Source organism: Malus sylvestris, chromosome 15, assembly GCF_916048215.2.
Source record: "Malus sylvestris chromosome 15, drMalSylv7.2, whole genome shotgun sequence".
In the NCBI taxonomy this organism is placed as follows: Eukaryota; Viridiplantae; Streptophyta; class Magnoliopsida; order Rosales; family Rosaceae; genus Malus; species Malus sylvestris.
The window spans coordinates 20,444,401-20,516,276 of NC_062274.1; the positions used below are offsets into that span (position 1 = coordinate 20,444,401).

At 37.6% G+C, this 71,876-nt stretch overlaps 4 protein-coding genes, 1 long non-coding RNA gene and 1 pseudogene across 6 annotated transcripts; 4 read left to right on the forward strand and 2 right to left on the reverse strand.

Moving 5' to 3' along the window:
- The first annotated feature begins 13,268 nt into the window (after positions 1-13,268).
- On the forward strand, positions 13,269-14,435 carry LOC126601402 (glyoxylase I 4-like). Its single transcript, XM_050268110.1, has 3 exons — positions 13,269-13,507; positions 13,703-13,805; positions 13,890-14,435. The coding sequence occupies exons 1-3, from the start codon at positions 13,344-13,346 to the stop codon at positions 14,175-14,177; spliced, it is 555 nt and encodes a 184-aa protein (XP_050124067.1). The 5' UTR covers positions 13,269-13,343; the 3' UTR covers positions 14,178-14,435.
- Positions 14,436-21,020: 6,585 nt separating this feature from the next.
- Positions 21,021-23,287, forward strand: LOC126605932 (B-box zinc finger protein 19-like). Its single transcript, XM_050273385.1, has 5 exons — positions 21,021-21,340; positions 21,683-21,779; positions 21,899-22,014; positions 22,115-22,360; positions 22,972-23,287. The coding sequence occupies exons 1-5, from the start codon at positions 21,248-21,250 to the stop codon at positions 22,975-22,977; spliced, it is 558 nt and encodes a 185-aa protein (XP_050129342.1). The 5' UTR covers positions 21,021-21,247; the 3' UTR covers positions 22,978-23,287.
- A 2,979-nt stretch (positions 23,288-26,266) lies between these two features.
- LOC126605934 (uncharacterized) lies at positions 26,267-27,110 on the reverse strand. The gene is made up of 2 exons (XR_007617063.1): positions 26,843-27,110; positions 26,267-26,610 (listed from the first exon to the last, which is right to left on the reverse strand). It is a non-coding gene; the product is annotated as an uncharacterized LOC126605934 (long non-coding RNA).
- A 1,329-nt stretch (positions 27,111-28,439) lies between these two features.
- On the forward strand, positions 28,440-42,228 carry LOC126602782 (probable serine protease EDA2). Its single transcript, XM_050269651.1, has 11 exons — positions 28,440-28,823; positions 28,926-29,081; positions 29,189-29,371; positions 29,459-29,575; positions 29,714-29,767; positions 29,851-29,922; positions 30,360-30,565; positions 30,694-30,788; positions 41,113-41,187; positions 41,514-41,597; positions 41,804-42,228. Exons 1-11 carry the CDS (start codon positions 28,440-28,442, stop codon positions 41,917-41,919), a joined length of 1,542 nt encoding a protein of 513 aa, XP_050125608.1. The 3' UTR covers positions 41,920-42,228.
- A 23,743-nt stretch (positions 42,229-65,971) lies between these two features.
- On the forward strand, positions 65,972-69,322 carry LOC126605928 (probable serine protease EDA2). Of its 2 annotated transcripts, XM_050273383.1 has the most exons (12): positions 65,972-66,418; positions 66,517-66,672; positions 66,762-66,944; positions 67,067-67,183; positions 67,290-67,343; positions 67,427-67,498; positions 67,798-68,003; positions 68,135-68,229; positions 68,500-68,574; positions 68,694-68,777; positions 69,002-69,100; positions 69,185-69,322. In XM_050273383.1, exons 1-12 carry the CDS (start codon positions 66,083-66,085, stop codon positions 69,190-69,192), a joined length of 1,485 nt encoding a protein of 494 aa, XP_050129340.1. In that variant the 5' UTR covers positions 65,972-66,082; the 3' UTR covers positions 69,193-69,322. The 2 variants fall into 2 exon arrangements, with proteins under 2 accessions (XP_050129340.1, XP_050129339.1); XM_050273382.1 differs by having other exon boundaries at positions 69,002-69,322.
- A 1,375-nt stretch (positions 69,323-70,697) lies between these two features.
- LOC126605931 (uncharacterized) overlaps positions 70,698-71,876 on the reverse strand; it is a 3,044-nt pseudogene continuing 1,865 nt past the window's right edge.

Consider the following 71,876-nt stretch of genomic DNA (forward strand, 5'->3'; position numbering starts at 1 on the left):
TTAGTAAATAGGGACCAAATACTAATTTTTCCTAATTTTTTTTCATCCCTAGCTCTGTAAGGTTAAATCTTTTTATTTTAACTTGAAATACACATATTGGGGCTCGCCGAGGGGCTTAAGAGCTTGCTATATGTATTGTTCTTGGCTTAATGTAACCCTAATTATTCTTTTTGGCAATTTCATTTTCACCCTTGGTTGGAGACGAATTTAAATTTTACACAAATTCACACCTTTTCTCCTTTCTAAATTATAAAATATAAGTATCCGTTTTGTTACTTGAACCTCGCTAGCAAGGACCTTCTAATAGGTTGGCTTTTACTTACATGGCACAACCTATACATTTGTCTTTGCGTTTGTTTGTCTTTCTTAAAGAAATTTTTTCAGTATATTCAAAACATGAATCAGTACTCTACATACCACAACACAAATAAAGAGGAAATATATTATTTTATATTCATTTACTTATATAATGACACATGATATATTTTGTTCCGCGGATAAAATAAGTTCACGTCTTTCTTAAGTGATGACAAAGAACGCCGATTCGTTTGTAATCAAAGTGTAATTGCAGGTTTTATGATTAAGCAATTGTCAAAAAAGTGGGCTAAAGAAAACTTTAATTATGCGATGGATTGTTGTCATATCCCAATTGTCCCACCTTAGTCTTGAATATCCTTTCTTTAGTTCTACCATGATCCATGATAGAATGCCACATATAATTTCACACACCTCGAAGTTGTGATAATTAAGCATAAGCAACAAGGACTAAGATCCATCGTACTTTTCCTTGCTTGTTCAAAACGAAAACTCAACTAATCAGATCGGACGCTGTTTCTTAATTGTTTTGGTAAGTCAAGAGCTTCACTTATATCTGGTGAAAAAAAAAAATAGAGCTTCACTTATATATTATCATTTATTAATATTAATTGAGAGCAATAGTTAACAACTATAAGTATACATATATTATTGTTTCTCTATCTTCTCTTATTAATTTGTTTTTATTCTCTAATTCCTCTTTGATTTATTCAATTTATGAGAAATTAGGTTCACATCCTTCTTTTTGCTACTCCATTGATTAAAATCCTATTCATTTTCAATTTTTGATCAAGTTCCTTAGGTATTAATAACATCATTAATTATTTGAATAATAAAATATTTTTATTTTTAAATATATTCCTTTAGGGTTAAAAATGTTAAAATTAGTATATTTATATTTATGGCTAAATTTTTCATCATATATTTTTATTTTTAGTTTGTACCTATTTTTCATTTGTACCAATTTTCTTTTCATTTTTAATTTGTACCCATATATTAGTTTCTTTTTGTGACCATATTTTTTTAAAGTTTTATTTATGTTTGCACTCATGTGTATACCATCACGTGACATTGTATATTTAATCAATGATAGAAAAATTACATATGGTATATTTATGTTTTATGCCTAAACTTTGTATCATATATTTATATTTTTAGTTTGTACCAAGGTCTAAAATATCGATGATATCGGAAATATCGTTAGTCCAAAAACACGGAAATTTCGATGGAAATATCGGAATATTATCGATATCAATAAAAATTGAATAAAAACCACGGAAATTGTAAGAAAAACTTGGAAATTTTTATTGAAACTTTGCAGGATGTTTATTTAGTCAATTATCTATTAGTTTATCACAAAAAATTGGAAGGAAATGCATTGCATGATGAATTTAACGGATTTACGTTGATTATATAGCCAGTTGGCAAACATTGTAAGTGTAGTAAATATGTAGTAATTAATGAAAGAAGTTTAAACACACCATAATCATTTATATATAATGAATTAGTACAATATTTTACACTTTATACATTGCATGGTAAGATACATGAATGACTTAGTACCACATAGAGTTCCTATCAAGGTCTAAAATATCGATGATATCGGAAATATCGGTAGTCCAAAAACACGAAAATTTCGATGAAAATATCGGGATAATATCGATATTTTAGGCCTTGGTTTGTACCCACTTTTAATTTGCTACATTTTTTTTAATTTGTAGTATTTTCTTTTTAGTTTTATTTTGCACCAATGTATTAATTTCTTTTAGCACCTATATTTTTTAAAAATTCATTTGTACTCATAAATTTTTAATCTTTTATCTGTACCCTAATTTATTTATAATGTACTCATTCTTCTTTATTAATGTACCACTTTGTTTTATGTGAAATGTACCAATTTTTTTGTAAAATGTACCAATTTTTTAACACTATGGACACATTCTTTTGCCATTTATTATTTCTTATTTTTACATAGTTTTTATCCATTTATTCAATCAAAATGTTTGAATTTTTTTATTGTAACAATTTCTAATAATATTATAATGAGGGATTTTAAATTTGTAGGATTATAAATCTCATAAAATATCAAACAATTAATGTCAAAACTATAAAAATATAAAATTAATTGTAATATAATGAGATGTACAAAGTCAACAAACTTTGATCAAACTTTGAATACCATTAAGATTTTAGTCAAAGAATGTTAAGGATTAGGGACCGCATCCAAAGTATCCCTTCAATTTAACAGTTAGAAAGAGATGGAAAAAAAAAAAAGACATAGAAAGAAAAAAAATTGCATAAATCATTTTCAATTCGACATACATATGTACGTAGCAACATCTTCCTTCATGGCGTGCATCTTATTAAAATATTGACGTGTTAGGTGTTTTACCTTCTCATCAACTCAACGGTTTTGGTCCGTACCAGTCTAGGAGACTAGGGGCTGGTTTGGTATTGTTGTGCTTTGAAAAAAAGCTGCTGTGAGAATAAGCGGCTGTGAAATAAATCAGCAGAGTGTTTGGTAAACTTTTTTGTAAAAGTGCTTTTGAAAAAAAAACAGTCTGATAGTGGATCTTTTCATTAAAGGAGCACTGTAATTCTATGTGCTTTGAAAAAAAGCCAGTTTTCCAAAGCTACAAATTGCAGCTTCAGCTTTTTCCTTTGATTTCAGCTTATTCTCACAGCAGCTTCCAAAATAAACCTTTTTTTTTAAGTTTACCAAACACCAAAAACACTCCAAGCTTTTTTTCATAGGAGCTTTTTTTAAAATCACCTCAACCCCAAACTGGGGCTAGGAGTGATATCTTTAACCAAATAATTTAACCTCTGCTGGTGCAAAAGAACATGCAAATGCTGATTAAACTTAATACATTAACGTGAAGTAGGTAATGGGTTAATTAATAGGGTCATTAGTTTATGTCAAATATTAACTCACTCGCAAGCAGCCAATTTGTAGTGGAACAAGTAATAGATCATATTCAAATGTCCAAGAAAAGCACAGTGCTTAATTAAAAAAACATTTAAAAATAAAAAAATAATACTGAACTTGTAAGAATTTTTTTTTCTTTCTATACAAGTGATAGTTGAGAGCAGAAAATCGAACTTAATACCACGAGTGCAACCGGAGTTATGTTGAGTTTGGGCTCATACACGGACATGGCAGGTTAAGCAACTAGCCCGACCCAAACACGAAGGATTTAAACTCATAAAAACCAAAGGCCAATACTCTCCTAATTCCATTGATCATATGAGCTTTTAACTGAATCAATCAACTGCATAAATTGAATACTTTCCCATGGTTTCTATAATTAAAGGATTTTCCTCCTTATTTTTTACCTTTGATCAAAGTAACAATTTCAATAGATAAACTTCAACAGTCCAACAACAATGTCTACAAGACAGCAAAAGCGCCAAGCTCTATAGGGCAACAAAAGTGATGGGATCGGATCACTGTCCACTTATTGTGAATTGTGAACCAAAGACCATTAAAGGTAAACGTCCTTTCAAGTTTGAAGCCTTTTGGACTAAAGAAGAAAAATGCAGAGAGATTATTAAAAAAAGCTGGGAGGAGTTTGAAGGTGACTGGTTGGTGAAATGGCAAATGAAACTGAATCTATGTTGAAGTAGGTTGAAGGAATGGAGCAAGAGAAAGTTTAGACAGAGAAGCATACAAATTGAAAAATTAACGCAGCATTTGAGTAATCTTTAGAACAAATGGAAGGAAAATGTTGATCAAATTCAATCCACTTCTATGCAGCTTGATAGTTTATGGAAGCAAGAAGAGAGTTATTGGCAGCAGCGCTCAAGAATTAAATGGTTGTATTGATTTTCAAGGATTGTATATTATTTCTTTCATGCAAACATTACAATTGTTCAACCGAATATAAGGAGATGAACTCTCCTTGAGTTATGCCACAACCGGTGGACTCCTAAGAAAAGAGAACAAATGATTAACCACTTAGGAGACATACTTGAGTGCACTTGATTAACCACTTAGGAGACACACTTGAGTGCTCTTGAGTGGTTACTTTAACCCTAACCCTACACACTTGATTAACCACTTAGGAGACACACTTGAGTGCACTTGAGTGGTTGATTTAACCCTACTTCCAATACTCCCCCTCAAGCTGGATCCAGAAGATTTATGGATCCAAGCTTGGACAAAAGTCGTTGAAACTGGTGAGAAGCCAAGGGTTTGGTGAAAATGTTGGCCAGTTGATCACAGCTTCTGGTATAATGGGTCTGAATCACTTTCGACTGGACTTGTTCCCGAACATAATGACAGTCAACTTCAATATGTTTCGTCCTCTCGTGAAACACTGGGTTTGATGCTATATGCATTGCTGCCTGATTGTCACAAAATAAGGACATGGGGAGAGTTGTAAACATTCATAAGTCGCTCAGAAGGCCCTTTAGCCATATCAGCTCACACGCAGTGGAGGCCATTGCACGATACTCTGCTTCAGCACTTGAGCATGCGATGACATTTTGTTTTTTGCTCTTCCATGTGACCAAATTTCCACCAATAAATGTACAGTAACTTGTTGTGGACTTACGGTCGATTGTGTTTCCCGCCCAATCAGCATCGCAATATCCCATGAGTTATGTGTTTTCATTCTTCTTCATGATGATGCCACGACCCACAGACCCTTTTAAGTAGCGTAATATCCTCTTAACAAGGTTCAAATGCTCAATTGTGGGAGAGTGCATGAATTGGCTTACGACACTTACAGAATATGTGATTGTTAGGTAGATCAACTTACTAACAAGCCTCTGATAATGGCGTATATCAGTGAGTGGTGTGCCCTCCAAGCTAGGTTTGAGCTTGCTATCCAGAGGAGTAATTGCAGGTTTGGCATCTCTCATGTTAACTCTCTTGAGCAAATCCAGGATATACTTTCTTTGATTTAGAAATAGTCCCTTGTGAGAAGTTTCCATCTCTATGCCAAGGAAATACTTCAATACCCCAAGGTCTTTAATTGCAAACCTTTGTCTGAGTGACTGTTTGAGTTTGAAGATCTCTTCAGCACTATCTCCTGCAATTATTAAGTCATCGACATAGATCAACACAACCAATTTGCCCACAGCTCCAGTGCGAACAAATAATAAGGAATCGACATTGCTTCTTTTGAAACCAACACTTGTGAGAACTGAGCTTAGCTTGCCATACTAAGCTCGGGGGGATTGTTTCAGTCCATAAATTGATTTATGCAATTTGCACACTAAATCATGCTCATTGCTTTGAGGGTGCCCTGGTGGCAATTTCATATAGACTTCTTCTTCGAGATCACCATGTAAGAATGCATTCTTCACGTCCATTTGGTACATGGACCATCCCTTATTGACAGCCACAGACAATAGAACCCTAACTGAGTTCATTTTCGCAACAGGGGTAAACGTTTCTTTGTAATCTACATCGAAAGTTTGAGTGAATCCCCTAGCCACCAACCTTGCTTTATGCCTCTTAATTGAGCCATCTAAATTGAATTTGATCTTATAAATCCGTTTACAACCTACAACCTTTTTTCCTTTTGGAAGTGTGGTTATACTCCATGTTTTGTGTTGATCTAGAGGTTTAAGTTCTTTTTGCATTGCTTCTTTCCATACTTCTTTGTTGTTAGCCTCATGGAAATTCTGAGGCTCACTACAACTTGCAATGTTACTTAGGAATGCAGCATGGGAGTGAGTCATCTTTTGATATGACACATAATTGAAGATTAGATGTTTGGGTTTGTAGGTGATGAAGTCTTGAAACCTTGGTGGAGGTTGTCTTTCACGCATTGGATTGCGTCGTGGGGCTGTTGTGTGAGTTGTCTCACACTCGTTCACATCTCGAGCCACACTGTGAGGATCATCTTGATTGTCACCATCTTCATGCGTTGTACCAGCAGAGTGAGGGCCTTCATTGCCACTTTCAGTGAGTGATGCCTCAGTGTTGACATGGCTGAGAACTCTATTTGTTGAAGCATCAAGGTCAATTCTTGGTAGAGGAAACACCTCCAACATACACTCTCCTTGACTTGTAGTTTCAAGTGACTTGCTGAAAAAAGGGTCAGTCTCATGGAATCGAACATCTTTAAACATAATCAATTTCCTTAATTGGGTATTATAACACTTATATCCCTTTTGTGTAAAAGAATATCCAAGGAAAATGCATTTAACAGCTCAATGGTCCAATTTACCTCAATGATAAGGTTGAATATGTACAAAGCAAATACAGCCAAAGACTCTAAGGTGTGAAAGATCGATTTTCCTACCTTTCATGACCTTAAGGGGTGATTTAAACTCCAAGACTTTGCTAGGTAACCTATTTATGATATAGGTAGCTGCCATGACTCCTTGGGACCAAAATTTCTTTGGTACATTCATTTGTAGCATTAGTGCTCTAGTTTTTTCAAGTAAGTCACGATTTTTCCTTTCAGCTATGCCATTTTGTTGAGGTGTGCCAACACAACTTGTTTGATGCATGATGCCATGAGTGCTCAAATATTGTGTCATGATATGAGATGTGTATTCGGTGCCATTGTCAGACCTCAAAGTTTGAATTTGAGAAGTGAAATGGTTTTTAACAAGATTATGAAAATCCTTAAAAACTTCCATAACTTCATTCTTAGATTTTAGAAGGTACAACCACGCGGCTCTAGAGAAATCATCAACAAAGATCACAAAATACTTATAACCATCAAAAGATTCTAAAGTTGGTCCCCATACATCCGAATGGACAAGTTCAAAACACTTACTAGCCCTGGACAAGGAAGAGTTAAAAGGTAATCTAGTGGCCTTAGACAAGTGACAGGTTTCACATGGAATTACATCCTTCCCTAAGTTTGGAAATAAAGTTGACAAAATGGGTGGAGAAGGATGAGCTAAATGTCGATGCCACAATTGGTTATCTTGGATAGAGTAGGACTTGGCTTGAAACCCTCTGGGATTACTCTTCGATATGTAATAGAGACTATCTAGATAAAACCCTTCACCAATTGTCTTCTTGGTGGCACATTCCTGAAAAACAACATTGTGAGGGGAGAATATGGCTAAGCAATTTAAGGTATTTATGATTTTTCCCACAGATAGGAGTTGAAATGGAAAGGAAGGAACATATAAGGCTACCGACTCAATTTTATCAGATATTAAGTTGATTTTTCCCTTTCCTAAAACCTTTGCATTTTCACCATTTGCAATTGAAACTTGGGAATGATTTAATAATTTTTCAAACTTATGAAACTTAGACACATGGTTGGTCATATGGTCTGTGGCACCCGAATCTACAACCCAAAAATCATGCAACATATTTATATTAAGAGCAGTTTTGAAAGCTTTCATGATACCTTGCATGTCTTATTGAGGTATTTGTTTCGTGTCGGCCAAGAAACCAGCAAACTTGCCTAGCAAAGCTGTTGGGTTTCCGTCTTCAACGTTGTCTATTTGGTCACTTCCAGCCCCTCCTTTATTTCTTTGAAGATACAATGCAAACTCATTCATAAGTGCAGCTGGATTAGCTGTGAAGTTCTTGACTGTGTCAGACACATTGGAAGAGGAGGCAGATGCATGATTTGCTCGATGTACAGTACGGTTCACTCTCTGTGAACCCTTGTTGTCCTTCATGAAATCAGGCTTTAATTCTGGATGTAAAATCCAACATGTCTCCTTAACATGGCCCGTATAGTTGCAGTGTTGGCACTTCAAGTTTAGATGCTTCACTTTGTACTTCTTCTCGTTGATTAGGTAGGCCCTTGCTTCAGATACATTGGCCTTTGTACCAATGTTCATGACATTCCTTCTTACTTCTTCACGTTGAATTGTTGCACAAATACTGGTGAAGAAAGGAAGTTCAGTGTTCATGAGTATGTGGCTTCGTAGGTCTTCATATTCCGAGTCAAGACTGGACAGAAGTTGAAATATCTTGTCATCTTCTGCTATCTTCCGTAGCAAAGTCGCATCAGTGGTATGAGGGCGATATATTTCCAACTCATTCCACATGCTTTTCATGCTACCTAGAAGTTGTACAAAGGGCTTACCTTCTTGTTACAGGTTGGAGATGTCCTTCTTTAATTGGAAAACCCGTGCAGCATTTTTCTGACTGTCATACATTTCCTTGACAGTCTCCCATAGCTGGAGTGAAGATTCAGAGTAACTGAATATTTCAGCTAGTTTACGTTCCATGGAATTCAGGAGCCATGACATCACCAGCTGATCCTTGCTGAGCCAGGACTCATAAGCTGGTGAGAAAGCATCAGGAACTTCGATGCTTCCATTTATGAATCCTAACTTGGACCTTCCACCTAGGGTAAGCGATACAGCCCTCAACCAAGGCAAATAATTAAACTCATTCAACAAGACTGAGCTTAATCTTTGATTTGGATTGACATCCACTTCAGGCATATTCATGGAGGAAAGAACCAGTGACCTTTCAGCATCAGACCCAATGGGATTGTCTTCAGCCATTTTGAAGATTGAACACGTTCAGATGATAGTAAAGCAGAAGCAGGTTATTTTTCCTGCTCTGATACCATATTGATTTTCAAGGATTGTATATTATTTCTTTCATGCAAACATTACAATTATTCAGCCGAATATAAGGAGATGAACTATCCTTGAGTTATGCCACAACCGGTGGACTCCTAAGAAAAGAGAACAAATGATTAACCACTTAGGAGACATACTTTAGTGCACTTGATTAACCACTTAGGAGACACACTTGAGTGCTCTTGAGTGGTTGTTTTAACCTTAACCCTACACACTTGATTAACCACTTAGGAGACACACTTGAGTGCACTTGAGTGGTTGATTTAACCCTACTTCCAATAGGTTGCAAGACGGAGATGCTAATACTTCTTTTTTCCATCAGCCCACGGTGCAACGGAGAAGGCAAAACAAGATTGTGAAGATCAAGGATGGTAAAGGGCAATGGGTTGAAAATCCTAAACAAATAAGAAGAGTTGTTGAGGATCAACAAGACTTTATTTGCATTTGACGGGCCAAGAGATTGGGGCACAATTTTGGAATGTATTGAGCCGAAGGTAACCGCGAAGATGAACCTTACTCTCACTTGACCGTTAAGAGATGATGAGATTGAAGAAGCAGTGTTTCAAATGAGGGGCTTGAAGGCGCCAGGACCTGATGGGTTTCAAGGAATCTTCTATCAATGTTATTGGGATGTAATTTCCCACGAAATGAAAGGAATTTCCAACAATTTTATGAATGGGGAGGCTAGCCCTAAAAAATTAAACTCCACACAGATTGTTCTAATCCCCAAAGTCTCGAATCCGGAGACTGTAGCTTAATTCAGACTCATAAGCTTATGCAATTTCTCTTATAAGGTGCTTTCTAAAGTTCTTGCTAATCGTCTCAAATCCTTTTTACTAAAATTAATTTCTCCAATGCAGAATACTTTTGTTGCTGGTCAGTAAATTCAAGATAATATCATGATAGCCCATGAGATATTTCATTTTATGAAACTAAGAAAAACGAAAAACAAGTTTGAGTTAGGAATAAAGTTGGATATGAATAAGGCTTATGATCGAGTGGATTGGGACTTCTTGAAGGAGGTCATGATCAAAATGGGATTGGATAGGAGGTGGATTGATTTATTAATGGAATGAGTGGTCTCGATTGATTTTTCCATCAAAATCAATGGTCAGCCAGGCCAAAAATTTCTCCCTTCCCACAAACTTCAACAAAGGGATCCTCTCTCACCCTACCTATTTCTATTTGTAAGTGATGTTCTCTCTTTGCTCATTCAAAAAGCTATGGATTTGAATTATATTAAAGGAGTAAAAATTAGCTCAAATAGTCTGGGCATTTCACATATGTTCTTTGCAGATGATACTTTAATTTTCCTCCAGGCCACAAAATAAAATTGCAGGAATATTGTTTAGATTTTAAATGCATATTGTGCAGCATCCGGCCAACAGGTTAGCCTCAATAAATCAAGCGTTTATTTCATCAATAATACCCCAAAAAGTTTAATGGAGGACTTGGGTGGAATTTTGGGAATGTCAGTAGTTGAGAATACTGGAACTTACCTTAGTCTCCCAACAATCTAGGGTAAATCAAAAAGGCAAGCTTTGGGATATATTAAAGAACATTTGATGAGGAAAATTCAAGGCTGGAAACAAATGCTATTGTCACAGGCGGGGAAGGAAGTGCTTATCCAAGCTGTAGCACAAGCTATACCAGTCTACCCAGTGAATATCTTTAAATTTCCTGCGACTATTTGTAAAGAATTTTATTCTCTTCTAGTAGGATTTTGGTGGGGTTAGAATAATGAAGAAAAAAAGATCCATTGGGTCAGTTGGGAAGTGTTAGGCCTGCTTAAACAAGATGAAGGATTAGTGTTCAGAAATTTTCAAGAATTTAATGTTGCCATGTTGGCTAAACAATGTTGGAGAATGATGAATGAACTAGATTTGTTATGGGTCAAATTTATGAAAGCAAGATATTTCCAGAATTCCTCATTTCTAGATGCTAAAAAAAGGAAGTAGAGCTTCGTGGGCATGGGCAAGCTTACCAGAAGGGATGGAGGTTCTCTTGAAAGGTGCACAATGGCAGGTAATGAGTGGGAATAACATAATGCTTTGGGTTGACAGATGGGTTCCATCATTCCCAAATGGGCATCCTAATCCATGCGAGGCTACTATTATAAATAGGAATGGGATCTTCAGCCTATTAGTTATATTATATCGCAGAGGGAGATCAATGAAATAAAAGAAGTACAAATAGGGGATCCTAGTTGCAATGGTAGGCTAATCTGGCCTAGGAAAAAAAATAATTGTTAAATCAGGTTACCATTGGATTCATAGCAATGATCATCTTAATAGACTTCAGAGGGCTTCTCACTGCCACAAATTAGTAATCGAGTGTGGAAAAGTGTCTAGAAGTTAGAAGCCCTTCCAAAAATTCAGACTTTCATGTGGAGAGTACTTCATAGAGCTCTTGCCAAGAGGTTGGATTTATTCAAGAGACATGTTGTTGCCTCACCAATATGCCCCATTTGTAAAGAGTAGGAGGAATCTGTGGAACATTTGCTCCTGCGATGCCCGTGGGTTGAACCAGTTTGGTTTGGTGGTCAACTCTATTACAAGGTGAATAAGAATGAAATTACTACTTTTAGTAATTGGTTAAATTCTTTAATTGAAACCAATATGGGGGGAGCAAGCAAGAAAAAACTGTACTGATGTCACAAGTTGCATTTACTTGTTGGAACATTTGGAAAGAAAGATGCAATGCTATTTTCAATCAAAAAATTGTGTCACCTTTGAAGGTTATTCATAAGATTAATTGCACTTACTAGAAGAAATCAAAAGGTTGCAACTCAAATGCAATCAAATTCACGCAACCGGCGAAATCTAATTGGTAATCCTCAACTTGGTACTAGGTTTCCACCTGAGATTTCTTTTTTCAAAATAAATGTGGATGCTAGTTGGAACACAACCTCTAAATCAGGAAATGTGGGAATGGTGATCAAAGATTCAAATTGCAAGTTTGTTGCAGCTAGGAAATCATGCATCAAAGCTTCAAGGATTCAAGTGGCAGAATCATTGGCAATATTGGATGGTTGTACTTTGGCTAAACAATTGGGATTAGATAAAATTATTATAGAATCAGACTCAATGGAGATCATTCTATGCTTAAAAAACTCCATATGTAATGGTAGATGGGAGGCTTTCCCAATTTTATGGAAAATTATACAGATGAAGGATTCATTATGATCATGCCGATGGTCTTGGGTCCCTAGATCAGCAAATATGGTGGCTGATTGGACTGCATCTTTTAAGAACTCAGAGATGAGCGAAGCTACTTGGGTCAATAGACCTCCATCTTCGATTGTGCATATTTTGAACAAAGATTGACTACCTTGCCCACATCAAGTTTAGTTTTGTAGGAGTGTCTAGGGTGATGCTGTGAAGCTGTTTCAGTGTCAACTCTTTTGCTGTAGCCCTCTTACACTCCTTTGTTGTATTCTTGTTAGTCCTTTGTTGGGCTTTCCTTGTACTTTGGCTTTGCCTTGGAAATAAATGTCCAGTTTACCAAAAAAATAAAAAAAAATAAAAAACTAGCCCAAAAGCAAAAAATTACTGAAGACATACGCCTAAACACAAGATATAGAATCACCCAAAAATATAGAAAAAGCTACAAAACATATGACGGATTAAAATGGTCATGCCAGTACTTTTTGTCACTTTCATATATTAAACAGGGCACATCATATGAACAAAACCCCAAATTCAAGCTACATGTGCTAGAAAGAATTAGAAACACATTCAAAACATTTTGATTATTACCGTCCGAAATTTACTCAAGGAGGCGTCAATCTCTTGTTGATGATATCTCGCCCTAACTTTCGATTTTGGATCTGTTGAGTTTGGAAGATCAGAGGACAAAGAATGTGATGTGGGAGAGGAAACATCAAAGAAATTTCTCAAGATTTGGCACCTTGTTGTTCCCTCTTTTCAAAAGCTTCAAAGTACTATTGAAAGGGCCTCGATTCCAATAAGGTTGAGTCAAATTCAAATCACCACAATTGTCTTGTTTTTGCTTTAGGCTGGCAAACTCTGTAAGCATTTGAACTTGAAATGGGTTCAAGCCTCGAAAAAATAAATTGCACAGTGTCTAAAATAAGTACTTATCTTTTAGTGTACCAACTAATTCTTGGTATAATGTTATTTCTCTTCCCAACGATGGAAGAGATCCAAATTCGATTTTTCCTCTCCGCCCTGAGTGGAAAAAATACCCTCTACTGTGACACAGTCGATGTGGCATTCAAAGATATTACAACCCTCCCAATATATCAAGGTGGACATTAGCTGAGGGGATGACTAGATTTAACTTGTCAGATATGACTTGTGAGAATCTGCTAGGAAAGTTCCTCACAAGAGTAAGGATGCTGTGCAAAATTTTGAATAGAACTTGAAAGATACTCCAAAGTGTGGCTTTATAAAAGGCACTCCCTCTAGTTTTGTGATGCAGGGCATACGAAAAGTCATAGAGAGACTAAGTGCAAGTGAGAGTTATCGTAAGAGTGTGATATGGAGATTGAGGAAGCGAGCAACTGCGAGGCACTGCCTTTGCTTTCTTTAAATCATGTGTCTTTGTTGTGCAGATCAGTGTGGACTTCTATGAGGTTCTATGAAGAAGTGTTGGGCTTTGTTCTCATCAAACGCCCCTCGTCCTTCAACTTCAATGGAGCCTGGTTAGCTTTCTCTCTCTTATCATGCTTTTTAGATTGCCAAAAATAAATTCAATAAACATAAGGCCTAATAGTATAGACTTGTTTTTCACATGCAGCAAAGTTGAATATTACGGTTGTATCTTGTAAACAAATACATGCATATCCACGGCTTTGTGTAAAAGAAAATAACAAGTTAATCTGTCTGACCTTGCGTAGGTTGTATAACTATGGCATTGGGATACACTTGATTGAAAGTCCGGCAATGGAAGACTATGAATTGCGACCGATCAATCCCAAGGACAACCACATCTCCTTCCAAGTAAGAGCTGCACTGCTACTTATAGAACCTGTAATATTAATTATGGTCAAATATAACAGATATTTTTCGGTGATGAACATGCAGTGCACTGATGTTGGACTTGTTAAGAGGAGGCTGCAAGATATGGGGATGAGGTACGTGACAGCCGTGGTGGAGGATGATGGGGTCAAGGTCGACCAGGTGTTCTTCCATGACCCGGATGGGTATATGATCGAGCTCTGCAACTGTGAGAACATCCCCATCATTCCAATCTCTGCTTGTTACTTCAAGCCCCGAGGTAGTAGTTTCAAGAAGGCACCGACTAGTTGTGGATTCATGGAAACTGTGATGATGGAGAGCTTGAGCCTGGACATGATGAACTTCTCATTTTGAGTTTCGGAAAGAGAGAAATGGTCCACCGCTTCTTGTCTACTGGGGAAAAATGTTACAAGTGTACTGCAGGTGTCTGTATATCTATCATGTCTTGATCTGAAGACAAGTTGTATTGGTTTTCTGCTATGTAATAAAAAAAATGCGAGGAAGATTGCGTTGTACTGTGTGTGAATATACTTAAATCTCTTGAAGCCAATATGTGGCATGTGATTAAGCTCATATTAATGAAAAAAGAAGCTCCCGAATACGTTCTAGCTATTTTGGCCCCATAGAGTTGGATACATATCTTACTGAAGTTTCTCTTTCTTCACTTGTTCTAATTTGAGGTTAAATGAAGCACATAAATTGAATGCATACAGGAAGGTCGGATGGCCAGATAAAAGATAGGTTTCGAACATAATAAAACGCATAAATTTTAACTTAATTAACGATAGTTGTGGATCTGCACTAGGACGAGGGAATGTTGTTCCCCATACATTCCTACTCGCATGTTTCACCACCCTTAAATTATGTCATGGAAGCAACATGTTGGACAAATGTCTCCAAAAACAAGTCAGGCGTGGCAACTTGGCAAGGGAGCAAATTCTTAAGACACTTGTCTCCAAAATTATTAGAGGAATTCCACTGTTGGGGGAGTGCAAGTGTAAGGGCAATGGCAAGTAATTGTTACTCTAAAAAGTAATTGCCAATGCCATTGTGCAACTCCACCCGTTGCGTATTTTTTATGTATTGTGTGTTTGAGTGTGAACTTTATAATTTTGTTCTTTGAAAACAAAACTCATGTTTAATTCTAATAATTTAATTTCAAATACAAAGCAAAGCGCATCATTACAACAAGGCAACAAGTGGTTGGGTATTTATGGAATATTGAATTGTGGTGTGGAGAATGAAGAAAATGGTTGGGTATTTATAGAATAAAAAAAATTGAACTTTTCCTTTTTTCCTCTATTTTTTCATTTTTAACGATTGGATTAATCCTGATCATTTGTTTTTTTCTTACTGTTGAATCTGATGCACCAGAATGTACCACATGGCATAACGGTAATTTTTCAATTTTTTTCCTTCGAAAATCCAACAGTCCAAGTCATCAGGCCGTTGGAAATCGAACACCTCGCATTGCGCCACGTCATAGAGTCGTTGTGCTCTTCTGTTGGAACTATTGCAAGAGGCCTCACTGTTGTAGGTTTTGTTAGCTAACGTTAATTGAGGTTCTAAAGGCGCTAGTCGGGCAGTGGGAAGGGAAGGGGCCTAGGCGTTTAGGTGGGTTTTTAATTTTAGTTAATTTATTATATAACATATAAATAAATGTCTACTTATACTTAAAAAATACATAATTGTATTGAAATATATAAATTGCAAAATAGAATGCGATTTAAATTATAAAGTACTAAAACATATTCAAAATATTGGTAACAGTATATAATGATTGCTCATACAAGTATCCAAAAATTTATTGAAAAATAAAATACAAAGTGGAAGTTATTTATTTTTTGTCTAAGTGAGAGTTGCAATGTAGGCACCTAGGCGGACTTTTAGGTAGGTCTAGACGCCTAATCTTATTTTTTAAACGCCTAGTAATTAATATTGATAGTGACCAGCTGCCTGGCACCACCTAGACACTAGGCCGGAATTCTTAGAACACTGAAGTCAACCATGTCTGCTGGCGCAAGACCGGCTTTAAGGGTGCGTTTGGTACGCAGACGGGACGGAACGGGACGGGACGGGACGGGACGGGACGGGACGGGACGGAACGAAGGTGTAATTTTTGAAAAAGGCATGGGGTATATTTGTCTTAAAATGGTAAAACATTGTGTTCCACAGACGTGGAACAAACCCGTTTCAGGGGGTGGAGGTGGGACGCAAAAACACCCAAAATCTGTCCCGTGGAACAGCCCGTTCCACCCATTTTTGGCGCACCAAACGTGGGACGGAACGCCTCGTCCCCTTCCGTCCCGTCCCGTCCCACGTACCAAACGCACCCTAAATGCACAGACATTTGGATGAGCATTGCTTGACCCACAACTTTGCCCTCCATTTTTTGGCCCATTGGAGATGTTTTGGAGCAAGTGCACCGCCATTGCCTTTGCTCAAAGGCAACAGGTGAAAATGCTCCTAGAATCAGCGATTCAATGTTTAAAAGCCTTTCAACTTTGTTCCCAATAGGAAAATATTCATGAGTCCACAATTAATAAGCATTACGTATTTGGTGAAGGGGTGTGATATTCACATATCCCTTTTTACTTCTCTCATATTTTTTTAGTTTTCGGCCGTCAGATCGGATAAATTGAAGAAGATCAACAGACATAAATTAACAAGGGATGTGTGAGAAGTTAAAAAGGGTGTGTGGATAGCACATCCCTTTGGTGAAAACTTCTCACAAAGAGCTTTCGAGATCAAATCACTTGTATAATATTCTAACATCACAACAGTAGTATAATAAATAAAATTGAATATGTACCACATTATCTAGAAGAGAAATGATTTTCGCTCTCTATTATTCTGTTACACTCTCCTTTTTTACCAAATTTGAATAATTATCCGTGAATTAAGAAAATATGAAAAAAAACAAAAAAGTTGAAGATTGTAAAGTGTGTGAGAATTATTTTTCTCTTGTAAAAACAAAATTTTCTTTTGGATTTTCAGATCTTGAAGAAAATAGTAGGTTAGTGGTATTCATGGTGTCACGTCCTTCCCATCCCACTCATGTATATTTATGCACCCAAAGATGGTTTGTGGACGGCAATGCAGGATCGGAGCCATAACCAGAGTCTCCAAGGCAAAAGCCACCAAAGCAGAGTAACAACATTTACTAGAAACTCAATGGGCCCCATGTCAGATATCCAACTGGTGGCTGAGAAAGGACCAGGGTCCTCTTTGTAGGGATCTGGAAATGAATCAATCGTGTCCGTTCAGTGTATATTGTGCTGTCAGTTTTTATTAAATAATATTTATATTCAATTTTAAATAAAAAATTAAAAATAATTTATAATCGCATGATTTACGATGAACGGACACAATTGATTGATCATTCAAATTCCCACAAGAGAATCCGAACAGAATCCTATTCCGCTCAAAAATCTCCATCACCCTCCATCAAAACTCAGCCCCACCTCCCGTTTTCTCAAAACTTGTGGCGGAGCTGTAATCTTTCAGCTTTCTCAAGTTCCAGAGAGAGAGTTTGAGTTTGAGCTAACAAAATTGACAAGTCCCCAACGATTTCCTTTTACTGAAAATGGACTTTAAAATATTGAAACATAATTTTCTCCGCATAAATCCATATAAATTTTTTATTCGAAAAAAATTCAGTGGCTAGATTCACATAAGTTTATTAATTATATTTAACTTTATACATTATTGTCACACATCAGTGGCTGCATGCACTACTTAGTACTATGGTCTAATAGTATTTCTCTCTACTTATAAGTGAGAGGTTTTACATTTGATTTTCTCCAAAGTGAAGTTAAACCACATTATTATAGCAAACCCTTTGTAAGGCTTTGCTCGCTCTCCCACCCTTTAGTGTAGAAAGTAAATACTATTGTTTGTTAAAAAAAAAAAAAAAACAATGACAAATGCACAATAATTTACATACTGATCATAAATAAATTTATATATAGGTAAATTAATTAGTACAAAAATATGGACATGTTATTTAATTCAAAGTTAATTTATCTATAGTTTACGTAAAATATAAACGAAGTATGTGCATATCAAAAACTTACAATTATCTTAGTCACTGTTATAAAAGAACAAATTTTTTAACACCAACAAATAGTACACCTATTATTTAAATTTTAAAAAGGACATTTTGGATGCAGTCCCTAACTATCAATATTCTTTAACTGAAACATTGTTGGTTTTCAATTTTTAATCAAAGTCCCTGAAATTAATGTGATAATGTATTTCTATGTAGGTTACTATATTTTTTAAATTAAAATTTGAAATTTATAGTTGTTTGTATTAATGAGATTTTAAATAAAAAACCCCATAATTTGTGATTAAAATTATTAAAATATACATTATACTCTCCAATATATTGTGTGTGTGTGTGTGTAAGCATGGGTACATTCATTAAAATTAACAAAAAAATTATTGTACCAAAATATGGGTACATTCTTCAAAACCACACAAAAAACAATAGATATTAGGCTTAATAACATTAGTAAATTTCTTTGATTAAACTTGACATTGATACATTCTCAAATCAAGAAAAAGAATGTACCCATATAAGTTTAAAAATGGATTAGAAAAATATTGAATAGATTTTATATAAAAATAGGGTTCATTTTACTACAACAAATTGGTATATTTAAGAATGGGTACATTTGAAGATTAAAATTTTGAAAAATGACATGAATGGGTAATACAAGATTAAAAAATTGGAAACCCTTTTATAAAAAATTAAGGGGTACAAACTTATTCTAATTTTTTATTTATTTTGGAAATGTTTTGAATTGAAAATTATTTAGGAGTTTAATAAAGGTGTGAGCATTAAAATCCTAAATCAATTATTAATTTTTATTTTAAAAATTATGTAACTGACATGTAAATTCATTATTGCATTAATAGTAGGGACCTTGATCAAAATCTGAAAACTAATAAAGTTTCAATCAAATAACGTTAGTAACTAAGGACCTAATACTAATTTTCCATTTTAAAATGTTAGACCGCTTTGAAAAAAAGGAAGATGGAAGCAAGGTTTAAGTGTTATTCTCATTCTAGTGTTTTATTTCTCCACCCATTTTTTAATGAAAATTTTAATTATAAGTTTGCCTATTTGTAAAATGACTGATAAGAAAGATTTATAATAAAAATAGGTTGGGGGTAAAAAGGTAACATGAGCCCTACTAATATTCGGTTTTGGAAGAAATGGATAATATGTAAGCCAAATTCATAAAAAAGACATTAAAGATGAGGATAGAAGAAATTCTGAAAAGAGAAAGTGTGGATGTCTTTCCCAATTAAAAGGTAATAACTAGCAACTTATGATGATTGAATATTAATGATAATTAGTTGCTTATAGATTATCGTCGGAGGAGACTTCATTGTTGGGAAAATTGTATTTTAATTTTTTAAGAATAATGGTGGGTGGGGAAAGAGCATATTAGAGGTTATTTTAGGAATAATAGTGAGTGGGGAAATAACATTTCAAATTTTTTTTTAACTTTTGTGTGTAGATGAGATTATAATGTGAGTGAAAAAATAGGACATGTGGGGGGTCTAGCAGCTCTATAAAAAATCCTTGAAGCTATTGAGTATTACGGTTGAGTAGTATTCCTCTTTACTTGTAAGTGAAATGTCTTCGGTTCGACTCTCGTCAAAGACGAATTTAAATGACATCATTGTTAGTAAAGAGGAAGAAGGAGAAGAAGGGGAAGGAAGAAAGAGGAAGGAAGAAGGAGAAGAAGGAGGAAGAAGAAAAAAAAAATCTTTCCCAAATTCGGAGGAAGAAGAAGAAGAAGAAGAAGGAGAAGGAGGAAGAAGAAAAAAAAAATATTTCCCAGATTTGGAGGAAGAAGAAGAAGAAGAAGAAGAAGAAGAAGAAGAAGGAGGAAGAAGAAAAAAAAAATCTTTCCCAGATTCAGAGGAAGAAGAAGAAGAAGAAGAAGGAGAAGGAAGAAGGAGAAGAAGGAGGAAGAAAAAAATAAAAGTTGCAGTCAGAGGAAGAAGAAGAAGAAGAAAAAGGGAGAAGAAGGAGGAAGAAGAAGAAAGAAGAAAAAAAAAAACCGAATCTGCAACCCAGATTCAGAGGAAGAAGAAGAAGAAGGAAGAAAGAAAAAAAAAAGTTGCAGTCGGAGGAAGAAAAAAGAAAAAAGAAAAAAAAAACCGAATCTGGGCGAATTTGCAACCCAGATTCGGAGGAAGAAGAAGAAGAGGAAGGAGAAGGAAGAAGGAGGAAGAAGAAAAAAAAAATCTTCCCCAAATTCGGAGGAAGAAGAAGAAGAAGAAGAAGGAAGAAGAAGAAGGAAGAAGGAGAAGAATGAGAAGAAGGAGAAGGAAGAAGAAGAAGAAGAATGAAGAAGAAGAAGAAGAAGAAGGAAGAAGGAGAAGGAAGAAGGAGAAGGAAGAAGAAGAAGAAGAAGAAGGAAGAAGAAGGAGAAGGAAGAAGGAGAAGAAGGAAGAAGAAGAAGGAAGAAGGAGAAGAAGGAGGAAGAAAAGAAAAAAAATCCGAATCTGCAACCCAGATTCGGAGGATGAAGAAGAAGAAGAAAAGGAAGGAATAAGGAGGAAGGAGAGGGAAGAAGGAGGAACAAGGAGGAAGAAGAAAAAAAAAAACCTGGATGACATGTGGCGCCCAGTCAATGTCCACATAAGTGTCACGTCACAGTTAACGGGAGACTTAACAGTTTGACTAATGGATGTATGAGACTGTCCCAAAATTTACATTGTAGGTATGACTCTGCGATGAAAAAAAACTTGATGTGCTAAATGTTGAAAACCACGAAACATGAGGGTAGTAAACAATTTTTTATCCTAAATTGAATTTGTGTAAATGATCTATGAATCGAAACTTATAAAATTGACGGCTTGGATCGTTGAAATCCAACGTGAAGTGGACCCTACAACTAGTTCTCATATCTTTCCAAAATTGGGGATACCCTTGGATAAAGGGGCTGTGTATAATTGTACATTTGTTTGTTTATATATATATATATTAACAAATGATATTTTCTACATTAAGGGGGTAAGAAGTATGCTAACAATAATGTGGTTCAAATTCATCTTTGGTAAGAATCGAAACTAAGTTCGCTCACTTACAAGTGAAAAAAAACATATCACTAGACCGTAGTACTAAGTGTCTTGATTGTTTATAATTTATGATATTATTCTTTTGGCTTCTGGAATCGCCCCAACAAAAACCAAACACAACCTACTTTTATCTCTGTCTGGAATCTCCCCTTCATTATTGACTACACCAAACACAACCAAATAGATCTTGCTGAATTGGGTTCGCTTAAAGTTCCATACTTTTTATGTTTTCTGGATTGGACTGGATTGGATTGGATTGTGAGCGTTTGAGCTGTGGTTGGATAGAAGAAATATGAGAGTGGTGAAAGGGACTAGTAATTATGCGAACACTTTGTGACTCCTGTGAAAGCGCTGCCGCAATCGTGTTTTGCGCTGCCGACGAGGCTGCTCTTTGCCGCGCCTGTGACGAGAAGGTATGACCTTTTTTCCCATTTTGCTGTTAATTTTTCCAAAGTTTTTTTTTACAGTGCCCAATTTGCAGTTTCATATGTTACACCCGGAAATCTAGGCAAAAAAAGAACTAATTAATGATGTGTTTTGTTTGCTGGGTGCATATTGAACCATATATTAGCTTGTTGAATTGTTAGTTGCTTCCATGTTTAACTAATGTAAGGCAAGCAACTGTGGGTTAAGTTAGTTGGACCGCCTTTTTCGCGTAGATTCAGAATAGTTTGGAATTAACATTTGTTTTCATGTTTCTATATTCTCTGTACGGCTTGTATTCGAGATGCTTTAAACTGTTGATCCGGTGGCAGGTTCATATGTGCAATAAGCTTGCTAGCCGGCATGTTCGGGTTGGTCTTGCAGCTCCCAGTGAAGTTCCCCGCTGCGACATTTGTGAAAATGCACCTGGTATGCAGACCTATTTTGCGATTCTATCGATTCCCTGCTGATATATGTCTTAATGTTGTTTGAAAGAAAGAAAAGAAAATTAACGACGCTTGTTCTATCTTCCTGGAAACTACTTGTAGCTTTCTTTTGTTGCGAGATAGATGGAAGTTCCCTGTGTTTGCAATGTGATTTGATTGTTCATGTTGGAGGCAAAAGAATGCATGGAAGATATCTTGTACTGAGACAAAGAGTTGAGGTGGGTTTGTTGATCCTACTTACTAAGAATTGGATTATTTTACTTTTACATAGGTGTTGCGGATGACTTAAATGTTTTACACTGTTTGGTTGTTTTGTAGTTTCCAGGAGATAAACCTGGTAGTATTGAGGACCCAGCTTCCCAACCCACTGATCCAGGCGAGAGCAGAAGAGTACAACAACCCCATCCACCTAGAATGACAATAGGAGAGAACCTGCAAAATCATCGGGTGTCTCCTATTCGTGCTTCAGATGCCAATGCTGATGAGCATGTAAAGATGGATAATAAATTGATTGATTTGAACATGAAGCCTCATCGGATGCATGGACAAGCTTCAAACAAAGAGGTTAGAGTGCTTTCATTATTTAGTACCTAGCTCTGTTTTTGTTTTAGCATGTATCTCAACCCTGCAAATGGAACATTGTCACATTCGTATGGAATGGATCCCATCTGTAATTCACTTGGGGGGGAACAATTTCACAAGGTCTGGGTCATAGTTGCTTATTAGGGACGTGAGCAAAGTGGTTAATAAATTGCAAAAGTTTGTAATGTATGTGCAGCTAAACTAAGAACACAAGTCGGTTTACTTCATAAGCTAAGAAATTGAAGCCAGAAAGGCAGTTAAAATAGGAACTGCTAAGTTGAGAATTGCCATCTTTGTGTCTGAGAAGAAAAGAGTTTGCATTTTCTATATATCTATTTGCATTTCACAAATGTATAATAGACACAGCTTGTACTCAAGTCCGTCTTTCGGATATCATGAGAGCAATATGTGGTCATTAGAGAAATCACACTTCTGTGTTTTTGTGTCGATTATCCGATTTTAGTTACTCACACTTCAAGTTACCATTGTTCTACAACCTTGCGCATAGCTCAACAGAACACATTCTCTCTATTGATACTTGAATCTCTTGAGCTAGATCAGTGCATAACCTGTTGGCTTTTCGTATTTTTCAGGACTAGTATCGGCGTATCTGGAAGCATCGGCTGGCGCAGATTACTTCACTAGCTAGTCGTAAAAAGGGTGCTTCCTGTATACCTTTCTTATATTGCTGCTTTATGTAAAACTGTAAAATGGGCATTTGATCATTATGTAGTTTAGTTGTGTAGAGGATATAATAGTAAAAAAGTATCCATGACTTTGCTTAACAAAAAACACATTTTTGTAATTGCTTCACTTGTATATGCAAAAACTGAGGACCTTCATGTAATCGATCTGAAATTTGAGAGTTTTAAAAGTTCTTGTTCAATTATGAGAAAACGGTTTGAATAACATTATTCAACGTTATTTTTATTCAGAAGTAGGCTTGTTTGGTATGGTTGACCCTAGAAATTAAAAAGCCTACATTGCGCGCAAATCGAGTAATTACTGAGCTAATTACGTCCTTTTATTGATGGGGCATGCTAACTTGCGACCAAGCTCAGTTAGACGGGTATAATAGTTGTGATGGTGTGGTGTCGAACCTACTGTTGACTTCTGCACTGAGTGACTACGGTGGAGGAAGGAACACTCTTAGCCTAGGGTTTTCGAACCTGAAGACAAGGTTATTCAAGGGAGATGAATGTCTTTATGGTGAATATTGTTTGGCTGTTTGAATGCCAAACTCTGAAGTGCACTTGGGAGTAACCAATCATAGAACATCTCATTTCGTTGAAAAGCTAATGAAGTGACCTCGTTCGGTGATAGAATCAAAGACTCCTTGTCGACACCAATGGAACTCAAAGCAATGTTAATCTAAACTGAATATGTTTCCGATTCCCAACATAGTGCTATAAATACAAACTGAAGATGTGTTATGCGTTGACGAATGGTGAGGAATATTAGTATTTTTGTCAAAGTGCGAGAAGGTCTCACGTAGAACAAGGGTTTCTATGTAGAGCATTGAGTTGAAAAGGCTTTCTACGTCACAGAACTACTTCCATTTATAGGGGTAGATTTTGTGATGACCAAGCTTGCTGAAGTAGAGTCCTGATAGGACTATGCCTCCTCGGCACCCACCTGGATATCCTTGACATTCTCTGTACAATCCTCTTTTGTAATCGAAATTCAATCTTTATTTGGTCTCAGCTTCTTTGACTTGAAACAGAATTCTAAACTTAATCCTTTACATAATTAATTTATTCACATCTGATCAGCCATAGGTTTTGATTTTTGAATTAATTTCAATTCAACCAAAACTTAGACAAACTTAAGATTCTTGCGGCATTGCACAACCTCTGAGTCTGTTACATTTATGAGGAATGAACAAGTAGAAGCTGTTAATAGTGATTGGTTGGCGGCCATTTTTATGATATTATGCATAGATCCAATATATCATGGCAAATTCTTTAGAAAAAAAAATCGTGAGATTTAGGCATGCCTTCATTTCTCACATTCGAGATGATCCCACCAAAGGAGAGATTTGTTTGAATTGAAATATGCCTTCTCTCACTGAGCCATGCCTAAGTTGATCCCTTAGTAATCCCACTTCCATTAGTACTCGATCGAATCATCATTCTCTGGGCTGAGAAAGTTACATGGCTTGAACGATCCCCATTGGCCAAGAGTCATGACCTTCTTGAATTATTCTTCTCGGGCCAAATTGAACATTTCAGGATCAAACAAGTATTTTTCTTGAATCAAATTTTTTGCTTTTGAAATTAATGAGTGGTTATGTGCACACCCAAATTTCTTCTCTGAATACCTAATTTACTCTCACACATATCTTTGGACACCAAAATAATTTATTAAATTTTCAAGGATGCCTTTTTCTACTTTTTATGAATTTATTTTTCTCTGGACACCCATTTTCTTGCGCTCTAAATGCTTCAAAACCTTCCTCACATGAAGGAAGTATAATCTCTCTTGCAAGGGCACGACACTTTTTTTTGTTTTTTTGTCAAACCAGAAATTATTACATGAAACAGAAAACTCAAAGGTCGTCTAAATACAACCATAGCCGAAGAGGAAATACAATAGAAAGACCCAAAAAGAGTAAGCCTACAACAACAAAAACCTATATCTGGATGAATGTTGCCTCCTCCACAATGGATGTGCCACCATTGCCGATCTGCCACCACCGGCAAGAGGAATGACCCGCGAACAAGCATGGTCATAGCAAATAGTGCTAAGAGCACTTTAACAACCACCGAACACCCGAGTAGTGACATGCGATGGGGGTAGCAAAGGTCAGTGGTGGAGGATTGACGACTGGAAGCAACAGAGGAGGAAAAACGTATAAAAGTCCAAATTTGAGGCAAGTTTGAGGAGATTGAAACAAGCTCATGAAAATTAAAAATTAAGGAGGTTACCGGAATCAAGGGAGAGAAACAAAACAGGGAAACTAAGAAGAGAGGAGTCTTAATAAGTGGGAGGAGGGCAAATAAGATGGGAGGGAGGGGAGTAAGTGGGAGGGGCAAGACAAGATGAGAAGGAAGGAGGAGGATCAGAGCGAGGGTTAGCAGGCTAGAGAGGAGAAGGAAAACGAAGAAGAGCAAAAGGGTTGCCAGCCGACTCCAAGAAAAGAAAGGAGTCAACAACCAAAGATAGGGGAGTTTTTGGGGTAGGGGGTGGCGGGTTGGGTTACGAGGGTTCTGTGCGAGAGAGAAAAGGGCAGGGGTAAAACCCCGTTTGAAATTTGTTCATTACATTGCAGTGCTTGCCGTAACAGCAAGGTGTATGACGTGAGTACAATGAAAAAAGAGAGTAAACCTTATGAACCTTGTCAAACCAATCCGATGACTAAACTCCAAAAATTAGGATGAAATGAATGTTTATATGAAAAGAAAAAAAATCTATGGATATTACTGTCTGGATTTGGTGTATCAGTCCAACAAGGTTCTTGCAAAATATGGTTTATCAAATACCATCACAAAGAATGTTAAGAATCGAATAAAAAATGACAAAATTTACTTTTTCGTATTCAAGATATCATAGTTGTCGCTATGTTCTTCCATTCTACTATAGAGTTTCAAAGAAGCGTTATAAAGTGAAATTTAGAAAAGTACGGTAAAGTGAAATTCAAAATTCTATGGGTGTCCAAACAAAATAATTTTTTTTTCTTAAAAAAATCACTAAGTGTCCTATTTAACTGAATAATTAGAGAGAGGTGCGGGCGGTGAAGAGAGAGAAAAATTGATGAATTCTGAGATGTATATTATCTCACCTGATTATTTCTTATTTAGTAAAAGAGAATTTTTGTTTTTAAAGTAATATAACTGAAATAGAAAACAATTCAAAAATAAAAGGACATCAAAATTTTAGAGAAGTAAATTAACAGCCTTTTACTAAATATGCCGATATTTTCTTTCAATTTACTTCTTAGTTCTCACCAATGACTAAAATATCGATAATATCAGTGAAATATCGCCAATATTATCGTTTATCAGAGAAACCGATATTTTCCCACGTATCATCTAATTGTCGTCAAAATATCGCAATATTATCGATATTATCGATAATATCGCGATATATTCGATATTATCGATAATATATCGAAACAATCTCGTGGCTCCGTCATCGGAAAGGCAGCCAAGGCTGCGTCGTTTGGATCGCCTCCCGGACTTGCTCTGTCGCTCATCCTCCAGATCTTTGACATCGCCAGAGCTTACTGGATTCTGCAGAGAAGATGTAGAAATTGTCCAGGGTTAGAATCAGTTCTATTCCTTCACCAAACTAAATCAAAACCCTCCAGAATTGATGGAAATATTCAGAGGTTAAGAATAGAAATAGAAATAAATCTGAAACGAAAGCACATGCATGTGTTAGATCTCGCTTTATTTCAGTCCAACACATAAATCTGAAACGAAAGAACAAAAAAAAATTAACACTCATGGAGGAGGGATTTACCTTCATGCATCTCAGTTTTCATGATTATAGAGACACGGAGGTGTGTATGTTGTTGGGCTTCAGGTTGCAGACAATAATGAAGAGCTATGAGAGAGAGTGGAGCTGTTGTGAGAGAGAAGGCTGTACGAATGGGCGTTGGGCTTGAGGTTGGAGAAATGATAGCATCTCTCATATTCTAGAAAGAGAGTGAGAGAGTGAGAGAGTGGTTGGGAATCTGAAAAACATCTCATTTTTCTTTCTACACGGGTTGGTTTGAAAATGAGAGTGGCTCATGGCTCAAGGCAATTGAAAGGGGATCCAATGTTGCAACACATGCTAGAACAAAAACATTAATGTTCTTTTCTTTTGTTGAACAAAATTAAAAATTTTTTGGATTGTGTTTAGTTTGCGGATCTATTTTCTGTAAAAAAAAATTGGTGATAATTAATCTCGGATCCATATGGGTGGTATGTTAACAATTACATGCAAAACTATTTTGGGGATTTATCATTTGATGACTACTCTTCACAATACACTTACTCTACATATAGAGATGATGAAGATAGTCAAAATTTTGAACCTCATAAGAACTCTATGTGGTACTAAGTCACTCATGTATCTTATCATGCAATGTATAAAGTGTAAAATATTGTACTAATTCATTATATATAAATGATTATGGTGTGTTTAAAGTTCTTTCATTAATTACTACATATTTTCTACACTCATAATGTTTGCCAGCTCGCTATATAATCAACTTGATAATGTTAAATCCATCATGCAATGCATTTCCTTCCAATGTTTTGTGATAAACTAATAGATAATTGACTAAATAAACATCTTGCAAAGTTTCAATAAAAATTTTCAAGTTTTTCTTACAATTTCCGTGGTTTCCATATTATTTTTATCGATATCGATAATATCCCGATATTTCCATCGATATTTCCGTGTTTTCGGACTACCTATATTTCCGATATCATCGATATTTAATACCTTGGTTCTCACCCTTCAAGCTTTCTCCTTCGCAACACCAAAATTTCAAAAATGAGTAAATTGTAGCAATAGTCCTTTAACTTTAATTAAATTGGAACAATAGTCCCTCAACTAAAAATCCATTACCATTAGTGTCTCAACTTATCAAAATGTATAGCTATGGTCCTTTTTGTCAACTTCGTCAAAATTTTGTCAAAATAAGTTATGTTGGAATGATGATTACTATAATTGGAATCCCTCAACTCATCAGAACATGTAGCTATAGTATTTTTTTTGTCAACTTCGTCATAATTTTATCAAAATGAGTTATGTTAGAAGGACCATTACTACAATTGGGTTAAAGTTGATGGACTATTGCTTTAATTGGATTAAAGTTGAAGGATCATTTCTCAAGTTAGATTAAAGTTGAGGAACCAATAGTAATGAATTTTTAGTTGAAAGACCATAGTTGCACGTTTTGATGAGTTGAGGGCCAAAGGTAATAGATTTTTAGTTTAGGGATCATTGTTTCAATTGAGTTAAAGTTCAATGATCATTGCTAAAATTTAGTCTTTCAAAAAAAGACAAGTTAACTATTCACTGATGACACGTGCCAATATTGTATGTGAACACATGCACAGCATGCATGACTGCTAGTTGCTGCAAACTTTCACAGACCAGCCACCGGTGCACCGCCGCCAATCTACCATCCCGAGTTCCAATGTCGACGTCGTCTTCGTTCTCGCTCTTTCTAACGACGATGCTCTGGACGCTCGCTTCTGCCTTTATGAATCCCCGAACTTTTCTTCAGCTGGGGAGCTCGTCCGGAGCCAGAGGCACTGGCAATTACTTGACGACGGAGGAGTTCTGGTTCGATCAGACTCTCGACCACTTCTCGCCCTACGACAGCCGCAAATTCCCGCAGCGCTACTACGAATTTCTCGACTACTTCAGAACGCCTGACGGACCCATTTTTCTCAGAATTTGCGGAGAAGCCGCGTGCAGCGGCATTGCTAACGATTACCTTAGTGTAAGTTCTAATTTTTCAAATTTTTTGTGGAAAATTTGTAAATTTGTAAATGTGGAAGAAATATTGGATTTTTGGGAATTTAATTGAAGTCCCATTGTGCAGGTGTTGGCTAAGAAGTTTGGGGCAGCTGTGGTTTCGCCTGAGCATCGATACTACGGAAAAAGCTCTCCTTTCAAATCGCATACAACGGAGAATTTGAGGTACTTGTCATCCAAGCAAGCTCTTTTCGATTTGGCGGTTTTTCGTGAGTTTTACCAGGCAAGCCCCATTTGTGAAGTTTATGAATTTGTTGTAGATATTTTACCGAATTGAGCATGTTATTTAGTGTTTTCTTTTTATATTTTATTTTGTGTGATTATTTGTAGAATTCATTAAATGTGAAGCTGAATAAGACCAAGGGTGAAAATCCATGGTTTGTGTTTGGTGTTTCGTATGCGGGAGCTCTTAGTGCGTGGTTTCGGGTTAAATTCCCGCATTTGACATGTGGAAGTGTTGCAAGTTCTGCTGTTGTTGGAGCTGTTTATAACTTCACTGAATTTGACCAGCAGGTGATCACTGTGTTAATTTGGCATTTTCTCCTTTAAGGCAAAAGAATGAGATTGTAGTCGCTTAACTACAACACTCTCCGAATGCAGGTTGGTGAGTCTGCAGGTCCACAATGTAAAGCTGCACTGCAAGAAACTAATCGTCTTGTTGAACAAAGGCTTGCTACTAACCGGAAAGCAGTAAAGGCGTCGTTTGGTGCAACGCAGGTTGGATTTTTCATCCTTTTTAGTCACCATTAGTAAATCTGAATCATGATGTACTTCGAAGTACAATCCGGATTCATGCCCTGTAGGAGTTTCTTCTTCACTTCTCACCTTGCATCTTGACCTTAAGTTTGTGTGCAGCTTGATATTGATGATGATTTTATGTATTTTCTGGCCGATGCTGCTGTTACAGCGGTAAATGTTACTTCTTTCTTAGTTTTGTCACTCAGTTTACACTCTATCGAACTGGTGGTGATTATTTGTTTAATAATTTGCAGTTTCAATCCGGAATTCCGGATAAGTTATGCTCCCCTCTTGTTCAAGCAAAGACAAATGAAGAGGATTTGGTGGTATGTTCCTCTTCTCACCTTTCCATTTGGTTCTTTAATTGAAATAATCTTGGTCCACTGTGCTCTATATGTAATCACACAGTTATGTTCTATAATGAGCCCTTGGTTACTGAGCTTGTCTTACGGGCAGCATGTTTACCTTGCATTGTCCAAATAAATAACCCCTTTATGTCAAATCTCTAACTTCAAACTTAGCAGTAGTATGAAAATTTCATGCGCATTTCCTCTGGTATTCATAGTGTACGCTGTATAATATTTTCATTTTAAACTTCAGTGAAAAGTAAGAATGATGGGGAAAAAAAAAAAAAAAACTATTTCGTAACTTGTAAGCCGTGCCAATAATCGTGGTTCTTGGACTTAAGCTTTATGAAGATGCCTATATCAAGCTTCTCTAGTTGTGTAATGTTGCTAATGGCAAAAACTTAATCTTCTTGCAGGAAACATATGCTAGATACGTTAAAGATCATTATCTGGGAAGTTTTGGTGTTGATGTCGAAACATATAATCAGAAGCACTTGAAGAATACTGCTATTAGTGAGGGCAGTTCTGATAGATTGTGGTGGTTCCAAGTTTGTACTGAAGTTGCATATTTTCAGGTGGCACCTGCAAATGATAGCATCCGGTCTTCAAAAATTGACACAAGGCATGTTTCTGAAAATATTTTTGATCTAAATACTATTTTTCTACTTATGCTTTTTCTGCAGACCTGTAGAATGTTCAACTCGGTAGCTCCTGTATGCATCGCTGATTGATAGTTTGACATCGTTGCAGATACCATTTAGACCTTTGCAAGAGTGTTTTCGGAGAGGGCATCTATCCTGATGTTGTTGCAACAAATCTATACTATGGAGGCAAAAAAATTGCAGGTCAAGGACATTGATCTCTCTTTGCCTATCTATATGTTTTCCTAGTAATTACATATTACTATTTCAGTAGCATAAGTTCTATCTACCCTTTCATCTCGGCCCTCAACCTTATCCCTTCTCCTCCTGCCCTGCTGCCTACCAGAAAACCCCTAATAGCTGAAGGCATTTCTTGTTGGGGCATAAAAAGACTTCACTACTTTGGAGATGTTTATCTCACAAAGAAGAATGTAATGCAGCGGAATTGATAGGCAAGAGAAAGAAAGAATACTCAAGGTATTACACAAGATTTTTATTCACTCACAAACTTATTACAAGAGGAAACACTCAAACGCTCTTAGAAGCTTTGTTGCTTCTTCTCACTTCTCACTACTTGCTCTCTTGGTTGTTTCAAATGGTGTGGATGCCTTCTCCTTTTATAGGCATGGATGGAACCTTGGAGAAGCATGGAAGCATCATGCTAGAGATATCTAGATAATTCCACTACCTTCCTAAGCTAGAATTATCTACATTAATCTTGTATGTCGGTGAAATTCTCACCATTCTTCTAGACTCTTCCACCAACTTGAACTTTGCTAGAATTCTCTAGCATGTGCATGGATCTTTCTTTGTGTATGGACTGGATCAATTGTCTTGGGCCAAGACAAGATTACATTTCAACATCCCCCCTTAATCTTGTCTTGTGACGCCGATTGATTTCCTCAATCTAACAAAGTCTTTTTGTTTGAGTGGCTTGGTGAATATGTCAGCGACTTGGTCTTGAGACTTCACGTATTCCACTTGCACATCCTTTCTTGCAATACACTCTCTTATGTAATGATAGCGGGTATCTATGTGTTTGCTCCTGTCATGGAAAACTGGATTCTTTGCTAAAGCTATTGCAGACTTGTTGTTGACATAGATCTCTGTTGGCTCTTCTTGTGTAATACTTTGAGTATTCTTTCTTTCTCTTGCTTATCAATTCCGCTACGTTACATTCTTCTTTGTGAGATAAATATCTCCAAAGTAGTGAAGTCTTTTTAAGCCCCAACAACTAGAAGAATGGTGAGGATTCCACCAACATACAAGCTTAGTGTAGATAATTCTAGCATAGGAAGGTAGTGGAATTATCTAGATATATCTAGCATGATGTTTCCATGCTTCTTCAAGGTTCCATCCATGCCTATAAAAGGAGAAGGCATCCACACCATTTGTAACAACCAAGGGAGTAAGTAGTGAGAAGTGAGAAGAAGCAACAAAGCTTCTAAGAGTGTTTGAGTATTTCCTCTTGTACTAAGTTTGTGAGTGAATAAAAATCTTGTGTAATACATTGAGTGTTCTTTCTTTCTCTTGCCTATCAATTCCGCTGCATTACATTCTTCTTTGTGAGATAAACGTCTCCAAAGTAGTGAAGTCTTTTTAAGCCCCAACAAAGTGGTATCAGAGCTATGGCTAGCAACGCTATGGCAGACTTCCAAGTTCCAGTGCTCGACAACAACAACTTCGATAATTGGAGTATCAAAATGAAGGCCCATTTGGGAGCACATGATGTATGGGAAGTCGTGGAGAAAGGCTACACTTAGCCAGAAGATGAAGCTACTATGTCCCAACCCCATAAGGAGAGTTTGAAATATTCAAGAAAGAGAGACAAGAAGGCTCTCTACCTAATCTACCAAGCATTAGATGACAATGACTTTGAGAAGGTCTCGAGTGCAATCTCTGCCAAGCAAGCATGGGAAAAGCTTCAAACCTCTTACAAAAGAGCCGAACAAGTGAAAAAGGTTCGTCTTCAAGTACTAAGAGGTGAGTTCGAATCTCTACAAATGAAAGGGTCTGAATCAATCTCTGATTATTTTTCAAGAGTCTTAGCTGTTTCCAATCAATTAAAAAGAAACGGAGAAAAGTTAGAAGATGTTAGAATTATGGAGAAGATACTACGCTCGTTGGACCCCAAGTTCGAGCACATTGTCGTGACGATTGAAGAAACTAAAAACTTGGAAGAAATTAGTATAAAGCAATTAATGGGTTCGCTACAAGCATATGAAAAGAAACATAAAAAGAGGCAAGGGAATGATAAGTAGCTCCTCAAGACGAATGTTCAGCCAAAGAAGAAAGAAGAAAGCTTCGATAACGAGAGAAGCTAGTACGAAAGAAGTGGTGGTCGAGGACGCGGACGTGGACATGGACGTGGACGTGGTTGGAACTTCAACAACCATAGCAACTACGAAAGAGGAGGAAGCTCAACAAAAGGTCATGGAAGAGGGCGCTCAAACTTGAGGTATGAAAAATCTCAAGTTCAATGCTATAACTGTCAAAAGTTTGGGCATTATGCTTAGGAATGTAGAGCTCAAAGCAACAGACTTGATGAGAAGGTCAATTATGTGAAAGAAGAGAAAGAAGATAATGGCATTGTGCTACTAACATGCAAGAATAATGATGGAGACCAAGACTATACATGGTACCTTGACACCGGCGCCAGCAACCACATGTGCGGAAGAAAAAGCATGTTCGTAGAGCTCAATGAATCGGTAAGTGGCAAAATTTCTTTTGGAGACAAATCCAAAATACCCGTCAAAGAAAAAGGTAACATCCTAATTCCCCTGAAAAATGGCGGTCACCAATTAATTTCAAGTGTCTACTATGTGCTCAATATGAAAAGCAACATTTTGAGCTTGGGTCAACTCTTAGAAAAAGGTTATGATATTCACATGAAAAATTATAGCCTTTTTCTTAGAGATGACAAAGGAAGATTAATTGCCAAGGTGAAAATGTCAAAGAATAGAATATTTCCTATGAATATTCAAAATGATGTTGCAAAGTGCCTCAAAACATGTTACAAAGACACATCCTGGCTTTGGCATCTTTGTTTTGGGCATCTTAACTTTGGGGGACTGGAGTTATTATCCAAGAAGGAGATGGTGAGAGGCTTACCATGCATCAGTCGCCCTGACCAAGCTTGCGAATGATGTTTACTTGGGAAACAGTTCAGGAAAAGCTTTCCAAATGAGTCGACCACAAGAGCCCAGAAGCCACTCGAGCTCATTCACATTGATGTGTGCGGTCCAATAAAACCAAGCTCTTTGGGTAAAAATAATTATTTCCTTCTCTTCATTGATGATTTTTCAAGGAAAACCTGGGTATATTTCTTGAAGCAGAAATCAGAAGTCTTTGGAACATTCAAGAAGTTCAAAGCTGCTATAGAGAAAGAAAATGGTTGCAAGATCAAAGCCATAAGATCTGATCGAGGAGGAGAATTCACTTTGAAGGAATTTCAAGAATTCTGTGAAGCCAATTGAATTCGTCGACCTTTGACAGTTCCAAGATCCCCTCAACAAAATAGTATGGCGGAAAGAAAAAATCGAACCATCCTCGACATGGCTCGAAGCATGCTCAAAAGTAAGAGATTGCCTAAAGAGTTGTGGGCAGAAGCTGTAGCATGTGTTGTCTACCTATCAAATCAGTCTCCAATAAGAAGTGTGTGGGGAAAGACTTCACAAAAAGCATGGAGTGGAAGAAAGCCAGGTATCTCTCATCTAAGAGTTTTTGGAAGCATAGCCCATGTACATGTACCAGATGATAGGAGGATGAAACTCGACGACAAAAGTGAGAAGTTCATCTTCATCGGTTATGACTCAAATTCAAAGGGTTATAAGTTGTATAATCCAAACAATGGGAAGACGGTGATTAGTCGAGACGTGACATTCGATGAAGAAGGACAATGAGATTTTGGCTCTCATGCAGGTGATCTTCACTTCTTTCCTCAGTTTGAAGAAGAGAATGAACAAGGGATGATGGAGCAAGCAAGAGAGGTTCAACAAGAATCCACTACTCCACCTGCTTTACCAACATCAACCAATCATGGCAATTCACCAGCATCAGCATCGTCAAGTGGGAACCTAAATGAAAGAGAAGTACCACGCACAAGAAGTCTACAAGATCTCTATGAGGTAGTTGAAAAACTTGATAATCCTACACTTTTCTGTCTCTTTGCTGATTGTGAACCAGTTGACTTCTAAGAAGTAGTGCAAGATACTAAGTGGAGGAAAGCCATGAATGAAGAAATTGAAGCAATCCATAAAAACAATACATGGGAACTCGATATTCTTTCGAAATGACACAAAGCCATTGGAGTCAACTGGGTGTATAAGACAAAGAAGAATGCCAACGAAGAGGTCGAAAGATACAAGGCGAGATTAGTGGTGAAGGGCTATAGTCAAAGAGCCGGAATCAACTTTGATGAGGTATTTGCACCCATTGCTCGGTTGGAAACTATACGATTACTAATTTCTTTGGCAGCTCAAAACAAATGGAAGATTCAACAAATAGATGTGAAGTCCGCTTTCCTAAATGGAGTCATTGAAGAAGAAGTCTACATTCAGCAACCATCAGGCTATGAAATCAAAAGGCATGAAGATAAAGTTCTGAAGCTGAAGAAAGCCCTCTATGGGTTAAAACAAGCGCCACGAGCATGGAATAGTCGCATTGACAAGTACTTCCAAGAAAATAACTTCACCAAGTGCCCTCATGAACATGCTCTCTACGTCAAAGTCAAAGATGGAGATATTCTAATTGTGTGCTTATATGTGGATGATCTAATCTTCACCGGAAGTAATTCAAGCATGTATGAAGAGTTCAAGAGAGTGATGACCAAAGAATTCGAGATGACCCGACATCGGGTTGATGGCATACTACCTAGGCATTGAAGTCAAGCAGAACAAAGAAGGCATTTTCATCTCCTAAGAAAGCTACACAAAGGAGATACTAAAAAAGTTTAAAATGGAAGACTGCAAGCCCATAAGCACGCCAATGGAGTGCGAAGTCAAACTAACCAAGCATGACGAAGGAGAAAGTGTAGATCCAACATTTTTCAAGAGTTTAGTTAGAAGCTTATGCTACTTAACATGCACAAGACTAGAAATTCTCTATGCCGTCGGATTAGTCAGTTGCTAAATGAAGAATCCCACAACTACACACTTGAAGACCGCCAAAAGAATGCTTCGATACCTTAAAGGTACTGTTAACTTTGGCTTGTTCTATTCGAGCTTTAATAACTACAAACTTGTTGGATATAGCGACAGTGATTGGGAGGAGATTCCGACGATAGAAAAAGCACTACTGGATTTGTGTTCTTCATGGGAGACACTGCATTCACATGGATGTCGAAGAAGCAACCGATTGTGACTCTCTCTACATGCGAAACTGAATACGTAGCTACTCCCTCATGTGTCTGTCATGCAATCTGGCTGAGAAACTTGCTGAAAGAATTAAACATGCCACAAGAAGAGCCAGCAAAGATCTATGTCGACAATAAGTCTGTAATAGCTCTAGCAAAGAATCCAATATTCCATGACAGAAACAAACACATAGATACCCGCTATCATTACAGAAGAGAGTGTATTGTAAGAAAGGATGTGCAAGTGGAATACGTGAAGTCACAAGACCAAGTCGCCGACATATTCACCAAACCACTCAAGCAAGAAGACTTTGTCAGATTAAGAAACACAATCGGCATCGCAAGACAAGATTAAGGGGGGATGTTGAATTGTAATCTTGTCTTGGCCCAAAGATAATAGATCTAGCCCATGCACAAAGAAAGATCCATGCACATGCTAGAGAATTCTAGCAAAGTTCAAGTTGGTGGAAGAGTCTAGAAGAATGGTGAGGATTCCACCAACATACAAGATTAGTGTAGATAATTCTAGCATAGGAAGGTAGTGGAATTATCTAGATATATCTAGCATGATGTTTCCATGCTTCTCCAAGGTTCCATCCATGCCTGTAAAAGGATAAGGCATCCACACCATTTGTAACAACCAAGAGAGCAAGTAGTGAGAAGTGAGAAGAAGCAACAAAGCTTCTAAGAGTGTTTGAGTGTTTCCTCTTGTTGTCGACATAGATCTCTGTTGGCTCTTCTTGTGGCATGCTTAATTCTTTTAGCAAGTTTCTCAGCCAGATTGCATGACAGACACATGAGGTAGCAGCTACGTATTCAGCTTCGCAGGTAGAGAGAGTGACAATCGGTTGCTTCTTCGACATCCATGTGAATGTAGTGTCTCCCATGAAGAACACAAATCCAGTAGTGCTTTTTTTATTGTCGGAATCTCCTGCCCAATCACTGTCGCTAAATCCAACAAGTTTGTAATTATTAGAGCTTGAATAGAACAAGCCAAAAATAACAGTACCTTTAAGGTATCGAAGAATTCTTTTGGCGGTCTTCAAATGTGTAGTTGTGGGATTCTCCATGTAGAGACTGACTCATCCGACGACATAGAGAATATCTAGTCTTGTGCAAGTCAAGTAGCGCAAGCTTCCAACTAAACTCTTGAAAAATGTTGGATCTACACTTTCTCCTTCGTCATGCTTAGTTAGTTTAACTCCGCACTCCACTAGTGTGCTTATGGGCTTGCAGTCATCCATTTTGAACTTTTTCAGTATCTCCTTTGTGTAGCTTTCTTGGGAGATGAAAATGCCTTCTTTGTTCTGCTTGACTTCAATGCCTAGGTAGTATGCCATCAGCCTGATGTCAGTCATCTCGAATTCTTTGGTCATCAGTCTCTTGAACTCTTCATACATGCTTGGATTACTTCCGGTGAAGATTATATCATCCACATATAAGCACACAATCAGAATATCTTCATCCTTGACTTTGACGTAGAGAGCATGTTCATGAGGGCACTTGATGAAGTTGTTTTCTTGGAAGTACTTGTCGATGCGACTTTTCCATGCTCGTGGCACTTGTTTTAACCCATAGAGGGATTTCTTCAGCTTCAGAACTTTGTCTTCATGCCCGTTGATTTCATAGCCTGATGGTTGCTGAATGTAGACTTCTTCTTCAAGGACTCCATTTAGGAAAGCGGACTTCACATACATTTGTTGAATCTTCCATTTGTTTTGAGCTGCCAAAGAAATTAGTAATCGTATAGTTTCCAACAGAGCAACGGGTGCAAATACCTCATCATAGTCAATTCCGACTCTTTGACTATAGCCCTTCGCCACTAATCTCGCCTTGTATCTTTCGACCTCTCCGTTGGCATTCTTCTTTGTCTTATACACCTACTTGACTCAGATGGCTTTGTGTCCTTTCGGAAAAATAGCGAGTTCCCATGTATCGTTCTTCTGGATTGCTTCAATTTCTTCATCCATTGCTTTCCTCCACTTAGCATCTTGCACTGCTTCTTAGAAGTCAACTGGTTCATAATCAGCAAAGAGATAGAAAAATGTAGGATTATCGAGTCTTTCAGCTACCTCATAGAGATCTCATAGACTTCTTGTGCATGGTACTTCTCTTTCATTTAGACTCCCACTTGATAATGCTGATGCTGGTGAATTACCATGATTGGTTGATATTGGTGAAGCAGGTGGAATGGTGGACTCTTGTTGAACCTCTCTTGCTCCATCATCCCTTGTTCATTCTCTTCTTCAAACTAAGGAAAGAAGTGAAGATCACTTGCATGAGAGCTAAAATCTCATTCTTCTTCTTCATCGAATGTCACATCTCGACTAATCATCGTTTTCCCATTGTTTGTATTATACAGCTTATAGCCTTTTGAATTTGAGTCATAGCCGATAAAGATGAACTTCTCACTTTTTTTGTCAAGTTTGGTTCTCCTCTCGTCTGGTACATGTACATGGGCTATGCTTCAAAAAACTCTTAGATGAGAGATACCTGGCTTTCTTCCACTCCATGCTTCTTACGAAGTATTTCCCCACATACTTCTTGTTGGAGACCGATTGGATAGGTAGACAGCACATGCTACAGCTTTTGCCCATAACTCCTTAGGCAATCTCTTGCTTTTGAGCATGCTTCGAGCCATGTCGAGGATGGTTCGATTTTTTCTTTCCGCCACACCATTTTGTTGAGGGGATCTTGGAACTGTCAAAGGTCGACGAATTCCATTAGCTTCACAGAATTCTTGAAATTCCTTTGAAGAGAATTCTCCTCCTCGATCAGATCTCATGGCTTTGATCTTGCAACCACTCTCCTTTTCTACAGCGGCTTTGAATTTCTTGAATGCTCCAAAGACTTCTGATTTTTGCTTCAAGAAATATACCCAGGTTTTTCTTGAAAAATCATTAATGAAGAGAAGGAAATAATTATTTTTACCCAAAGAGTTTGGTTTTATTGGACCACACGCATCGGTGTGAATAAGCTTGAGTGGCTTCTGGGCTCTTGTGGTTGACTCATTTGGAAAGCTTTTCCTGAACTGTTTCCCAAGTAAACATCCTTCGCAAGCTTGATCAGGGCGATTGATGCACGGTAAGCCTCTCACCATCTCCTTCTTGGATAATAACTCCAGTCCCCCAAAGTTAAGATGCCCAAAACGAAGATGCCAAAGCCAGGATGTGTCTTTGTAACATGTCTTGAGGCACTTTGCAACGTCATTTTGAATATTCATAGAAAACATCCTATTCTTTGACAGTTTCACCTTGGCAATTAATCTTCCTTTGTCATCTCTAAGAAAAAGGCTATAATTTTTCATGTGAATATCATAACCTTTTTCTAAGAGTTGACCCAAGCTGAAAATGTTGCTTTTCATATTGGGCACGTAGTAGACATTTGAAATTAATTGGTGACCGCCATTTGTCAGTGGAATTAGGATGTTACCTTTTCCTTTGACGGGTATTTTGGATTTGTCTCCAAAAGAAACGTTGCCACTCACCGATTCATTGAGCTTTACGAACATGCTTCTTCTTCCGCACATGTGGTTGCTGGCGCCGGTGTCAAGGTACCATGTATAGTCTTGGTCTCCATCATTGTTCTTGCATGCTAGTAGCACAATGCCATTATCTTCTTTCTCTTCTTTCACATAATTGACCTTCTCATCAAGCCTGTTGCTTGGAGCTCTACATTCCCAAGCATAATGCCCAAACTTTTGACAATTATAGCATTGAACTTGAGATTTTTCATACCTCAAGTTTGAGCGTCCTCTTCCACGACCTTTTGTTAAGCTTTCTCCTCTTTCATAGTTGTGATGGTTGTTGAAGTTCCAACCACGTCCACGTCCGCGACCTCGACCACGACTTCTTCCGTACTGGCTTCTCTCGTTGTCCAAGCTTTCTTCTTTCTTCTTTGGCTGGACATGCGTCTTGAGGAGCTGGTCATCATTTCCTTGCCTTTTCTTATGTTTCTCTTCATATGCTTGTAGCAAACCCATTAATTGCTTTATACTAATTTCTTCCAAGTTTTTAGTTTTTTCAATCGTCACAACAATGTGCTCGAACTTGGGGTCCAACGAGCGTAGTATCTTTTCCATAATTCTAACATCTTCTAACTTTTCTCCGTTTCTTTTTAATTGATTGGAAACGGCTAGGACTCTTGAGAAATAATCAGAGATTGATTCAGACCCTTTCATTTGTAGAGATTCGAACTCACCTCTTAATACTTGAAAACGAACCTTTTTCACTTGTTCGGCTCCTTTGTAAGAGGTTTGAAGCTTCTCCCATGCTTGCTTGGCAGAGGTTGCACTCGAGACCTTCTCAAAGCCATTGTCATCTAATGCTTGGTAGATGAGGTAGAGCGCCTTCTTGTCTCTCTTTCTTGAATCTTTCAAACTCTCTTTCTGGGGTTGGGACAGAGTAGCTTCATCTTCTGGCTCAGTGTAGCCTTTCTCCACAACTTCCCATACATCGTGTGCTCCCAAAAGGGCCTTCATTTTGATACTCCAATTATCGAAGTTGTTGTTGTCGAGCACTGGAACTCGGAAGGCTGCCATAGCGTTGCTAGCCATAGCTCTGGTACCACTTTGTTGGGGCTTAAAAAGACTTCACTACTTTGGAGATGTTTATCTCACAAAGAAGAACGTAACGCAGCGGAATTGATAGGCAAGAGAAAGAAAGAATACTCAAGGTATTACACAAGATTTTTATTCACTCACAAACTTATTACAAGAGGAAACACTCAAACGCTCTTAGAAGCTTTGTTGCTTCTTCTCACTTCTCACTACTTGTTCTCTTGGTTGTTTCAAATGGTGTGGATGCCTTCTCCTTTTATAGGCATGGATGGAACCATGGAGAAGCAAGGAAGCATCATGCTAGAGATATCTAGATAATTCCACTACCTTCCTAAGCTAGAATTATCTATATTAATCTTGTATGTCGGTGGAATCCTCACCATTCTTCTAGACTCTTCCACCAACTTGAATTTTGCTAGAATTCTCTAGCATGTGCATGGTTCTTTCTTTGTGTATGGGCTGGATCAATTGTCTTGGGCCAAGACAAGATTACATTTCAACATTTCTTACTACCAGATATGGGATCATTTATTTAATTATTTTTTTGTCAAAAGCATCATTTATTCATTTCATGATTCAGCATTCATTCACATGATCTTATGAAACCAAATCTGCAGGTTCAAAAATAGTTTTTACAAATGGTTCGCAGGATCCCTGGCGTCATGCATCCAAACAGACTTCATCTCCAGATAGTGAGTATTACATTTCTCACATGAGAAGTCTCACTATTGATATCCTATGCATTGATGTGAAAGTATTCCAACTATGTTGTTTGTATCCGGTTTTATATCCCACACCAAATTGTAGGTAGTCGTTTGTATTCTGTCGGTAGTTACATGTGCAGTTTAAAACTTGTGTACTATTGATATTGCATGTGTACTGTGCCCTTTAGATTTACATTGAACTATTATGCAAAGTCGCTTCATAAGGGATAAAACATACGTTCACTAGATTGCAATATTTTTAGTTATTTCTAAACAGTTGTTTAAATCTTTTTTGTTTTGAATAAAACTTTCAGTGCCTTCCTACGTCATCTCTTGCCATAATTGTGGCCATGGAACTGATTTGAGAGGATGTCCTCAGTTTCCTTTCCCCCCTAAAGGTATGTTTTGTTTGTGTGTGTGTGTTCCTTTGTTTGGAATTCTAGTTTGATTATGAAAGTATTTTTTTAGTTATTGTTTGTGAATGGCGTTAAAGCACGTCAAAGTTAGATAATTTGAACCCGAACATGATTTTCATGGATGGCTGTGCCTGATAGTTTCCAGTTGATGATGTTATATTCATTAGGGTTTATGACTTGTGTTTCAGGCAATTCCCAAAACTGCAGCAACCCTGATGCAGTCAACAAAGTAAGGCAACAAATTGTGGAACACATTGACTTGTGGCTTTCTGAATGCCAAGAAACTGGTAGGAGTTACATGTAATGCATATTTATCTGATGTTCTACAACAGCAGCAGGCACCTAGAATGACAGTCGGAGAGAACCCGCAAATCCACCAGGAGTCTCCTATTCTTTTGCCGGATGCCAATGCCGATGGACGTGTAAAAGTTGATACTAAATTGATTGCTTTGAACATGAAGCCTCATCGGATGACAAGATTCAGAAAAAGATCTTAAGAGTGTGTTTAGTACCATCAGCTTGATCCTGGGTCTGTTTTGATTATAGCATGTATCTCAACCCTGCAATGTTTGACAATTTGATCAAAACTTGATTTTTAGGTCTTCTTTTAAAGATCGGCGCATAAAAAAATAACTAAATTATATCTTTTAAGTCATCTAATGGTTATCCAATAAATAAATGAACTATGTTTTTCGATTAAACACTAAAATTATTACAACGCTAGTCGAACTGTTATTGATTTCTGATTTGGTTAATTTTGTGCAAAATTAATCTTTAAGGGTTGCTTAGAGAAAAGACGATTTTTGAGTATCAAGTAACAAGGATGGTAACATTCCCACCTAAGTATTTGGATTTTCAACGTAATATGTTCGTGACATTAATTTCGTCTTGCCTTTCGTTTTCATTGATGTGTTTTTTCGTGGGTTTAGGCTTTGTCATTCCGCTTGTATTTTTCTATTATCACATTTTAGTATTTAATAAAATTCGGAGATAGAGGACGGGAAGGGTTGATCCATCTGGAAGTTAGCTCTAAGTAATCGCTCTAAGTGGGAAGGAAGTAGCTACTTTGTAGTAGATGACTAATTCTAAGGTCTTAGTTCTTTTTTACTATAAATGGGGCTCATATTGATTAGGAGCAAGAAAAGCATGATACCAATTATGGTAAAAGAATAAGAATAATTGAACAAATGACTGATCTGTGTTTACCTTGAACTTGAGATATTTGATGAATTGACTATGGGTAAGAATTTTGTGCTATTCAAAATCAGTTGTTATGAAAATATTCATAATGAAAATAATGAATTCAAAATAATAATGCAATTATAATTTGAAAATAAGTTTTATTGCAAAACTTACATTGAGACATACAATTGATTTACTGATAATTGAGTCAGCAAATAAGAAAATAACTGATGAAAAGGATATTGGTGCACGCAAGCATCCTTGACATTTTAAAATTAAAAGTGTTTACAATTTTGATTTCTTTGGATACAATATGAACTCAAAGAAATTTTTTACTGAGAAATGTAGAAATTTAACTTGAACTTTCTTCCTCCGGAGTCCACTTCTTATAGATTTAGAAAAAGGACTTGGATGATGACTTGTTTTTACTATTGATGAATGATGACTTGCTTTCACTATTGATGAATAATGACTTGCTTTCACTATTGATGAATAATGAAATTTGTTGGAATAATTGCTACTTTCATTGTAGAACATGAATGATTGAATGAAACCATGCTTTGTCAAAATCATTGGTGCGAATATTGTCTAAACGTTTCACATGGTGTCCTGAAAGGAAGGCTGAATTTTCACATGGCAATTGACTATGTTCACATGACCTTATGCAAAAAGATCTTGCGAATCCTGGTAGTCGACCGACTTGGCTGACTGTATTTTTTGACTTATTGACTTGGTTGGTTGTTGTGAAGACGCATCTGAAGATTCGGAGTCTCAAGCTTCTTCTTCTTTAGTGTGGAGCATCATTGCTTCTGCAAGTAATTTTTGTGCTAAATCTTTGAGCTGAGTGGCTTTATTCTTCTTTGAGCCTGACGATTTAGAAGACTTGAATGTTCCTTTGAGGGATGAAGATGGACTAATGTCCGATAATGACTGTTCCGAGATGACTGGCAATGATGGTTGTGCTGGTTGTGCCAAAATGATTGGAGGTGGAGTAATAGGAAATTCGGTGGGGACCTAATTGATGGCCTTTTTATGGTTGAATTTATCCCATCACTTGACTGATCTGATTCTGTAGACTTCATTTGTTTCAACTTCATAATTCCACATCATAATCCATAGGACTTTGTACTTGGCCATGAATATTGGGAGAAGTGTAATTCTATAGTTGAATCGGCTTCTGTCAAATTTCTACTGGAAATTGGCGTAGATGACCTGCATAAGTTCTTATGGTAGGAGACTGGTTGTTGGGCCATGGATTGACCACCATTTTGGGAACCATGCAGGAAAATTTAATCTGAAACTCTTGTCAAAATTAATGAACCATGAATGACTAAAATCTTTTGTTTGATGGAGAAAGATATAAGTCCATGCATCAATGTAATCAAAGTAATTGTAATGGTTATTGGGAATGTGGACATATTGGGTATGAAGAGGTTTGGTTTTGTAAAGGGGGATTCTCCAATCTGATTCGGTTAAAAACCGGCCAATGTAAAGAGAATGGCAAAGAATTTTTTTTTCATGGGTTTTGCTATAAAGTGATTTGATAGAGATGAATTTTGTTTTGCTAAGAATGATTTGATAATATTTCAGTGTTTTGTGTGGTGTTGTAGGTGATAATGGAAATTAGGTGGAAAGATGGTTTTGGCTAATTTATCTGGTGCTTGTTCCTAATTGAGATTGAAAAGAATGCTAAAAAGATATTCGCTGGGATTTTTCTTGACATACAGTGATGTTTTAGTATAACTGACTGGTTGGGATGAGGATGATTGGTATGTAGGGGTTGAATAAGGATCATATTGACTGACTAATGTCGTTTAGTAATTAGGACATGGTGACTGGTAATTTGGCCTAAGGTTTCCTACTGTGAAACCTATGGGAGTGAAATGGTTGGTAATGGCTAAGGCCGATGAAGAATCTGGGCTTTATTCTTGTTTCACTGGTAGTGATGGTAGAGTGGCTGGAAGCCTCCTCTGATCAAGTCTTCTTGTTGTCATTATTTCCCTACATAAATTCTCTGGTTAAGAAATCAGATGTGCAATTTTGACTACCTTTGATGTATTATATTTTAAAATAAAAAATACTTAACATAGTTTGTCATCGTGCAAAAATCTATTTTGATGCAATGTTTTGAACATCTTTTTGTAAAACATGTTTTGTAGATTTGCAATCGACTCTGAGTAAAAAAAATTTATTTAATAAATCATCTTGAAATTTACTAATACATAATACAATAGATAATATTTCTTTCTTAATAGTACTATAATTACGTTGTGCTGAATTCCATACTCTTGTAATTGTCTTAATTTTTTGGGATCTATTTCCGTGCAAAACTCAAATGTGATTTTTTTTCCCTAACATTCTGGTGGTTATACAGTCATGGTGCACCTTAAAAGGATATAGGAGAGCTATGAAAGGGAGCCCAAGAATGACTGGGTTTGAAATTTTTTTTATTAAAACAAATCCAGTTTTAAAACAAACATTGTTTTGACAAACATGAGCTTTTGGAATTTCATATTTTAATTGCATTGGGGGACTGGTTTGCTGCACTAAGGATTTCTGTTGATTTATGAAAATACTTAGTGGGAATTAAACATTCTTGAATACAATTTAAGTCTGCACCTGAGTCAATTAAGGCAATTGTTTTTAACTAGAAGTCTTCAATTATTATTTTTATTTTAGAATACCATTTTTGGATCCTAATTTTTTGTAGTAATCCTAAAACTAGGTTTTTTATTGGATTTTCTATGGACTTGGATTCTGATTCTTGGTCTGAGGAATAACTATTGTGTTCTTCATCATTATTGCTAAGGAGTGTGTTTGGATACTACTAAGATGTGAGCGAATTTCTATGTTTTTTTATTTTAAGGACTTAATTTCTTCCTTAACTTTGTTGACTTCTCTTTGTAGGTCTTTGACCGTAATTTCTTTCTTAGCCTTATTAAACCTTTCCAGAGTTGTGCTAAGACAGATTTTTGGGGTTACTTGTGGTTGACTAGTACCGGCTTCTTCTTGGGAGACTAACTTCTTAAGTTTTTTTAAATAAAATGATTTTAACTCAAGGTCATCTACTTTACTGATTAACTCAATAAGAAGATCTTCTTGTTTTTCTTATTTATTGAGGACTGAAATCTTTTTACAATAAGCATTTGTACACCCTATCTTAATGTTAGGGGATGAAAGACTACTTGAGAAATTACTGGAAGAGGATGAATTAAAATCTAAATCATCTTCAGATTGACTATGGTTTGTGTCTCTTAACTCTAAGACTTGAAGTAGTTGGGTTTTCTCTTCCTCGGAGATTTTCGACCGATTGATTGTTTTCTTGACTATGTATTTGTTTGCATAATGACCGAATTTGCCACACTTGTAGCAATTTCCTTTTTGTTCTTGGTTCTTGGAGTGGAATTTTCCTAAGGGTTTCCTCTTCCACTTGGTGGACTTGGGTTTCTCGTAAAATTTATTTGTTTCAAAATTCTTATTTTTGAATTTGTTATAATTGGGATGTCTTCTACTGGAGTACCTATTTAAGTACCTATTGTAGGCTTCTGATTTTTTCTTTTTGTTGGATTGAGCAATAGGAGGTAATCTGTATTGTTCACAAAATGTTCCTAATTCGTATTTGGCTATTAACTTGTTTTTGTTGACTTGTTTTGTAATTTTCATATCAATACACATTTTCAATCCTTCTTTCTAGATAATATTAATAATATTTCTATAAGTAAGAGTATGATATGGTATGATACCTTCTTCATTAACTAAAACATTTCTGATTTTATGGGCAAAAGATTTGGTAATCCATTAATGAATTTTTCTTTCCAAAATGATTGATTACTATCTTCCCTAAGCATGTCTCTAGACATGAAACCATCTTTATACCACCTAAGATCGCTTAGGGTTGGACATCTTAAGTTACTAAGTTGGTCATGAATTCTGGGGGTGACATTACTAGGTGTCCCTATAAAGTGTTCTATGATTGTGAAAAGTAGGGTGTTGATTGCATCTGGGACTCTTCTTCCGATATGTTCATCGAAAATAGGTGTTCCTTCTTCATCTCTTTTGACTGCATTTTTTATTTCATTTCTGGATTGTTTGGTAAGATGTTTTTCCCACCAGGAATGGAGCATTCCTGTAAATCCAGTGACCAAAAGGTCAACAACTTGAGTTTGACTAAGGTTATGAATGGTAATATAACTATTAGCAACCATGGAGACGTGTTGTAATTTGTTTAAAAGTTCTTGTTCTGATAATCCATATGTGTTCCATTCATAGAGATTATCAGCCGAAACTGAGAATTAGATGTTTCTTTCCTCAAATTGAATATTTGGAGGTGTTGGCCTTGGATACCAATTTTTTGGTAAGAGTTGTCCGGTTGACTCTTTTGTTTGTAATTCGTTATAGTTCAAGGTTTTGAAAAGCTTCTTCTACCTTTTTGATGGAATTTGTTTCACTTTAACCTTCTGAATCCCATATTGTAGAAGTTGTTTTTGGTTGAGATTCATCTGAGTGTTGTTAAACATTGAATATTTTTTCTTGTTTTAATTCTTGTAACATTTGATCTATTTTTTTACTTGTGGAAATTGTTTTCAAGGCTATTGTTTTCAAGGCTATTTTTTTCTTGTTTTCAGCTTTCATTTACATTTTATCTTATTTGTTAACCTTCTAAGTAGGATTGTTTACTCTCAACCCAAACAGTAAGGCGTATTCCAAACAAAATTCCATAGGATTGGCATGAGCGGAGAAAGAGTTTAGCAAATACGCGAGGAAGGTAAAGCCAGTAAGATTTCTGTATATTAAGAACCTTCATTTTGAGCATTATGAGTATATTGTTTACATCTAATTCAATGGTCAGCGCCAGCTCTAGATCCAGTTTAAATAGAATTCCAGACATAGTAAATGAATAACAAAAATTAGAATTTCAAATAGATGACAGTGTCGACTTTGGAGATTGGAATATCCCCAAGATTTCTAGTAAAAACATTGACAAAAAGAAATGGTTAGTAGCCTCTTTTAGAAGTGTACATCACGTTAAAACATTTGAAAAAGCTTATGCTCTTAGTAAATAACATGAAACTTGTCAATTGTTCACACCAGAACAAATTAAAACTCATAGAAAAGATGGTTACAATTACATTCATATAGGTCTAGTCCAAATTGCAGTCAAGCCTTTAACAAGAACAGGCCTTAATACCTCTATTTTATTATGCCTCCGAAATGCAAGATTCACTGACTTCAGTGATAGCATTCTTGGAATGATTGAGTCAAGTCTTTACAATGGACCAATTAATTTTGATTGTTTCCTAGATCTCACGATAAGTCTTTCAGATCCCCACATGCTGAAAGTACTCACATTAAACATCAAAACTTCTAAGTACCAAGTCCTTGAAGGAGTCCAACCATTAGCCTTAATTTTTAAGGTTTACTACAAAGTCACAGGAACAAACTTGAATTTCCAAGCCTTAGTCCAAAGTCCTAGAAACCATACACTCCTGATACAAACCAATCAAGAAAATGCCAATATCAAAATACCTAGAACCATTAGGTGGTCAGATATCAGTCTAAATTCAGATTGGTGTTTGATTAATGAAAGCAAACTAGTAAGCATGCAAAATAGCTTAGTCAACTTAGACAGTATAGAACAATATTTTGACGGAACAGTTAAAATCAACTTCAACCCTCCAGCCAGAAAATCTAGCATCCACTTACACAAGTTAGCCCAGTCACACAAATCTTTAGAGCCAAATAGGAATTCTTTTTCTAGATCCACATTAGCCAATATGGTGGGTCGAGATTAAGATTTAATTAATTCCCCAGTCAATAGAAAATTAAAAGCAGTAGAAACTAGCTCAGTAGTCACCCAACAAGAATTAGTTAATGACCTAATTAACATAAAACTAAAATCAATAGAAACAGCCTCTCAAGTGACTCACTCAAGATATCAGCCCAATGCTCAAAACCAAGGAGAACAAAACTCTCCAACATAATTTGATTTCGAAGCAAGTCAAATCAACCACCAATTACTCGTACTGAACAAACCATTCAAAATTCGATGGACGAAACTCAATGTTGACATCGAAGCAACATAAAATATTCCCAGAATGAATATTTTTTGAAATAAATCTACAAAAGAACAAAAATTGGACATTTACAAAGGAAGATGTAAGAGTTAAGCCAGTTATAGAGCAAAACAATTTCACAAACCAAAGTCTACACACCATAGGAAAACAGTTAGACAAAATTGAAACTAAAATAGATAGACTTTCTCAACCAAAACCAAAAATTAGGGAAAAACCCTAGTCAACTTCCCAGAGTCGTCCTCTAACTCAACGGCTTTAAAAACAATTTCCACAAGCCAAAAAATAGATCAAATGCTACAAGAATTGAAACAAGAAAAAATAGTCAATGTCTTGCGTCATCCAAAAGAATCTCAAGTAGAAACAACTTCTGCATTATGGGATTTAGAAAGAGAAAGTGAAACAAGTTTAATTAAGAAAGTAGAAGAAACTTTTCAAAATCTTGAACTAAAACGAATCACAAACAAACGAGTCAATCCAACAACTCTTACCAAAAATTGATATCCATTAACACCTCTGGATATTCAATTTGAAGAAAGAAACATCCAAAACCAATTCTCAGTCTCAACTGATAAACTCTATGAATGGAGCATAGATGGATTATCAGAACAAGAACTTTTGAACAAATCACAACACATCTCCATGGTTGCTAATAGTTATATTACCAATCATAACCTCAGTCAAACCCAAGTTGTCAACCTTTTGGTTACTGGATTTACAGGAATGCTCCATTCCTGGTGGGAAAAATATCTCACTAAACAATCAAGAAATGAAATTAAAAATCCAGTCAAAAGAGACAAAGATGGAACACCCAACTTTGATGAGCGTATAGGACAAGGAGTCCCAGATGCAATCAACACATTACTTTTCACCATTATAGAACATTTCATAGGGACACCCAATAATGTCACCTCCAGAATTCATAACCAACTTAGTAACTTAGGATGTCCAACCCTAAGCGATTTTAGGTGGTATAAAGATGTTTTCATGTCTAGAGTCATGCTTAGAGAGGATAATAATCAACCATTTTGGAAAGAAAAATTCATTAATGGATTACCAAATCTATTTACTCATAAAATTATAAATGTTTTAGTTAATGAAGAAGGTATCATACCATATCATACCCTTACTTATGGAAATATTATTAATATTATAAAATAAAATTAAAAGGATTGAAAATGTGTATTGATATGAAACTTACAAAAGAAGTCAACAAAGACAAGTCAATAGCCAAATATGAATTAGGAACATTTATTGAACAATACGGATTACCACTTATTGCTCCATCTAACAAAAGGAAAAAATTAGAAGCCTACAATAGGTACTCCAATAGGAAACACTCCAAATATAACAAATTCCAAAATAAGAATTGTTTGTAACATACTTGACTAATCCCGAAACTACCGAGCACCGGTCAACGTTATACCATCAAGGACCCAAAAGAGTTTCCCTCCAACCAGGAGGCCAATCACAACGTGACACGTGTCGACATTAGAAGCCAATCATAGCACGACACGTGTCAACATCAGAAGCCAATCACAACCCGACACGTGTCAATGTCAAAACAAAGCTAGAAACTCTCTTCTACAAAATGATATCATTCTCCCACAATATTTCCTAATGTCATTTGTACTAAATCATTCACTAGTACTCACTAAAGGAGAGCTTGAACCTATGTACTTGTGTAAACCCTTCACAATTAATGAGAACTCCTCTACTCCGTGGACGTAGCCAATCTGGGTGAACCACGTACATCTTGTGTTTGCTTCCCTGTCTCCATCCATTTACATACTTACCCACACTAGTGACCGGAGCAATCTAGCGAAGGTTATAAACTTGACACTTTCTGTTGTACCAAAGTCCTCACCGATTTTGTGCATCAACGTTTGGCGCCGTCTGTGGGAATCGCACTTATTCTTACTCTCTTCAACTTTGTCAAGCTGGTTTCCACTATTCATACACTCTCTTTTGACCAGGCATCCCTCTCCAACATGGGGAGCGAAGGAAGTCACAACGCACAGAACGACACCCCCATCGCACTTAGTGCGAAGCAACGAAAAAGGCTCGTTCTTCAAGCTAAAGTCAAGAAGCTGGAGGCTTAGAACAACAAGATAGCAATAACGAATGAGATCCTCTAGGAACAATATGAGAACCTTTTCGAGACATTCCACGAAACTAGGCTTACTCAAACACGCGAGCTTGTTACCCCTGTGGACATCAACCATCATCTAGGTGCCCCCCAACATGGAGGCTCACCTTCCTTCGACATGGGTATCCCTGATGAGGAGCGAGCTAATCATCAAAACATTGATCAACATGAAACATCTCTCAACCAAGCTACCTCAACCCGAAGTAGGAGAAGTGAAGGAAGACACCTCATTGCAGAAGGGTAGGAAGAATCGAAAGCCGTTTATCGTGACTACCGAGACTTTTTAAAGAAATGTTGAGAGAATCCCCTCCACATAAGCCCTAAGATCAATGACCCAAGGGTTTCTGAAAGACTCAATCCCCTCCCACGACCCAGGCCAGCTGCCAATCTAGGGAAGGAACGACAGGTCCCAGAGGAACATAAAGGTACATAGAACTCGGAGGTATTCCGACAGACTCGCCTTAGAAGTCAGTACGGGGAATCCAAGGAAAAACCACACGCTTTTGCTCAAAATTTCCTACTTCCAAGAGGCGATGGAGACTTCCGGAAGAAAATTCCAGTGGTACATGACTCCACTCAGGACCCCCTTGTCCTACAGCTCCTTGAGGAAGTAAACAAGTTGAAGGCCGAACGTCAAGCCGAGATACCTGATTAGAACCAACCCAGGCATGGCCCTCTCACAAGGAGGATCCTTGACACCCCCATTCAAGCGAAGGCAAAGTAAAAGCTTGGTTTACAACTTTATACTGGAAAGGAGGACCCGATTGAACACATTAACCTCTTTGAGTCCACCATGGCATATCGGATGCACACCGACAAAAAGTGATGTCTTCTTTTCCCTTCCACCCTCTCTGGCGGGGCTCTAAACTGGTATTGTTGTCTTCCACCTAAGATAGTAGACTCATTTAAGGAACTGAGGAAACTATTTGTCTCTCAACACATCTTCTAGACCAATCGCTTGCATTCTGCAGATGACTTGTACACTATTCGCCAGAAACCGGACGAGTCACTACAAGAGTATACCAGTAGCTTCAGCCATGAGTATTCTCACTGCGCTGAGGCAAATGACAAGACCGCCCTCAATGCCTTCACGGCAGGCCTACGTGATTGTTTCTTCAAGTACATGATCAATGCCAACACTTGGAAGACTTACTCTGAGATGATGGCACAGGCTTACAACCTCGCCTCCGCCGAGGTAAGGACATATCAAAGGAAACCCCCTATAGCTACCCCTTATCAGCAAGTAGGGAATGGAAGCCAGATCCAACCAAATAAGAAGACTTCAACCTTCCAAACGGCAGCGGTGTCTCCCATGCTTTACTTAATACTTTGCCAAGTCAAAAGACATATCAATCTCAGGGTAAAAGGAAAGATTTCTACCCTCATCAGTCTCATTTTAGTAAAAGGAGTAAGGGACACTACCACGAAAACCAAGGGTATTACCACGATAATCCTTAACCCTAGGCAGTTAACACAGTGGGTCAAGCACGTGTCAGGATAAGCCCTACCCCGAGGTATGAGGCATACATACCTTTGAACACCACATGCATGGCCATTTACCCTAGCATAGCATACCTAATACCGAAGCCAAAGCCGAGGCACCCGAATTACAAGCCCACGAAGAACACGAGCACGTTTTGCTGCTACCATGAGCATAACGGCCATGACGGCGAGAAAGTGTATCACCCTTCGTGATCATATTAAAGTTTTGGCACGTGAAGGAAAAGTTGATCAATTCCTCATTCACCCTCCAAAGGGTAACCGTAACCAACGCCAGGTGAATGTGATATATTCCATAAGTGGCGGCACAACCATATCTAAATCTTCTAACAGGGCCATGAAAAATAGTGAACGAGCTTTAAGGCTTGTCCACCAAGTGTTTCACGTGGAAGACATCAGGGGAGGCAAGTATCAAAAGCCTAACTGGGATCCAATATGTTTCTACCCTGAGGAAGAAAGAAGTATCATTTACCCTCACAACGACCCACTGATCGTGGAAGCTCACATAGCCAACTTTCAAGTACGACGAATCCTGGTAAATATGGGGGCTTCGGTCAATATCATGTTTGCTGAAGCTTTCAAGGCACTTAATGTAGCTGAACACTTGCTCGATCACTTGGTTTCCCCTTTGATAAGCTTCTCCGGTGATATCTTCCAACCTTTATGGAGCATACATTTACCTTTCACCGTTGGTACAGGCCCTTACACAGCTACCATTACCACTAACTTCCTGATGGTTGACTGCCCAACGGCATACAATGTCATATTTGGACGCACAGGCATCAATGATCTCAAGGCCATGGTATCCACACATATGTTGTTGATGAAATTTCCAACCCCCTATGGCAATGGTTACATCAGAGGATATCTACTTAGTGCACGGTCATGTTACAACACTTCGATCAAACAACAGCACCTGCATGTGCCCAAAGAAACCTTTTCTATACATGACCAAGTCATAAAGACCACCCCAGATGAAGCCAACTTGGATCTTCACGGTGGTAACAGTCAACCCGACGATCCTCGAGATGACTCTTTCACCCAGCAAGCACAACCTGCTGAAGAGTTGGAGAAAGTCTCTATCTCAAAAGATTATCCGGATCACATGGTGAAGATTGGCACCACCTTATCACCACCCATTCGGTTAGCATTGATCTCTTATTTGCAACAGAACACTGAGGTCTTCACCTGGTCATACGAGGACATGTCAGGCATCTCTCTCGATATCAGCTATCATAGCTTAAGTATTGACCCAAGACCAAGCCGGTGAGACAGAAGCGAAGATCTTATGATGTTGAACGATACGAAGCAATGAACGCAGAAGTTGAAAAACTCAAAGGCATAGGCTTCGTTCGCAAAGTCAATTACCCAACATGGGTAGCAAATGTGGTCTTTGTTAAGAAAAATCCGACCAAAGAAAGTCTCTTGCTCTAAAAGGTCTTGTGGAGAATATGTGTCGACTACACCGACCTAAACAAGGCTACAGTCTGTTGGCCAGAATTCGTACCCCAAGTTCTTTGGTCATACCGCACTTTATATCGAACTTCAACAGGAGAAACTTCATTCTCACTTGCCTTTGGTACAAAGGCAGTTGTCTCAATTGAGCTTAAGCAAGCAACGTTCAGAATCCAGAACTATATGCAAAATGAAAATGAAAACAACTCACCCTCAACTTGGATCTAGTCGAGGAATACAGAAATCAGGCTCACTTGAGGAATGTCACCTATAAGCAACTCATCTCCAACTACTATGACTCAAGGGTCAAACCTCGTTCTTTCAAAGTGGGGGATTGGGTATCTAAGAAAAGATTACTCTGCGACAGAGTCTTGAGTGAATGAACACTTAGTCCGATCTGAGATAAACCGTTTGAAGTTGTTGGCATCAGTCGCCCTGGCTCCTACAAGCTTAGAAGCTCCGATGGCAAGACCATTGGCCATCCATGGAACGCTGATCACTTGAAGTACTATTACAAGTAAACTCACATTGTACAAGTGTTAAGCTTCAGTCGTTCGACATCCTATGTAACGAAGACCATTTGGAATGAATTCAATAAAAATGTGATTTAGACAACTCGGTCCTAATCCTCTTACATTCCTAGCAATGAAACACTCGGGTTCAAAGCTTCAATATGAATGCTTCCAACATGAAACAAAGTCTAAGTATATGTCAACAAGACTATACAAATAAACGAACAGCTTCACAAAATATTTGTTCAATCATACATTCCAACACATTCATACATAAGCCAACTGTGCTTCGAAAGGGTTCAACATACTTTGTATCATTCGACACTTGCTACAATGTGCCTCGGCACCTTGCCCTTATTCTCACCAACTAGGTGATGAAGGAACTTATCTTCGTGCCACCAACCAGGTGATAAAATGTACAACCCGTACTCTAATATTATTTGGCAACTTGCCACTCTTATCACCAACCAGGTGAAGAATGAACTCACCTTTGTGCCACCAACCAGGTGAAGAAATGTACAACCTGTACTCTAATATTATTTGGCAACTTGCCACTCTTATCACCAGCTAGGTGAAGAAGAAACTCATATTCGTGCCACCAACCAGGTGATGAAATGGGATGAAAGAACTCACCTTCATACCACCAACCATGTGATGAAAGCAACTCACCATTCATTCCACCAACTAGAAAACGAGTGGTACAACTTGTACATGTGAACTTCTAGCATTCACAAATAATCAAAAACCCTCAAGCTTTACAACTCAACTAAGGGAGCACTTATACCCAACAAGAGTTATAGTCACCAACAAAGTCTTATTGCAAGCCAACAACGGCTTCAGTGCATGGTATACGAAGATTAAGCTATTTAGCCCTCTTGCATCTGCTTCAAACATTATTCCTCTGTAACAATGCAAACACTACAACTCGTAGAAAGCTTCACACATTCTTCATCAAGATTGTTCGAAGCAAATTCAATTTATATGGTTCATCTAAACCTTCGACTACTCCAAGGTGTGGCTTGTATATGTTGTCTCTCCTACATTTTCAAATTTCCAGTTTTCCCAAAAAAAAAAAGTCAAAAAGGGAAATTGGGAAATTCAACAAAGCTTCATCAATGGAGGACAACCACAATTCTCAAAAGCTTCACACACTCTTGATCAAGATAGTGTGAAGCAAAACCAATTTATAGTGGAAATCAAAAGCTTCATCAATGGAGGACAACTACAAATTCTCAAAAGCTTCACACTCTTGATCAAGATAGTGTGAAGCAAAACCAATTTATGATGCCAACAAAGCTTCATCAATGGAGCGTAACTACAAATCTCAAAAGTTTCACACTCTTGATCAAGATAGTGTAAAGCAAAACCAATTTATAATGCCAACAAAGCTTCATCAATGGAGGGCAACTACAAATCTCAAAAGCTTCACACACTCTTGATCAAGATAGTGTGAAGCAAAATCAATTTATGGTGTCAAAAAAGCTTCATCAATGGAGGGCAACTACAATCCTCAAAAGCTTCACACACTCTTGATCAAGATAGTGTAAAGCAAAATCAATTTAGGGTGCCAACAAAAGCTTCACCTACAAAGTTTCAACACCAAAGCTTCACCTACAAAGCTTCAACACAAAAGCTTCACCTACAAAACTTCAACACCAAAGCTTCACCTACAAAGACAAAGCTTCAACACCAAAGCTTCACCTACAAAACTTCAACACCAAAACTTCACCTATAAAGCTTCAACACAAAAGCCTCACCTACAAAGCTTCAACACAAAAACTTCACCTACAAAAGCCTCACCTACAAAAACTTCAACACAAAAGCTTCACCTACAAAAGCCTCAAAGCTTCACCTACAAAGTTTTAACACAAAAGCTTCACCTACAAAGTTTTAACACAAAAGCTTCAACAAATGGAGAGCAACTACAAATGCCAAAAGCTTCACACACTCTTGATCAAGATAGTGTGAAGCAAAATCAATTCATGGTACCCAACAATGCTTCAACCTCAAAGCTTCAACACAAAAGCTTCACCTACAAAAGTTTCACCTACAAAGCTTCAACATCAAAGCTTCACCTATTAAAAAAAAATATTTTCGAAAATTTGAAAAATTGAAAAAAAAAATCGAAAAATCGAAAAAAAAAAAAAAAAGGGCCTATGCCTCCCCTTCTTTGGACCTAACAACTTTCATACCAAATATATATGAAGAAGGAGTTTTGGGCTATCACTTAGAAAGGAAAATGGTGAAGTTTTGTTACATTGGAAAATTGGTTACTAGCAAGACACTTCCTTCGTCAACTCCCTCGACCGGAGACTTGGGGGACTCCTACCATATGCTACTACACCTTGATACTCGGAAGTCTCATGACCACTCAATGACTTGGATTTTTCAAGTCTCCAACAGAGAAATTTTCCTTACTCGGGAAATTAAGAGAGCACTATTTCAACCTACATGATCTACCCACGAAGTTTCAACATGCAAACTTCAACAACAAAAATTCAAAGAACTCAGTGAAGTATGCCTTTGTGTATTTAAAACAATACGCTAAAATGAAGCAAAGCTTATTTATTAATATCTCCGATAAGTTACAAATATGTACATATACATGAATCAAAGTAAACAAACAATAGGGAGCCTTCACAAAGGTTGCTCAGGAGAAGTCTCAGCAGTCGGCAGAGCCCCAGAAAGAGGAGGCACCGGAGGGTGATCATTATGAGCCTCAGTACTGGGTAGACCTCCAGAAGGATGAGGCACTAGAGGTTGATCATTTGGAGCTTCAGTACATGGTACAGCCCCAAAAGACGAATGTAATAAATGCCTTTAGAACACCACAAACCTCTGATGATCAAGTAAAATCTGACCATCAGATTCCTACAGCTGGTCAAGCTTCCTCTTCATGTTTGTAGCATAGGCATGTGCGAGCATGTGCAGCTGTTTATTCTCATGCTTGAGCCCTCTAATCTCCTGTTTGAAACTTATCACTTCAGCCGCCAATGATTCAACTTGGCAGGTTCGAGCAAATAGACGTTGAGCCATATTAGACACAGAACATGCACACTGAACACTGAGAGCCAAAGAATCCTTAATAGCCAACTCCCGTTTGGAAAGTAGTCTATTATCTTTAGAAGTGAGAAGGTTCATGGCCACCACCGCAACGGTCATATCATTTTTCATCACAGAGTCTTCAATGGTAAGAGGATCAATAGGGGATAAGAAGGATAGGCGTCATATGTTGTCTTGAGGAGGCATGGCTGCCTTTTCACCAAAGTTCAAGTCAAAACGACGGTCGGATGGGTCAGACATTTTCAGAAATGATGAAGGAGAAATGAGGTCCAATAAATCTCTGAAGTACGAAAATAAGGGGAAAATTCCTACAGGCAATAACTCTCTGAACGTACTTCTTGCACACAATTGGTGCCCCTATAAAAGAAAGGGCAGCAGGGCCGTTTGTTCAAAAATCGAAGAGGCACCATTCTCCGGATTTCGAGAAGCAGATTTTCCTGAGTAAAATATGTCAACAATCCCCACACACAACATCAGCTCATCGGGTACCACAGATAACTTTGCTAAAGATCTCTGATAAAGTTTGGACATATAAATTTTGAAGGTCCAGCTACCCTACCATTACCCACAAAGGTAAATGAACAACACCATTGCTTGATAACTGGAAAGTCCCTATGTGTGTCAACCTCTGTGCTCCGTGGCAAGGTAGACTGGCAAAAATGCCCAACCTTTACTCACATCGAGAAAACACTCCCAACAGGATTACTTGCTTAAAAATCAAAGAGGCACCACTCTCCGAATCTTGAAAGCCAGACTCCCACCATGATTGCTTTCTCAAAAATCGAATAGGCACCGCTTTCCGAATCTCGAGAGCCAGACTCCCACCAAGATTGCTTTCTCAAAAATCGAAGAGACACCGCTATCCGAATCTCGAAAGCCAAACTCTCTAAATCTCGAGAACCAGATCCCCAATAGGATTGCTTGTTCAAAAATTGAAAAGGCAACGCTCTCTAAATCTCGAGAGCCAGATCTCCAATAGGATTGCTTGTTCGAAAACCGAAGATGAGCGCTATCCGAACTTCGAGAGACAGATTTTCTTGGATAAAATTTGTCTGCAATTTTCACACGCAACATCAACTTTCCAGATACCACAGACCACTTTTTCAAAGTGCTCTGACAAAGTGAAAACACGTGAATTTTGTAGCTCCCACTACATTGCTATGACCGAGAAGGGTAAAGGAACAGCGTTATTACTCACTAATGGGAAAATTCCTATATATATCGACATCCATCATCCACAGCCAGGTAGACCTACAAATAAAAAAAATGCTCAACTTTTCTTCACATCCAAGAGGGCACTCTCAACAGAGTTTCTCGAAATACTCAGCTTTTTTTCCTCCCGATAATACTCTGTAAACAAGCTACGCCAGAGTAAGAGCATCTCATATCATCAGGGTTAAAAGCAAGAGTATCCCATATCATGCTTTTTCCCTGTCTTTTCCTTTGCCATTGCTTGTACCTGCAAGACAAGGAGAAAGAAAGCAAGCAGTTGGAACCTGAAATCAAACTTCCGATCTGGAACTGATTGCTCGAAACCTTTGCCTGGTTACTCACCTAGCATTGCTCTTAAGTACTCATCTTCAACTGTTGTCAAGGTCGCAAATTCTTTCGGCAAATACCTCAGAACAGTTGATACAATATTGGCTCTTTACACTGAAGCTGCCAAGCATGGATGAGTTGCTGAGAAGTAGTACTCTGAATGACCATTCAAATGCAAAGGTTGCGCACCACTTTTGTGATGTAAAAGATTGAAGCAGAAGGTTCAACAATGAGCTGGAACAAATCACTACAACACGACGCCCCCTGCAAAACTGCATAATTCAGACAGATGAGTCTAAGTCAAATCCAAGCTCGACATCGTTGCCTTATCCAAATAGCTCGAGAAGCTTCAACAACATTTCGCTGACACCATCACCAAAGAGCAAAGCCTCGTCATGCCACATCCACTACTTTGTCAATAGCAAAGGTATCACATATCATCAAGGTCGAACGTACTCTAGATTTGATGGACTTGTTTTGACCCTCAAATTCTTGAGTCGGCCTTATACTCTAGAGGAAACCAGAAAACCCTCCAGCCTAGTTCAAGAATAAGTCTGTGGAAAGTTACTTCTTCAAAAGCAAAAGTATCTCATATCATCTCTTCTCCTTTTTCTTCTCATTATCCCTTTTGCTGCCTGCAAGATAGGGAGAATAAGAACAATCAGCCGAAACTCAAAATCAAACTTCTGATCTGGACTGATTGCTTGGAACTCTGATTACTTACCTTATCTGTCACCTCTTTCGACAGATCTCCTAGCTCGGCGACTTGGGGAACTCCTACTACATGGTTTGTATTACGCTTGACCAAGCCTGAAACTACATGTAAGCTTCAAGTGAAATTGATACATTACCTTGTGCATCTCCACCGGTTAAAGATAACACCCCTAGATGGAGGAAAAGTACTTCCAGAGAAGATGCCACATCTACCTATGAGACAGATAAGACAAGTGAAAACGATACCACACTTTAGTACTTAGAAGTTTCATGATTACTCAGCGGCTTGGATCTTGCAAGTCCCCAACCGAAGAGCTTCCCTCACTTGGGAACTTAGGGGAGCACTGTTTATACCATACTTGACCAATCCCGAAACTATCAAGCACCGGTCAACGTTATACCATCAAGGACCCAGAAGAGTTTTCCTCCAACCAGGAAGCCAATCACAACACGACACGTGTCAATGTCAAAACAAAGCTAGAAACTCTCTTCTATAAAAGGAGATCATTCTCCCACAATATTTCCTAATGTCATTTGTACTAAATCATTCACTAGTACTTACTAAATAAGAGCTTGAACCTATGTACTTGTGTAAACCCTTCACAATTAATAAGAACTCCTCTACTCCGTGGATGTAGCCAATCTGGGTGAACCACGTACATCTTGTGTTTGCTTCCCTGTCTCTATCCATTTACATACTTACACACACTAGTGACCGAAGCAATCTAGCGAAGATCACAAACTTGACACTTTCTGTTGTACCAAAGTCCTCACCGATTTTGTGCATCAACAAGAATTTTGAAACAAATAAATTTTATGAGAAACCCAAGTCCAGCAATTGGAAGAGGAAACCCTCAGGAAAATTCCACTCCAAAAACCAAGAACAAAAGGGAAATTGCTACAAGTGTGGCAAATTCGGTCATTATGCAAACAAATGTAGAGTCAAGAAAACAATCAATCAGTTGAAAATCTCTGAGGAAGAGAAGACCCAACTAATCCAAGTCTTAGAATTAAGAGATACAGACCATAGTCAATCCAAAAATGATTTAGGTTCTAATTCATCTTCTACCAGTAATTCCTCAAGTAGTCTTTCATCCCCCGACATTAAAATAGGACGCACAAATACTTGTTGTAAAATGATTTCAATCCTCAATAAACAAGAAGAACAAGATCTTCTTATTGAGTTAATTAGCAAAATAGATGACCCTAAATTAAAGTCATTTTATTTAAAGAAACTTAATAAGTTAGGCTCTCTTGAATAAGCCAATACTAGTCAACCCCAGGTGGCTCCAAAAATCTATCATAGCATAACCCTGGAAAGGTTTTATAAGGTTAAGAAAGAAATTACGATCAAAGACCTACAAAGGGAAGTCAACAAAATTAAGGAAGAAATTAAGTTCTTAAAATCAGAAAACATAGAAATCCGCTCACATCTCAATAGTATCCAAACATAAGCATTCCTTAGCAATAATGATGAAGAACAAGATAGTTCTTCCTCCGACCAAGAATCAGAATCCAAGTCCATAGAAAACCCAACAGAAAACCTAGTTTTAGAATTACTGCAAAAAATTAGGATCCATAAATAGTATTCTAAAATAAAAATAATAATTGAAGACTTCCAGTTGGAAACAATTACCTTAATTGACTCAGGTGCAGACTTGAATTGTATTCAAGAAGGTTTAATTCCCACTAAGTATTTTCATAAATCAACAGAAATTCTTAGTGCATCAAATCAGTCACCAATGCAGTTAAAATATAAAATCTCAAAAGTCCATGTTTGTCAAAACAATGTTTGTTTTAAAACCCCATTTGTTTTGATAAAAAAAAACATTTCAGACCCAGTCATTCTAGGACTCCCCTTCATAACTCTCATATATCCTTTTAAGGTATACCATAACCTTATAACTACCAGAATGTTAGGACAAAAAAATCACATTTCAATTCTGCACGGAAACAAATCTCAAACAATTAAGACAATTAGAAAAAGATAGTATCTCAAAAACCATCAATCTAGTCACCCAAAAATCACAACAAATTAATTTCTTAAAAGAAGAAATTAATCACAAAAGAATTGAAGAACAATTAACAAACAAATCTTTGTTACAAAGCATAAACAACTTTCAAAAGACACTTGTTAATAAAATTTGTTTGGATATTCCCAATGCCTTTTGGCACAGGAAACAACACATTGTTAAACTTCCTTACAATAAGGAATTTAATGAAAAGAAAATACCAACAAAAGCCAAACCAATCCAAATGAGTCAAAAAGTAATGGAATTCAGCAAAACAGAAATCCAAAAACTTCTCAATAAAGGAATCATTAGGAAAAGTAAATCACTCTGGTCTTGTCCTACTTTCTATTTCCAGAAAAACGCTGAATTAGAAAGAGGAACTCCTAAGTTAGTCATTAATTACAAACCTCTTAATAAAGTCTTGGAATGGATACGGTATCCAATTCCTAACAAAAAAGATTTAATTAAGAGACTTAGTCAAGTTGTAGTCTTCTCAAAATTCAACATGAAGTTTGGATTTTAGCATATTCAAATTCATGAGGATGACAAATACAAAATTGCGGCCATTATGAATGGAATGTAATGCCATTTGGTCTTAAGAATGCACCCAGTAAGTTTCAGAATATCATGAATAAAATATTTAATCAATACAGTCATTTCTCAATTGTTTATATTGACGTTGTTCTCATTTATTCCAAATCAATAGATAAGCATTGGAAACACTTAAATATGTTTGCTAGGATAATTAAGTCAAATGGATTAGTTGTCTCAGCAACCAAAATTAAGCTATTCCAAACCAAAATTAGATTTTTAGGATACAATATCCACCAGTCAACCAATTAACCAATACATAGAATAATTCAATTTGCAGATAAGTTCCTATATGAAATCACTGACAAAACCCAATTACAGAGATTTCTGGGATCTTTAAATTATGTTGTAAAATTTTATCCACATCTTAGGCAACAATGCAAACTTTTGTTTGATCGTCTAAAAGAAAATCCTTCACCCTGGTCCAATACTCATACTTCCATTGTCAAACAAATTAAATCACATGTTAAGACTTTACCCTTTCTTGGCATTCCAACTCTCAGTTCATTCAAAATTGTTGAAACTGATGTCTCTTAAATTGGTTACGGAGGTATTCTCAAACAGTCAATTTCTTCTGGATCACCTGAACAAATTGTTCGTTTCCATTCAAGAGTATGGAATCCAGCACAAAGTAATTATAGTACTATTAAGAAATAAATATTATCTATAGTATTATGTATTAGTAAATTTCAAGATGATTAATTAAATCAGAAGTTTTTAGTCAAAGTCGATTGTAAATCTGCAAAACATGTTTTACGAAAAGATGTTCAAAACATTGCGTCAAAACAGATTTTTGCATGATGGCAAGCTATATTAAATATTTTTTATTTTGAAATCAAATACATCAAAGGTATTCAAAATTGCATCCCTGATTTCCTAACCATAAAATTTCTGCAGGGGAAGAATGACAACAAGAAGACCTAATTGGAGGAGGCTTCTAGCCACTCTACCACCACCACCACCAGTAAAACAAGAATCAACCCCACATTCTTCATCGGCCTTAGCCATTACCAACCGTTTCACTCCCTTAGGTTCCATAATAGGAAACCTTAGACCAAATTATCAGTCACCACGTCCCAATTATCAAACAGCATTAATCAATCAATATGATCCTTAATCAACCCCAACATACCAATCGTCATCATCCCAACCAGTCAGTTATACCAAAACATCACCATACGTCAAGAAAAACCCAGTGAATATCTTTTCAGTATCCCTTTCAATCTCAATCAAGAACAAGCACTAGAAAAATTAGCCAAAACAGTTTGTCCACCCAATTTCCATTATCATCCTACAACACCACATAAAACACTAAAATACTATCAAGTCATCCTCAGTGAAACCGAATCCATTTCAATCAAACGTCTCTATAGCAAAACCCATGAAAACAAAATCATCTACCATTCTCTTTACATTGAAAGATTTTTAATCGAATCAGATTGAGGAATCCCCCTTTACAAAAACAAACCCCTTCACACCCAATATGTTCAAACTCCCAATAACCATTACCATTACTTTGATTACATTGATGCATGGACTAACATCTTTCTCCATCAAACAAAAGATTTTAGTCATTCGTGGTTCATTAATTTTGATAAGAGTTTCAGATTAAATTTTCCTGCATGGTTCCCTAAATTGTGGACAAATCACGGCCCAACAGCCAGTCTCCTACCAAAAGAGCTTATGTAGGTCATCTCTGCTAGTTTCCAACAAAAATTTGACAGAAACTGATTCAACTACAGAATTACACTTCTCCTAATTTTTATAGCCAAATACAAAGTCTCATGGATCATGAAGTGGAATTATGAAGTCGAAACCAGTGAAGTCAACAGAATCAAATCAGTCAAGTGGTGGGATAAATTGTCAGGTCCTCACAGAATTTCCCATTACTCAATCTCCAGTAATTCTAGCACAACCAGCACAACCATCTCTACCAGCCATCCCGGAACGGTTATTATCGGACATTTGTCCATCATCATCACTCAAAGGAACAGCCAAGTCATCGAAGTCAACTAGCTCAAAAAACAAAGAAAAACCACCAAACTCAAAGACCTAGCTCAACAATTACTTGCCGAAGTATTGATGCTTCATATTGAAGAAGAAGAAGAAGTCTCAGACTCCGAATCTTCAGATGCATCCCCACAGTAACCAACCAACTCAGCAAACCAAAAAACACAGTCAACCAAGTGGGTCGACTACCAGGATTCCCAAGACCCTTTTGCATAAAGCCATGTGAACACAGTTAATCACCATGTAAAAATTCAATCATCATGTCAAGTTACCATGTAAACACTATGACAATTAAAATGTGGAAATTCAATCATCTTTCCAAAGTCACCATGTGAAGTTTTCAGACAAAATTTCATCCATAATTCCGACAAAGTAAGGAATCATTCAGTCACCTGCACATTCCACAATAAAAGTAGCAATCATTCCAACAGGACCACTATTCATCAACAGTAAAAGCAAGTCACAATCCATCCCGTGCTTCCATAGTAAAGCAATCAATCATCCAATTCTCTTTTTGCAAGTCTATATGAAGAGGACTCAGTGGGAGAAGACTTCAAGTTAATTTCTACATCTTTTTTCAATCAAAATTTTTCTGAGTTCACATTGTATTCAAAGAAAACCAAATTGTAAACAATTTAAATTCTCAAATGTCAAGGATGCATGCATGCACGAATATCTTTGTCACCAGTCAATTTCTTATTTGTTGACTCAATCGTCAGTAAATTAATTGTAAGTCACAGTGTAAGTTTTGCAATAAAACTTATTTTCAAATTATAATTGCATCATTATTTTGAATTCATTATTTTCATTATGAATATTTTCATAACTACTAATTTTGAATGGCATAAAATTCTTACTCACAGTCAATTTATCGAATATCTTAAATTCAAGGTAACACAAATGAATCAATCATTCGGTTTTTCTTATTCATTTATAATAGTTGGTTTCATGGTTTATTCAATCCTGACTATCCACCACATCAAATATCTAGGTCATCCAATTCACATGATTTGCATCATTATTGCCCTCATCATTACCATTAGTTCCGTGTGAATTTAGAAAATAAGACTACTATTATGGTCCGGCAATCAAATCTTATATGGGTTTGATTCGCGTAATCCACGGATCAGGATCCTCTCCTGAGCAGATGGAGAGGATCCTCCTGACCAAGCCCATCGGGCCGTTCATTTTTTATCCAACAGTTATAATTATTATAACTTTTAGAGGGACCCCCTGTTTGTAACCGTTGGATAAAAAATAAACGGCCCGATGGGCCTGATCAGAGGATCCTCTCCATCTACTCAGGAGAGGATCCTGGTCCGTAATCCACTACCGTCCTTTAAAAAAAAATCTTCCAAACAAATGATACACGACAAAAAGTGATTCTTTTACAAGCACTTCCAAAAAAGTGATTGATTCCAATTTTTGTTCGTAGTCTCCACACGAGACAACAGATCAGAGTCAGCAGCCCACAAGACGGCCCACCAAATTTTGGTCTGGTCCCCAATCCCTCTGTAACTGTACAAAGCGGCCCCGGTCTAAATAAAACCAAAACAAAATCTAATTAAAATCCAGGACAGCAACGGATTGCTTGCAATTGCTGCACTTGTTTTTTCTGTTGAGACTTTGACAGACCGACCACCGGCGGCGTATCAACCACCCGATTCCGATGACGCGACTTCCGATGAAGACGTCGTTTTCGTTTTCGTTCTCATTCTCCTTCTTCTTCACGATGATGCTCTGGGCGCCGCTCTCTTATGGCTTTGTGAATCCCCGAACACTTCTTCAGCTGGAGAGCTCGTCGGGAAGCGGCGGCGGCAAGCACTTGACGAAGGAGGAGCTTTGGTTCGATCAGACACTCGACCACTTCTCGCCGTACGACCGCCGCAAATTCCCGCAGCGATACTACGAATTTCTCGACTACTTTAGACCTTCCGACGGACCCATTTTCCTCAAAATTTGCGGAGAATCCGCGTGTGGCGGCATCTCCAACGATTATCTGAGTGTAAGTCCTTGTTTTTCTTGAAATTTTTGTTGTAAAAGTTGTAAATTTGGAAGAAAAATCGAAAATTTTGGAGATTCTATTGAATTGTCTATGTGCAGGTGTTGGCTAAGAAGTTTGGGGCAGCTATCGTTTCTCCCGAGCATCGATACTATGGAAAGAGCTCTCCTTTCAAATCTTATACGACACAGAATTTGAAATACTTGTCATCCAAGCAAGCGCTTTTCGATTTGGCGGCTTTTCGTGAGTTTTATCAGGCAAGAAATTGTTGAATTTGCTGCCTTGAATTAAAAAGTTTACCCAATTGAGCTTGGAATTTACTGGCTTTGTTGTTGTGATTGTTTAGAATTGGTTAAATGTGAAGCTGAATAGAACCAAGGGTGACAATCCATGGTTCGTGTTTGGTGTTTCTTACTCGGGAGCTCTTAGTGCGTGGTTTCGTGTTAAGTTTCCGCATTTGACATGTGGAAGTCTTGCAAGTTCTGCAGTTGTGGAAGCGATTTATGATTTCACTGAATTTGACCGGCAGGTGTGTGATCACTCTGTTAATTTGGCCTTTTTCGCTTTTCCCTTCGGACGAGAATGAAATTGTAGTTTCTGTCTCTACTTTCAATCTTTTTTCGCTTTACTACAATCCCCTCCAAAATGCAGATTGGTGAGTCTGCAGGTCCACAATGTAAAGCTGCACTTCAAGAAACTACTCGTATCGTTGAACAAAGTCTTACAACTAATGGAAAAGCAATAAGGGCGTTGTTTGGTGCAAGCCAGGTTGGAATTTCACACTTTGCACCCACCATTTGTAAATCATGAGTAGTTCCCACCGGTGGGATTTTTTTTTTTTACTTGATGCATATTGACCCAAGTCTGTGTGCAGCTTGATATTGATGGTGACTTCATGTATCTTCTGGCTGATGCTGCTGTTATAGCGGTAAAAGTTACTTCTTTCTTAGTTTTGTCACTCCGTTTTCAGTTTATCAAATTATTGATGTTTATTTGTGTGACACTTTGCAGTTTCAGTATGGAAATCCCGATAAATTATGTTCACCTCTTGTTCAAGCAAAGACGAATGGAGAGGATTTGGTGGTATGTTTCTCTTCTTTTCATTCCATTTGCTTCGTTAATTGAAGCAATCTTGGTCCACAGTTCTGTTCTATAATTATCCTCAGTACTAGATTTTTTTTTTGGTCAACATGTTTACAGTAATTGTAGTCTACCTTCCAGGTCTAAATGAATCACCCGTTATGCACATATATCTCTGTGTTTTAACTTGTAAGAAGTGCCACTAATTCTGGTCCATGGGCTTTTAAGCTTCATGAAGTTGCCTTTGTTAATTTTCTGTAGTTGTCTAATGTTTCTAATCGAAGATAGTAATCTTCTTGCAGGAAGCGTATGCCAAATACGTTAAAGATTTTTACCTTGGTACTCTTGGCATTGACGTTGATACATATAACCAGAAACACTTGAAGAACACTGCTGTTAGTGAGGGCAGTTCTGATCAGTTGTGGTGGTTCCAAGTTTGTACTGAAGTTGCATATTTTCAGGTGGCGCCTGCAAATGATAGCATCAGGTCTTCAAAAGTCGACACAAGGTATTTTTCTGGAAATGTCTGTTTTATGATACTATTTTGTTTATTATTTCTACTTACCCTTTTCCTACAGACCTGTAGTTCAACTTTAGCTCTTGTATGCATCTCTGATTCGTAGTTTTTCATTGTCGCAGATACCATGAAGACCTTTGCAAAAATGTTTTTGGAGACGGCATCTATCCTGATGTTTTTGCAACAAACTTATACTATGGAGGCACAAAAATTGCAGGTAAAAACATTGATCGCTCTTTCCCTAATTATATGTTTTATCTTCTCCGGTTATTATATATTAATTTAAGTAGCATAATTTCTATTTACCATTTCATATTGGCTACTAACCTTACCCCACCTATCCCCGGAGACTGGTACTTACTAAGAGTATCTGTTTTACTAGTGCAGATATGGCATCGTTTGTTCATTTTTCATGTTTTTTCTACATTAAACCACATCAGTGTATCAAACGTTGGTTTACATGACCTTACGAAAAATGAATCTGCAGGTTCAAAAATAGTTTTTACAAATGGCTCACAGGATCCCTGGCGTCATGCATCCAAACAAACTTCATCTCCAGATAGTGAGTATCGCATTGCTTCGATGAGAAGTTTGATAAATAATATCCTATGCATTGATGTGAAAAATATTCAAACTCTGTTGTTAGATCTTTCTAAATTCTCGTTTTTGTATAACTATCAGTGCCTTCGTACGTCATCTCTTGCCATAACTGTGGCCATGGAACTGATTTGAGAGGATGCCCTCAGTGGCCTTTAACCCTTGAAGGTATGTATCTGCAACCTTAGTGAAGCATATTAGCTTCTGAGGAAAAGCTTCCTAATTTCAGTGGCCATCAGAAGTTTTCCATGTTTGTAAAGGGCTTTAAGTGTGTCCCTCAAATTAGTTGGATAGTTAGAATCCGAACAAGATTTTCATGGACGGCTGTGCTTGTTGATAAGTCTTTTGTGCTTGCTATCGTATTTAATTAGAATTTATGACTTGTGTTTCAGGCAATTCCCAGAACTGCAGCAACCCTGATGCAGTCAACAAAGTAAGGCAACAAATTGTTGAACACATTGACTTGTGGCTGTCGGAATGCCAAGAAACTGGTAGGAATTACATGTAATATATTTATCTGACGTAGGAACTATGTGTATAACTAATCTTAATCTCACTTTGTACCTTCTCAACAGATGTTTGATTATTAATCTATGACGGACATCCCCGTATGTGCACAGATCATATTCTAGGTATACAGTTGTTCTCTTCGTCCTCGTGTACATAACAAGACAATCCATTGAAACATTCCAAGCACGTACGCTTTTTTTTCATATCGATGCTTTTGTTCATAATCCACATTTGGGTTCATTCAAAACTGCTTTGGTAATCCGTTGTATTGATCTTATGATGCTTATTTCATGTTGAATGGAGTTTCTTTTCCGAAAAAAAAAATGAAAAGGAAAATATGCGACATTTTATTTTTACATATTCGATGATTCGTAGTTTTACATTTTTGCCCATTTTGGCCTCTGTTTCCTTCTCCTCTTGGTCCAACGAATCTAACAGTGTCGCTTTCATTGTTTTGGTCCATCCTCCTCCGTTCTATCGATCTCGACCGTCATACGTTTGAGGAAATTGACGAGGCCATGAAGAGCAACGTCAACGTATGAGCTCCTTAGCAACCCTGGTGAGGGCTGACCTCTGTTCTCTATCAACCCTTCAATTTCTCCAGAGGTAGTTGTCGTTACTGTCACGAACACCAAGGTTGTTAGCGGCTAAGATGTTGAACCCAGTCGGAGTGCAATGCGACATGTGAATGTGCACGTTCATTCGACCCGGACGCAACAATGCCGGGTCAAGATGGTCCTTGGTGGTTCGTGGTGAAGTTCAGTAGCCCTGAGAGTGTCAACTGCAATTGACTCATAAAAGATGCAAAAGAGTACTGAACTTTGTCGTTAGTCTGTTGATACGTCATTTGCTCCTCCTCGAATTGCCGCTTCTGCATTTCCAGACTGCAATCGATATCCTCCATCACCAAAGTCGCCGTAAATACTAGTGAGCTCCAAGTCACACACATCGAACTTGACATCATTTGTCATGGCCGCGATCAAGCTCGATTTTCCAGTGCCTGGAGGACCATCCAATAAGGGATGATCTTGGTCCGGTGGTAGAGCTCAGCGGCATCATAGACTTGGTTTCGGGACTTGCCAGAGTGCTCGTCGATGACAAGAGTGAGGTGGGAGGAGAGTAGGAGTGGACCAGGTGAGGGACGAGCTCGTTGGCCATGGAGTGGACGAGCATCGCGGAGGCTGCGAAGGAGGCGTCAGCAGAGAAGAGGTTGGATGCTGCGGTGGTGGGTGCCTCTTTGAGAGTAAACACTGTGGTCAACTCTATGACTTTTTAGTCTCTGTGTTGATTCTAAAAACTACTAAACATACATACATGTCGCACAAGCAGAATAGCTAATGAGTTAAATACGTCATTCGGTTGAATGCGAAGCATGCCAACTCGTTGATCGAACTCGGTTGATGAGTAAATCAATGTGGTGCTGGTGTCGAATGCGCTGATGACTTCTTTTATCTGAGCGATCATAACCTAGAAAAGTTTGGATGCGTCACTAGGCTGAAGGGAGAGATTTTAGGTCTCTTAAAAATTCCAATTCTCTGCCTTGACCAGTTGACCCTTGAGATAATACTTTGTGCTCCATTTATATCGAAACGAAAATAATTGACTGATTAATAATAATTAACAAAAACAAAGAAACAAAAGGTCAATTGCTTAAACCGATCGGCTCCTTCATCTACTTTTACACCCTTTCTCCGAGTGACATAAAATACCTCTCTTGTCCTACAATTTGCCAGATTTATCAGCACCGTCTCGATAAAGGAAACGTCTGTGCATGAGCTAAATCTCCGAGAAAATCGGTGGTTTCCACTCCAATAAAATTGAGGTGTGTTGCAAGAACAGAAATTACTTCAGATATGTCGACGAGACCCAGAGTAGCACATAGCTTATCAATGACGTTGTCACCTCGAAACTCCTTGGGCCTTTCAGTAGTGGTGGAACCACAGACACCATCAAGAAGGTTCCCAAGAGCCATGACAAAGCAAATGATCCAGCACTGCACCAAAGCAAACACTTCAATCAAACCTTTTGCTCTATTGCCACATTTTCAGGTTTGGACGCAGGGACTCGAAACACGGACTTAAAATTTGGAGGGAAAACTTTGGTAGGGTTATTCAAGAGCGCTGATGGCCATAAAGTGTAATAAAGAATAGTTTCAGTTGCCCTATATGGGGAAAATCAATACAGAGCTATACAAAATACGGTGATTAAACAGAAATTATCTACGTACCTGTAGAGAAAAGCTCGCAACTTGCTCTTAAGCCTGTCATATACAAAGTAAATGGTAGCCAACAAGGAAAGGGCTACTTGAAGTGTCGGACCTTCTTCGGTTGGAAATAGAACAGTGAGAGCTGCAAGCACTACAAATGCAATTGACGTTTTTATAATGAATTTTGTGGACGGAGTTCGGAACCTATTTCTCACAGCCTGCACAACACGGGACTGATTGACTTCCCTGTACTTTTTCTTCAAGTCAATTTTTGGGTTCTTCCTGTCGTAGAACTGCTGCATGATTATTTTGTCATGGGCTGATTCAATTGCATCCACACTTGGTTTGTGACCTGCATACTGTCGGATAAGGAAGTTCCTTGCACCCTGAATCTCATCTTCTGAAGCCTCCCTGCTTATTCCAAGTCGTTTGTATGGGTCCCTCACATTAATCCTAGGAAAGATAGCTTTACTTGCAAAGGCAGTGAAGAAGAAAACAGTTCAGACAAATAAAGATGCTGATTCTTTACAATATCTAAAAGTGAATCAGGT

Bases quoted from the DNA above. Each gene is read 5' to 3' on its own strand.
- LOC126605932 (XM_050273385.1), top strand. From the start codon at position 21,248: ATGCGAACACTTTGTGACTCCTGTGAAAGCGCTGCCGCAATCGTGTTT. The intron at 21,341-21,682 runs GTATGACCTTTT...ATCCGGTGGCAG, and splicing joins GCCGCGCCTGTGACGAGAAG to GTTCATATGTGCAATAAGCT. The intron at 21,780-21,898 runs GTATGCAGACCT...AACTACTTGTAG, and splicing joins CATTTGTGAAAATGCACCTG to CTTTCTTTTGTTGCGAGATA.
- LOC126602782 (XM_050269651.1), top strand. From the start codon at position 28,440: ATGACTGCTAGTTGCTGCAAACTTTCACAGACCAGCCACCGGTGCACC. The intron at 29,923-30,359 runs GTATGTTCCTCT...ATCTTCTTGCAG, and splicing joins CAAATGAAGAGGATTTGGTG to GAAACATATGCTAGATACGT. The intron at 41,188-41,513 runs GTGAGTATTACA...TAAAACTTTCAG, and splicing joins ACAGACTTCATCTCCAGATA to TGCCTTCCTACGTCATCTCT.
- LOC126601402 (XM_050268110.1), top strand. From the start codon at position 13,344: ATGGAGATTGAGGAAGCGAGCAACTGCGAGGCACTGCCTTTGCTTTCT. The intron at 13,508-13,702 runs GTTAGCTTTCTC...GACCTTGCGTAG, and splicing joins TTCAACTTCAATGGAGCCTG to GTTGTATAACTATGGCATTG. The intron at 13,806-13,889 runs GTAAGAGCTGCA...ATGAACATGCAG, and splicing joins ACAACCACATCTCCTTCCAA to TGCACTGATGTTGGACTTGT.
- LOC126605928 (XM_050273382.1), top strand. From the start codon at position 66,083: ATGACGCGACTTCCGATGAAGACGTCGTTTTCGTTTTCGTTCTCATTC. The intron at 66,673-66,761 runs GCAAGAAATTGT...GTGATTGTTTAG, and splicing joins CTTTTCGTGAGTTTTATCAG to AATTGGTTAAATGTGAAGCT. The intron at 68,575-68,693 runs GTGAGTATCGCA...TATAACTATCAG, and splicing joins ACAAACTTCATCTCCAGATA to TGCCTTCGTACGTCATCTCT.